This window comes from Capra hircus, unplaced genomic scaffold (assembly GCF_001704415.2).
Source record: "Capra hircus breed San Clemente unplaced genomic scaffold, ASM170441v1, whole genome shotgun sequence".
NCBI classification, from domain to species: domain Eukaryota; kingdom Metazoa; phylum Chordata; class Mammalia; order Artiodactyla; family Bovidae; genus Capra; species Capra hircus.
Genome location: NW_017189563.1, coordinates 19,774 through 91,862, shown reverse-complemented (window position 1 = coordinate 91,862; position 72,089 = coordinate 19,774). Strand labels below are relative to the sequence as shown.

Sequence of the window (72,089 nt, the reverse complement as noted above, 5' to 3'; positions counted from 1 at the left end):
GATGTATTCCTTTTTCTATTTGAAATCAGTCCGTTGTTCCTTGTCCAGTTCTAACTGTTGCTTCGTGACCTGCATACCGGTTCCTCACGAGGCAGGTCAGGTACTACCTCGATGGTATTCCCTTCTCTTTCAGAATTTTCCACACTTTATTGTGATCCACACAGTCAAAGGCTTTGGCATAGTCAATGACGGAGAATTTGAAGTTTTTCTGGAACTCTCTTGCATTTTAGATGAGCCAGTGGATGTTGGCAATTTAATCTGTGGTTCCGCTGCCTTTTCTAAAACAAACTTGGATATCTGGAATTTCATGGTTCACATATTGCTGAAGCCTGGCTTGGAGAATTTTGAGCATTTCTTTACTAGCATGTGAGACGACTGCAATTATGTCATAATTTGATCATTCTTTGGCATTGCCTTTCTTTGGGATTGGAATGAAAACTGACCTTTCCCAGTCCCATGACCACTGCTGAGTTTTCCAGATTTGCTGGCATATTGAGCACAGCACTTTCACAGAATCATCTTTCAGGATTTGAATTAGCTTCACTGGAATTCTAGTTTGTACATAGTGTTGCTTCCTAAGGCCCACCTGACTTCACATTCCAGGATGTCTGGCTCTAGCTGAGTGTGAGTGATCACACCATGATGATTATCTGGGTCGTGAAGACCTTTTTATTTATTTGTGCATTTATTTTACAGTTTTTCTTCGTATTCTTGCCACTTCTTCTTAAGCTCTTCTGCTTCTGTTAGGTCCATAGCATTTCTCTCCTTTATTGAGCCCATCTTTACATGAAATATTCCCATGGTAACTTTTAATTTCCTTTAGGATATTTCCAGTCTTTCCCATTTTATTGTTATCCTCTATTTCTTGCATTGATCGCTGAGGAAGGCTTTCTTACCTCTTCTTGCTATTCTTTGGAACTCTACATTCAAATGGGTATATCTTTCCTTTCCTCCTTTGATTTTCACTTCTCTTCTTTTCAGAGCTATTTGTAAGGCCTTCTCAGAGAGCCATTTTGCTCTTCTGCATTTCTTTTTCTTGGGGATTATCTTGATCCCTGTATCCTGCGTGATGTCATGAACCTCCATCCATAGTTCATCAGGCACTCTGTCTATCAGATCTAGTCTCTTATATCTAGTTCTTAGCTCCACTGTCTAGTCATAAGGGATTTGAGTTAGGTCATACCTGAATGGTCAAGTGGTGTCCCCCACTTTCTTCAATTTCAGTCTGAATTTGGCAATATGGAGTTCATTATCTGAGTCACACTCTGCTCCCAGTCTTGTTTCTGCTGACTATGCAGAGCTTCTCCTTCTTTGGCTTCATAGAACATAATCAATCTGATTTTGATTTGGCCATCTGGTGACATCCATGTATATAGTCTTCTCTTGCATTGTTAGAAGAGCGTTATTGTTATGACCAGTGTGTTCTCCCGGCAAAAGACTACCAGCCTTTGCCCTGCTTCATTCTGTAATGCTAGGCTAAATTTACCGGTTATTCCAGGTTTCTCTTGACTTGCTACTTTTACATTCCAATCCCCTATATTGGAGGTGGGAGGGGGGTTCATGTTTGGGAACGCACGTAAGAATTAAAGATTTTAAAATTTTAAAAAAAATTAAAAAATTTAAAAAAATAAAAAATAAAAAAAAGAAAAGAAAAAAAAGAAAGTGACATCTTTTCTGGGAGTTAGTTTTAGAAAGTCTTGTCAGTCTTCATAGAACCGTCCAACTTCAGCTTCTTCAGCATTTCTGGTTGGGGCATAGACTTGGATTACCATGACCTTGAATGGTTTATCTTGGAAATGAGCAGAAATCATTCTGTCGTTTTTGAGACTGCATCCAAGAACTGCATTTCAGACTCTTTTGTTGACTATGATGGGTGCTCATTTTCTTCTAAGGGATTCATGCCCACAGTAATAGATACAGTGGTCACCTGAGTTAAATTCACCCATTCCAGTCCATCTTAGTTTGCTGATTCAAAGAATGTGGATGTTCATTCATGCCATCTCTTGTTTGACCACTTCCAGTTTGCCTTGAATCATGGACCTAACATTCCAGATTCCTATGCAACATTGCTCTTTACAGCATCGAACCATGCTTGTATCACCAGTCCCATCCACAAGCGGGTATTGCTTTTTGCTTTGGGTCCACCCCTTCATTCTTTTGGAGTTATTTCTCCACTCATCTCCAGTAGCATATTGGGCACCTACCGACCTGGGGATTTCATCTTTCAGTTTCCTACCTTTTTGCCTTTTCTTGCTATTCTATACAATGAGTAAAAACAAGACTGGGAGTTTACTGTGGCTCAGATCATGAACTCATTATGGACAAATTCAGACTTGGTTTGAAGACAGTAGGAAAAGTCATTAGACCATTCTGATCTGACCAAAATTAAACCCCTTATGATTATACAGGGGGAGTGAGAAATAGATTAAAGGGATTATATTTGATGGACAGAGTGCGTGAAGAACTATGGACAGAGTTTCATGACGTTGTACAGGAGGCAGGGATCAAGAAATTCCACACCAACCAAAAATAAAATAAAATAAAATAAAATATCTGAGGAGGCCTTATAAATAGGTGTGAAAAGAAGTGAAGTGAAAGACAAAGAAGGAAAGGAAAGATATACATATTTGAATACAGAGTTCTAAAGAATAATAAGGGGAGAAAAAGCCTTCATTAGTGATCAATGCAAAGAAATAGAAGAAAACAATAGAATGGGAAAGACTAGAGATGCCTTCAAGAAAATGACAGATACCAGGGGAACATTTCATGTAATGATAGGAACAAAAAAGGACAGAAATGGTATGGACCTAACAGAAGCAGAAGATATTACTAGTGGCCTTTTTTGATTTCTCATTTGTGATATTGCATTCCAGTTTAACTTCTCTTGTCACTGATAATAGAGCAAATAAGGCATATTTCCTGAGGCACCTTCTTTCATTGAATAGCATTTACCTGCGGAAGTTTCCCTCCTGACTGTGTGGTTTGTTCCTGTTTCTGCTTCCATGTGCAAACGCTGGCCATTTGGTAAGTTAGGTGTCATTTGAGCCTGGCTGTCTTGTGAGTAGTCAGTGTGAGAGGAAGCTCTCTGGAAGCTTGTGTCTCTGTTCTTGCCGGGTTTATTGTAGTTCATATTCCTTGTTTGACAAAGCTGACGTACAGAGTTGCCTTTGTTGTAGCCTTGCTGATTCTTGCTCCCTTACCTGGATACACAGAGGCATTCAGCAGTGCGTATTTTCCCCAACCTCTCTCAGAAAAGGTATAGTATATCACTCTTTCTAAGTCTGTCCCTGTGGATTATGTATTTGACAGGCATTTGTGGAAATCTGTGAATTCCAGGCTTCTAATATAAGCCTTCCTGTCACCCACTTCCTTTGCTAAGCAACAGTGTATTCCCAGCACTGTGTGTCCGTTTAACTTTGATTAAAGATAAATCCAGACATCATCACACTGAGTGAAAGAGGGGCAATTCACAAACATCATGGCATGAAACAGAGAGGTTGGATACAAAATGCACAGTGGTGAGTACCCACATAAAGGTGACAAAGACATCCAACCTGGCAACAAACTTATGGGTAGCAAAGGAACCTGGTGAATGGAAGTGATGCAGCTGGAGCTTGGCATTAATTTCTCCCCACAGATACAAATAAAATACAGAATCCACATAAACCTACTTCAGCAAGAGTGGTAGACGAAACATGTTCTACTAACATGTAGGTGAAAACAAGCACAACTGAATGCATCTAGTATCTCAGTGCCACAGAATAAGAGACGTGAAATCTAAACTTCCATGAGACATCAAGTCTGAGCACTGGAAAAGGCCACCATAGAAAATGATCCACACAGGAAATGGTAGATTACCATTAGTCAGGGGGATCCTTTTATAGAAATGGGGGCATATCAGTGGGAGGAGTCAGTATAAGAATCAGTATCAAAGTGCCTTCATTCCAAATATATATATATATTTGGACTATATATATATATATATATATATATATAGAGAGAGAGAGAGAGAGAGAGAGGAGAGACAGTAAGTATGACATGGTCTCTCTACTCCTAGAACACTTCAGAAATATGCAGAGTTTGAAAATTACACATCCCAGAGCATGATCTGTGGCAGAATTCCCAATACCCAGAGATGAAAGTAAAGAAAGAATACAGGGAAGGAAAAATGAATGGATCAAGGAGTGTGATATGGGTTCACAATGGAATATGATTCAGGCATTGAAGTAAGGAAATAATGCCATTGCCAGAGGTAGATAACTGTGGTGATAATCAGAGTCAGTAAAGATGGGCAGATTAGAGACAGATCATATGATTTACCATTCGAATGGGACAGACAATATTGCTGACAGTGAGTTCCCCGACTGTGGTGAATTGGACACCCAGTACTGAGAAGTCACTGATGCTTAGCAATGGGGATTGATGAGAGGCAGGCTTACACTGGAAGGCTGAAATTCACAGATTCCCACAAATAACATTGAAATATATAATCCACAGGGACTGACATAGCAAGAGTGATATTCTACACCCTTTCTGAACTCAGGTCAGAGGAAATAAACACTGCTGAATGCCTCTATGTATTGGTCTAAGGGAGCAAGAATTGGTTTGACCACAACAAAGACAACTCTGTACCTCAACTTAATCAAACAAAAGACATGAACTAGAAAAAAAAAAAAAAAAAAACGAGAAGGAATGAGACACAAGCTTTCGGGGGGTGTGGGGGGGGGGCTTACTCTATATCATTCTACTTTCATTTACAAGCAGAAATTGTGCACACATCTAAAGATGATATCCCACACCCAAGGTAAGATAAACCCAAGTAAGATGGTAGGTGTAGCAAGAGGGCATCAGAGGGCAGACACACTGAAACCATACTCACAGAAAGCTCCTCAATCTAATCACACTAGGACCACACCCTTGTCTAACTCAGTGAAACTAAACCATGCCCACAGAGCAAGCATAGATGGGAAGGTCATGATGGAGAGGTCCGACAGAATGTGGTCCACTGGAGAAGAGAATGGCAAACCACTTCAGTATTCTTGCCTTGAGAACCCCATGAACAGTGTGACAAGGCAAAATGATAGGATACTGAAAGAGGAACCCCCCAGGTCAGTAGGCACCCAATATGCTACTGGAGATCAATGGAGAAATAACTCTAGAAAGAATGAAGGGATGGAGCCAAAGCAAAAACAATACCCAGCTGTGGATGTGATTGGTGATAGAAGCAAGGTCTGATGCTGTAAAGAGCAATATTGCAAAGGACCCTGGAATGTCAGCTCTATGAATCAAGGCAAATTGGATGTGGTTGAACAACAGATGGCAAGAGTGGACGTTGACATTCTAGGAATCAGCAAACTAAAATGGACTGGAATTGGTGAATTTAACTCAGATGGCCATTATATCTGCTACTGCAGGCAGGAATCCCCCAGAAGAATTGGACTAGCCATCATGGTCAACAAAAGAGTCCAAAATGCAGTATTTGGATGCAATCTCAAAAATGACAGGATGATCTCTGTTCATTTTCAAGGCAAACCATTCAAAACCATGGTAGTCAAAGTCTATGGCCCAGCCAGTAATGCTGAAGAAGCTGAAGTTGAACGGTTGTATTAAGACCTACAAGACGTTTTAGAACTAACACCTGAAAAAGATGTCCTTCATTATAGGGGACTGGAATGCAAAAGTAGGAAGTCAAGAAATTTGCCTGGAATAACTGGCAAATTTGGCCTTGAAATGTGGAATGAAGCAGGGCAAAGACTAGTAGAGTTTTGCCAAGAAAATGCACTGGTCATAGCAAACACCCTCTTCCAACAACACAAGAGAAGACTCTACACATGGACATGACCAGATGGTCAACACCAGGATCAGACTGATTACATTGTTTGCAGCCAAAGATGGAGAAGCTGTATACAGTGAACAAAAACAAGAGCAGGAGCTGACTGTGGCTCCGATCATTAACGCCTTATTACCAAATTCAGACTTAAATTGAAGAAAGTAGGGAAAACTGCTAGACCATTCAGGTATGACCTAAATCTAATCCCTTATGATTATACAGTGGAAATGACAAATAGATTCAAGGGCCGAGATCTGATAGATAGAGTGCCTGATGAACTATGGAATGAGGTTCGTGACATGGTACAGGAGACAGGGATCACGACCATCGCCATGGAAAAGAAATGCAAAAAAGCAAAATAGCTGTCAGGGAAGGCCTTACAAATAGCTGTGAAAAGAAGAGAAGTGAAAAGCAAAGGAGAGAAAGAAAATATAAGCATCTGAATGCAGAGTTCCAAAGCATAGCAAGAAAAGATAAAGAAAGCCTTCTTCAGCGATCAATGCAAAGAAATAGACCAAGGGACGATTTCATGCAAAGATGGGCTTAATAAAGGACAGAAATGGTGTGGACCTAAAAGAAGCAGAAGATATTAAGAAGAGGTGGCAAGAATACACGGAAGAAGTGTACAAAAATGATTTTCGTGACCCGGATAATCCCCATGGTGTGATCACTCATCTAGAGCCAGACATCCTGGAATGTGAAGTCAAGTGGGCCTTAGAAAGCATCACTATGAACAAAGCTAGTGGAGGTGATGGAATTCCAATGGAGGTATTTCATATCCTCAAAGATGATGCTGTGAAAGTGCTGCACTCAATATGCCAGGAAATTTGGAAAACTCAGCAGTGGCCACACGACCGGAAAAGGTCAGTTTTCATTCCAATCCCAAAGAAAGGCAAGGCCAAATATGGCTTAAACTCCCGCACAGTTGCACTCATCTCACATGCTAGTAAGGTAGTGCTCAAAATTCTCCAAGCCAGGCTTCAGCAATACGTGAACCGTGAACTTCCTGATGTTCAAGCTGGTTTCAGAAAAGGCAGAGGACCAGAGATTAAATTGCCAACATCCACTGGATCATGGGAAAAGCAAGAGAGTTCCAGAAAAACAACTATTTCTGCATTATTGACTATGCCAAAGCCTTTGACTGTGTGGATCACAATAAACCGTGGAAAATTCTGAGAGAGATGGGAATACCGGACCACCTGAGCTCCCTCTTGAGAAATCTGTATTCAGGTCAGGAAGCAGCAGTTAGAGCATGGACATGGAACAACAGACTGGTTCCAAATAGGAAAAGGAGTGCATCAAGGGTGTAGATTGTCACCCTGCTTATTTAACTTATGCAGAGTACATCATGAGAAACGCTGGACTGGAAGAAACACAAGCTGGAATCGAGATTGCCGGGAGAAATAGCAATCACCTCAAATATGCAGATGACACCACTCATATGGCAGAAAGTGAAGAGGAACTAAAAAGCCTCTTGATGAAAGTGAAAGAGGAGAGTTAAAAAGTTTTCTTAAACTTTAACGTTCAGAAAACGAAGATCATGGCATCTGGTCCCATCACTTCATGGGGGCGGGAAATAGATGGGCAAACAGCGGAAACAGTCTCAGACTTTACGTTTTTACTTTTACTTTTTGGGGGCTCCAAAATCACTGCAGATGGTGATTGCAGCCGTGAAATTAAAAGACGCTTACTTCTTGGAAGAAAACTTATGACCAACCTAGATAGCATATTCAAAAGCAGAGAGATTACTTTGCCGGCTAAGGTCCGTCTATTCAAGCCTATGGTTTTTTCCAGTAGTCATGTATGGATGTGAGTGTTGGACTGTGAAGAAGGCTGAACGCCGAAGAATTGCTGCGTTTGAACTGTGGTGTTGAAGACTCTTGAGAGTCCCTTGGACTGCAAGGAGATCCAACCAGTCCATTCTGAAGGAGAGCAGCCCTGGGATTTCTTTGGAAGGAATGATGCTAAAGCTGAAACTCCAGTACTTTGGCCATCTCATGCGAAGAATTGACTCATTGGAAAACACTCTGATGCTGGGAGGGATTGGGGGCAGGAGGTGAAAGGGACGACAGAGGATGAGATGGCTGGATGGCATCACTGATTCGATGGACGTGAGTCTGAGTGAGCTCGGGGAGTTGCTGATGGACAGGGAGGCCTGGCGTGCTGCGATTCATGGGGTCTCAAAGAGTCAGAAACGACTGAGCGACTGAACTGAACTGAAGTACCGCAGTAACAGGAGAACCTGAAGAAATCCTGCCGCCTTGTGGCCCCTTTTGGGAATAGCAACCTTCAATCTTGGGCTACTCACAAGGCAGCCGGGCTCTAAATGACATCTACCCCTACAAAATGGTCAGGGGTGCCATACCAAAATAACAAAAAAAACGAACCACACGATCAGGAAGGAAGAAAATATCAAAAGGTAAATACAAGTCAGTGCTTAGAAAGAAGCCTCGCCTCTGAAAATGTGCTCCATTTGCTCGATTATCAGTGATAAGAAAAGTTAAACGGCAAAACGATATCACTACTGAGAACCCAGAAAGGCCACTATCCAAAACTGTACAGACAAGAAAGAGTAGAGCAATGTTTGTAAAGGGGACCCTTATATACCAGGAAGAGGGTGTTGGGTAAGAGGTTGGAACTTTTATGAGCACGACTGTCAAAGGGCCTTAAAAACAGTATGAAGCAGATGATGTCATGTGGTGGTTTCACTCCCAGAGGGTTCGAGAAACCAACAGATTGTGGAAAAGACATGCCCACAGCCCCACCCCCCACGAATATGCACTGAAGCAGCATTCACAACACCCAAGAGATGAAAGGAAAGAGAATCGTTGGTTGCAAATGAAAAGAGAAAGAAATCAGAGAGGGAGAGACAATGAGATATGACTCTGACATTAGGAACAATGCAAAATTCCAGGGACGTTATTTTCAGGGATATGCAGAAATATAGAGTAAATCAGAGGAAGTGAAGGAGGGCAGATTAAAGAGATATCACATCACATACCTTCCTGAGAGGCTTAAAAAAAAACATTAATGGTGATGAGTACTGATACAAAAGTGAAATGGGCTGACACTCCTGGTAAGAAAAATATGGTTGGCAAAGGATATCAGTGAGGCCGAAAGGTGAAGGCTGGAGTAAGCTTATAGCCACAAATACCTATGCAATTCATAACCACATGGATCTCTTGTATTAAGAGACATGTGCTCAACAGATTCTAAAGACACAACTGTGGCAGCATCCACAGCTGAATATCTGCCAGCATCTGTGGAACAGAACAAGAAACTGTTTCCCTGCAAAAACTGCACAGGTGTCTATGGTCGTAAATGAAAAATAAAGTTTCATTGAAAGAAAAACCTCACAGCCTAAAGAGACAAACGCTTTTGGTGACTTTCTGTGTCTCAGTTTAGTCTCCTTTACAGCCAGGCCTGGGAGAACAGCAGGGGCTGCTGCTATAGAGTGTACTGAACATAACTCCCTGCATTCTGCAGTAGGACCTTGTTGTTTATCTATTCTAAATATAGTAGTTCATATCTACCAATCCCCTACTGGCAGTCCACACTTCCACCCTCCACACTGGCAGCCACACGTCTGTTCTCTATGAGTCTTGCATGTTTTACAGATAGGTTCATTTGTGCCATATTCTGGCTTCCATTCTAGATATGCAGATTACATGATTCTTGTGGCTGAAAGCGAAGAGGAACTAAAGAGCCTCTGGATGAAAGTGAAAGAGGAGAGGGGAAAAAGGTGGCTTAAATCTCACCATTCAAAAAATTAACGGTTATGGCATCCAGTCCCACCAATTCATTGCAAACACTTGGGGAAACAGTGGAAACACTGGAAGACTTTATTTTCTTGGTCTCCAAAATCACTGCAGATGGTGACTGCAGACAGAAAATCAACACATTTTCTCCTTGAAAGAAAAACTATGACCAACCTAGACAGCATATTAAAAAGCAGAGAGATGTTACTCTACCAACAATTGTCTGTCTAGTCAAAGTTATGGTTCTTACAGTACTCATGTACGGAGGTGAGAGGTGGGATATAAAGAAAGCAGAGCTATAAAGAATGGATGGTTTTGACCTACGGTGTTAGAGAAGACTCTTGAGCGTCCGTTGGATTAAAGGAGATCAAATCAGGAGATCAAGGGAGGAGAAGTGAATGACAGAGGATGAGATGGCTGGATGGCATCAACAACTCAATGAACATTAGTTTGAGCAAGCTTCCAGAGTTGGTGATGGTCAGGGAAGCCTAGCTTGCTGCAGCCCATGGGGTCCCAAAGAGTTGGACATGACTAGCAAATGAACTGAGCTGAACTTGCTTCCACATATAAGTGATAGTGTATGGTTTTTATCTTTTCCGTCTGCCTTCTTTCACTTACTATTTTAGTCTCTTTGTTGGTGCACAGTCACTGAGTCATGTCTGACCCTTTTGCAGGCCCATGCCCGGTAACCCACTGGGCTCCTTTGTTCATGGGCTTTCCCAGGCAAGAATCCTGGAGTAGGGAGCCATTCCTTTCTCCAGGGGATCGTCCCAACACAGGGCTCAAACTTGGGTCTCCTGCATTGCAGGTGGACTTTTATCACTGAGTTACTTCGGTGGTAATGATAATCTCTAGGTCCGTCCATATTGCTGCATTGTTTCATTCTTTTTTTTATGGCTTGGTAGTATTCCATTAAATAAACACCACTCCATCTTTGTGCATTCATCCTTCGCTGGACTTTAGGTTGTTTCCATGTCTTGGCTATTGTGTGTAGTGCTTCTGTGAACATAGGGGTACACATATGTTTTTGAATTACAGTTTTGTCTGCGTATATTATCAGGAGTGGGATGCTAGATCATATAGTAATTCTGTCTTTAATTTTGTGAGAAACATAGTAACTCTTCTCTACAGTGGTTGTACAAGTTTACATTTCCCAAATAGCGTTGGAGGATATCATTTTTTTCCACGTCTTCTCCAGCATTTTTAGCTATGTATCTTTGAAAGCACCTTTTTATTTAGCATTACTAAGGAGCTTTTCCTTCTTTATTTTTCATTCAGTGAAATTGTGTTATGTCCCATTATAAGGATAAAAAATAGTTTACTGTGCATATTCTCTGCCTGGGTTTTCTTCTCCCTATTTGTCTCCATTGTAAGTCCAGTTATAAATCTTATTAGGTATGTGTGTTTCACTGACATGTTTGTACTTTCTCTAGTCATTTCCTTGGGATAAATTTGTTATAGAAATGTGCACTGAGGATACAGTGAAGTTTTGGCTTCTGTGTGAAATGCAGTCCTCACTGCTGGCTCAGTGCCGTGATGTCTCATTTCTTACAGAAGTCCCATCTGAAGCTCTCTTAGCAGCTACCTTATCTAGTCTGCACTGCCATACTCCCATGTACCATCTGTGACCCAAGACTCAACAAGAAGGGGGTGGGTTCCCATTCTTGTCGTTGGTGTGTTCCATCTCAGTCTGCTCCATGTGGGCACCACTGCTGCTAACACCTGCATGTATAGATTGCTGCTGCTTTAAAAAAAAAAAAAAAGTCAAAAACTCCAGATGAGATGGCTTAGGTACCAAGTCTGGGGGACAAGAGATAGTGATGAGGGGACACACCTGAAGCCGACACACAGATCCTAAAAGTGGACTCTTAGGGTCCTTGGAGTAAATGGACTCCCCTGTGGCATAGGGCAGGTAGACACAGAGGAGACCATGTGAAGAGGGCATTGCCACCACCAGCAACAGAGATGTCACCATGGCATCCGTGACCTAGCAACTGAGAATATGGGAGGTGCATACACTGGGTATGGAATGCAGTGACTGCAAGTCTGAGGAGAGAGCCTTGGACTCCCAGGCCAGGCCCACTGACAATGACAGCAAAAGCACTTTCCCCCACTGAAGAAAGGAGCCTGCCACTCTCAGAAGACAGTGGAGAGGGACTGTTTGTCTACTGGCAGTTCTGTACCTCTGTGCTCACTGTCCTTGTTTCCAGATACTTCTTCTGGTAGAGCTCAGTTAGTAAACACCCTGGCTTCTGTGTTGTGTGTGTCTTGTGGTTAAATAGACGTGGGTTATAGTGGCCCTATATTTAAGGATACAGTTCAGTAGTATTAAGGATATTTACAGTGCTGGGCAACTATTACCACCATCCCTCTCCTCAGATTTCAACTTTTGTCACTGTTGGACACTACCTACCCCTTCCTGCCTTCTGCAGCCCCTGGTAACAGGTCTTTTATTTTCTGTGTCTGTGAATTGGACTAGTCTGGGTCCTATGAAAAGTGAAATTAGACAGTATTTGTCTCTCTCTCCCTGGCTTATTTCCCTCAGCATATTTACTCTCCAAGCTTCATCCTTTTTGTAATGTGTGTCCAAATGTCCTTCCGTCTGAAGACTGAGGAGTGCTCTGTTATATGGATCGACCACATTTTGTCCCCATGTTTGTTCTTCCATAGATGGAGAATTGGGCCACTCCCACATCTTAGCTATTGTGAATAATGCTGTTACAAACATGAGCATAGCTGTGAAGGCTTATGGTAAGTGAATTGTTTTACTGCCCACTCTGAATAAGTGTGTTTTTCCACCAGAATCAATCCTCCATTGCTTCAGTGTCTGTTTAAATTCCTGCTTTTTCTTGGGGCGTGTATCTACCTGGAAGAGAAAGTCCTGCAAGGACAGGGAAAGTCTTTGTTTGTTTTGAGGAATCACGGTACTCTTTCTCACAGTAGCTGTACAGTTCATAGTCAAGCCAGGAAAACATAAACATTCTGGTATCTCCAGATCCTGGCCAATACTTGCTACTTTCAGTGTATTTTGGTAAGAACCATCCTATTGAATATGAAGTAGTATTTCATCAGGTGTCAGATGTTTTTAGCCAGGTCAAGTGAATAGGAAACAGGAGACTCTAATACAGATATTGAAGATACAAAGATATCTGCTGTAGATAACATAACTATAACTAAACTTGCAAAACACTGTCCTTTATTTCCCTTGTGCTTAACTTTTCATTCTACAAATACTGATTAGGCAGCTTCACCTTGGTGAAGCATCTCCTCTCTGCACCCTTTGCACACTTGGTTCTAGAAGATGAAGGGTCCTCAAAACCAGGGAATCTAATGCCTGATGATCTGAGGTGGAGCTGATGTAATAATAATAGAAATAATTCTGCACAATAAATGTAATGCCTTTGAATCATCACCCCCATGAAACCATGCCTAGTGCCACAAAGGTTGGAGACCACTGTTCTAAACATTTTCTTTGGGTAGAATGTTTTTGTCCTTGTGACTAAATACTCTTACACTTTCATAGCTGTGAAGGCTTATGGTAAGTGAATTCTTTTACTGCCCACTCTGCATAAGTGTGTTTTTCCACCAGAATCAATCCTCCATTGCTTCAGGTATGTTAATGAAGTTTTGTGGGTTTTTTTTTTTTTTTTCCCCAAAAAATCAGGTGTATCTCTGTTGAACAGCCAGACATTATTAAAAGAAACACCCTGAGGTCATAAACACAGTGAAAGAAGCCTATCACACAGGAATGCCTACTGCTTGATTTCTCTCTTGAAAATCAGGCGGAATGTTTGGGGCGATTCGTTCTGAGATGAGCAAACATAAAGACAGATTGAGTGCCTTTGTATTTGTTTTCAAATACAAATGGATGGATTCATGGGAAAGGAAGTATTGTAAAATAGTTACAGTAGAAGCTAGGTGGGAAGTCCTCGGGTATTAGCTAGAATACATGTTCAACCAGTTGAATGTTTGGAAAATTTTATAATAAATTTTTGGGGAAAGTACAGAGTGAATAACAATGAAAACCAAAAAGTACACCAAGTGTGCTGCTGCTGCTGAGTCGCTTCAGTCGTGTCCGACTCTGTGCGACCCCATAGACGGCAGCCCACCAGGCTCCGCCATCCCTGGGATTCTCCAGGCAAGAACACTGGAGTGGGTTGCCATTTCCTTCTCCAAGGCATGAAAGTGAAAAGTGAAAGTGAAGTCGCTCAGTCGTGTCCGACCCTCAGCGACCCCAGGGACTGCAGCCTTCCAGGCTCCTCCGCCCATGGGATTTTCCAGGCAAGAGGACTGGAGTGGGGTGCCATTGCCTTCTCCAACACGAAGTGTACTTTCAAAACTTAAAAAATATGAGCTGAAAATAGATGCAGAGGATATACACTAAAATAGTGTGCGTCCTCAATCCCTCCGTCATGTCTGATTCTTTAGCAACCCAGTAGACTGTAGGCCACCTGTCTCCTCTGTCAGTGGGATACTCCAAGCACGAATATTGGAGTGAGTAACCAATCCCTTCTCCACGGGATCTTCCCAACCCAGGGATCTAACTCCTGACACCTGAATTAGCGGGCAAGTTCTTCACCACTGAGCCACCAGGAAGTCATAAAATACACACTGTAGTGAAATTAAACGCGGTTTTTATTTGCTTCTTCACACTTTTGCACCGATCAAGTTCTTTCCTAATATCCACAGAATACATTTTCCATAATAAAAGTAGCATCACCTTGCCTCTGGCCCAAGGGAGAGAGGCTTACTGGGCAACATCATCAGCTTACTTGTGCTCCCCTCCTGGTGATCTTGGTTTCGAGCACCTGCTGGGGCTCCCAATGTCCTCCAATCTCAGCTCTAGAGACATGTCCCCGTTGGCTTAACAGCGCTGACCAATCCTATGGCTGACTCCACTTTTCTGAAAGACAATTCAACAGTAGCTAATAAATTTATAAATGCATGGAGCCAATCACCGAGGCCGTGCTTGGAATTTGCATTACAGAAATATTTATGCAATTTCACCAAGATTATATATATGATGTTTTCTGCAGTGTTTTCTTCCCATCATCCTAGAAAATATCTTGGGCTCCTTCCCAACACTGAACTTCTGCACAAACCCTGTTCTCAGTTATATCAGTATAGATTAGTATTGCTCCACCTAGAACTTTCTATAAATGGAGCCTAGTGTATGTCTACATGTTGTTGCTTTACTATGTCGTGTTACTTCCTATTGTATAGAAATACACACACATTTACTTTGCTGATTGATGATTGGGTAAAGGGATGGACAAATGGAAAGATAGGTGACAAAGGAAGGATCATAATACGATTACAAACCCAGACCACAGTATATACTGTCTACAAGAGACCTACCTCAAAGCAAGAGTCACATACAGAGTGAAAGCAAAGTGTTGGAAAAGGTATTTTATGCAAATGGAAACAAACAACAACAACAACATAAAAAGCAGGAATAGCAATACTCATATCAGATAAAATAGATATTGAAATAAAGAAAGTGAAATGAGACAAAGAATGTCCCTGAATAATGATCAAATGATCAATCCAAAAAGAATATATAACAATTATGCACATATATGTGCCCAACATAGAAGCACCTCAATATGTAAGGCAAATGCTAACAAGTATGAAAGAGGAAATTATCAGTAACACATACATAGTGGGAGACTTTAATACCCCACTCACATTTATGAATAGAGCAACCAAACAGAAAATTAGCAAGAAAACACAAACTTTAAGTGATACAATGGACCAGTTAGACCTAATTGATATCTATACGACATTTCACCACCTAAAAATTGGTTTTTGCCTTTTTCTCAACTGCACACGTAATATTCTCCAGGATAGATCACATCCTGTGTAATAAATCATGCCTTGGTAAATTGAAAAAAATCTAAATAATTTCCTCCATCATCTTTTCTGGTCACAATGTGGTAAGGTTAAATGTCAACTACAGGGGAAAAAAAAAAATAACTTTTAAAATACAAGCATATGGAGGCTAAACGATATGCTTCTTAATAAACAACAAATAGTAGAAGAAATATGCATAGAAACAAATGAAAATGAAGGCATCACAACGCAAAAACTATTTGGTAAAGTCAGTGGTAAGGGAAAGGTCCATAGTAATAAAAGCTTATCTTAAGAAACAAGAGAGATGGTAATGATAACCCTATATGCAAGACAGCAAAAGAGACACCGATGTAAAGAACAGACTTTTGGACTCTGTGGAAGAGGGAGAGGGTGGGATGATATGGGAGAATGGCATTGAAACATGTACACTATCATGTAAGAAACGAATCGCTGGTCTAGATTCCATACAGGATACAGGATGCTTGGGGCTGGTGCACTGGGATGACCCAGAGAGATGATATGGGGACGGTGATGGGAGGGGGATTCAGGGTCAGGAACTTATGTACACCTGTGGTGGATTCATGTCAATGTACGGCAAAACCAATACAGTATTGTAAAGTAAAATTAATTAATTAATTAATTAAAGAAAAGGATAGATAAATGAAAAACTGGGCAAGAATGAGAGTTGAACAGGACAGGAAACTTTCCTCTGTAATGCATCAGCCTTATGTACTCGTTAAAGCAATGGGAAGTTCATGAAACTTAACAGTTTTCAATGGTTCAAGAACACTGTGTCAATAGATAATAAAAAGGTAAACTTTATATTATTTATTAAAAAAAAAAGATACAAGAGAAAAAGCAAGTAAATGACCTAAAGCAACTAGAAGAAGAAGTAAAGAACCCTGGAGCTAGTAGAAAGAAAGAACTCATAAAAATTAGGCCAGAAATAAATGAAAAAGACACAAAGGACACAATAACAAAAATCAGCAAAACTAAACTCTGTGTTTTTGAGAAGATAAATAAAATAGGCAAATCATTAGACAGACTCATCAAGAACAAGAGGGAGAATAATTGAATTAACAAAATTAGAAATGAAAATAGATAAATCACAACAGACAACACAGAAATACAAAGGATCATAAGAAAGTACTATCAGCAATTATATGACAATAACATCGACAACTTGGACGAAATGGATGAATTCTTAAAAACATACAACCTTCCAAAACTGAACCAGGAAGCAAGAGAAAATCTTAACAGACCCACCACAAGCATGCAAAGAGAAACTGTAATTAAAAATCTTCCAAGAAACAAAAGCCCAGGACCAGATGGCTACAAAGGTGAATTCTACCAAAAATTTAGAGAGGGGCTAACACCTATCCTACTCAAATCCTCCCAAAAATTTGCAGAGGAGGGTAAGCTCCCAAACTCATTCTATGAGGCCATCACCCTAAAACCAAAACCAGACAAACATGCCACAGAAAAAGAAAACTAGAGGCCAATCTTACTGATGAACATAGTTGAAGAATCCTCAAGATAATTCTAGCAAACAGAATCCAACAACATATTAAAATGATCAGACATCATGACCAACTGGGCTTTATCCCAGGGAAGCAAGGATTCTTCAGTATTTGCAAGTCAATTAAGGTAAAACACCACATATACAAACTGAAAAATAAAACCCATATGATTAACATCCAATTAAAATAAATAAATTTGTATTACAAAACATATGTTATCTCCATAGATGCAGAGAAAGCCTTTGACAAAATTCAACATCCGTTAATGATTAAAAAAAAAAAAAAACTCCGAAAAGCAGGCATAGAAGGAATACACCTCAACATAATAAAATCCATATATAATATAAACATACAGAAAATATTATCCTCAATGGCGAAAATTTGAAAAAATTTTCCCTAAAGTCAGGAACAAGACATGGGTACCCACTGTCACCACTTCTATACAACATAGGTTTGGAAGTTTAGCCACATCAATCAAAGAAAAAATTAAAAGGGAATCCAGATTGAAAAAAAAATAGAGTAAAAGATTCACTCATTGCAGATGACATGATCCTCTATATAGAGAACCCTAAAGACACCAGCAGAATATTACATAGAGCCAATCAATGAATATAGTAAACTTGCAGGATGTAAAATTAATACACATAAATCCCTTGCATCCCTATACACTGACAATGAGAAAGCCGAAGGAGAAATCAAGGAAACAGCCATTTTCACCATTTTGACGAAAAGAATAAAACACTTAGGTATAAATCTACCTACAGAAACAAGAGCTATATATAGAAAAACAGAAAACATTGATGAACGACATCAACGATGACACAAATAGATGGTGAAATATACCATATTCATGAATCGGAAGACTCAATAGAGTGAAAATCAGTATACTACCAAAAATAATCTACAGATTCAATGCAATCCCTATCAAGCTACAACAGTATTTTTCACAGAACTGAACAAATATTTCACAATGTGTATGGAAACAAACAAAAAAACAAAAAAAGAAACAAACAAATAAACAAATAAACAAAAACCTCATAGAACCAAAGCAATGTTGACAAAGAAGAATGAAATTGGAGGAATCAGCCTGCCTGACTTCAAAAAATTATACGAAGCTACAGTCATCAAGAGTGCACGGTACTGGCACAAACACAGAAATATAGATCAATGGACCAAAACAGAAAGCCCAGAGATATATCCACTCCCCTATAGACACCTTGTCATTGACAAAGGAAGGATGCTCTAATATACAATGGAGAAAACCCAATATCTTTAGCAAGTGGTGCTGAGAAAACTGGTCAACCACTTGTAATAGAATGAAACTAGAGCACTTTCTAACACCGTAGACAAAAATAAACTCAAAGTGGATTAGGGATGCAAATATAAGACAAGACACTAAAAAATTCCTAGAAGAAAACATAGGCAACACACAACCTGACATAAATCACATCAGGATCCTCCATGACCCACCTCCCAGAGTAATGGCAATAAAAGAAAAAGTAAACATGCATGACCTAAGTTTAAAAGCTTGTGTACAACAAAGGAAACCATAAGCAAGGCGAAAAGACAGCCTTCAGAATGGGAGACAACAATAGAAAGCAAAGAAATGACAGAGGTTTAATTTCAAAATTAATTCCAAACAGCTCAATACCAGAAAAATGAATGATCCAGTCCAAAAAATGGGCCAAAGAACTAAGTAGACATTTCTCCAAAGAAGACACACAGATGGTTAACAAACACATGAACAGATGCTAATTATCACCCATAATCAGAGAAACGTAAATCAAAACCACAATGAGGTACCATCTCATGCTGGTCGGAATGGCTGCTATCAAAAAGTCTACAAACAGTCAAGAAATAAATTTAAAAGATAAAACAAAAAGCAGTTGAAATGACTCGAATGTCCATCAACTAGTGATCGAAAGAATAAAACATGCAGTGCAATATTGTTTTGGCCATGAAATGGAGTTCTTATACATGCTATAACATGCTATAGATCTGAAAATACTATACTAATTAAAATAAGCCAGGAGCAAAAGAATACATAGTGCATTATTCTATTCATATGAAATTGTATGTCCCAGATTTGATAATTCTCTAAAGACAGAAAATAGAGGAGTGGATGCCAGGGCCCAGATGAAGGGGGAAATGGAAAATGTCTGCCAACTGGACAGTGTTTCACACAGGAGTGATGAAAATATTCTAGAATTAGCCAGTGGTTATGGCTAGGAAACCTTTGAAAAAATTACAAATCAATGAAATATACAGTTTATCTGGTTAATTCATGGAGCATTAACAACATGTTAGTATTTTTTAATTACTTAATTTAACGTCTATATCCAGGAATATTATCGTTCTAAAATAAAGGAGAAGTAGATATTCTCATCCAAAAAAAAAAAAAAAAATAGGGAAATTATTTTCTGCAGATATCTGATCTGTAAAAAGATGTTTAAAGGAGATATTTACATAGGAAAAGATTATATTGAAGAGAAACTATGAGTGAAGAAAGAGTGTCCTGTTGAAATTTGACAGAAAACAACAAAATTCTGGAAATCAATTATCCATCAATGAAAAAAATAAATTAAAAAAATAAAACCAAACTGAAAGGAAGGTTTGTTTGTTTGTTTTTCTTTTTTCCTTATTTTTAATTGGTAAAAGATAAATGCTTGTCTGGGCTCTTCCATCATTACTTTTCACTGATTATGAATCTTCATTATTAAAGTGGCTTTGCTTCCCTGGTGGCTCAGAGGTTAAAGTGTCTGCTTGCAATGCAGGAGACCTGGGTTCGATCCCTGGGTTGGGAAAATCCTCTGGAGAAGGAAATGGCAGCCCACTGCAGTATTCTTGCCTGGAGAATCCCATGGATGGAGGAGCCTGGTAGGCTATAGTCCACGGGGTCGCGAAGAGGTGGACAAGACTGAGCGACTTCACTTTCATGTATACAAGATACATCTTGGCTCAGAGGGAAAGAATCCGCCTGAAATGCAGGAGCCATAGAAGACACAAATTCTATTCCTAGGTATCGAAGATCCCCTGCAGGAGAGCATGGAAACCCACTGCAGTATTCTTGCCTGAAGAAATCTCCATGGACAGGAGACTGGTGGGCTACAGTCCATGGGGTGGCAAAGAGTTGGACATGACTGAGCAACTAAACAACAGCAGACACATATTCCTAACAGAAACTCCAAAAGTACTAGAAATAGTTGAGAAAATTCTCAGCATAAACAAGGTGAAACTAAAAGCCTAGACAGTAGATCTGAATTATTAAACAAAAACAAAAACAGAAACAAAAACTAGACACTATAACTGAATTATAAAATATTTTAGGCAATAAAATGTACCCAGCAGTAGTGTAAACGTGATGTTTCAACCAAGAAATAGGAGAAATATTTGATACTCACTCAGTAGAAAAACTTTCTAGTTACATTCATAAATTAAAGGAATTAAAAATCTCCAGACAATAAGCATAGCATGAAATCTATTGACGATTTTATATATAATTAAGACAGTAGAATTGTAAGGGGATTTTTAAGAAAAACATCTGCAAAAGATAGTTTTATCAGCCCCCATGGACATATGTTATTTTCTTTTTTCCATAGTCTAAAAACAACTGACAATTAAGAATGAATTTCACTTTAAAACATAGTTTTTTTTTCAAATGCAGCAGGATATTTTATGTTCCAATATAAGAAGATTTTGTACTTCTGAAGCTAAAATGTGTGTACCTTGCAGTGAATACTTTGTTTCACTGATTTAGACAGAAATAAAGAACATTGTGTGTGTTTACCTTGACAATATTTGATGTATCTCTGTGTATTTAGAATCAACTGAACGTAGGCTGTGTATTACTATGTTCTCTCAGGGACTGCAGGCTGTTCAGGAACTGGTCTCAAGGCCTTCCAAACCGTTACTGATGTTCCAAGGAATGGAGCAGTGGTAACCATGGCAGACTGTGTTGGTGACAACTGTTTAACAGGGTCTTCTCTTAAATAACTCCCCCAAAGAAGACAATGGATTTTTAAAGTATTAAAACTGTGGCCCTATGAAATATATAAACATATATTTGTATATATATGCATACACATACATACATATACATATACATACATATATATATATGCACCCATATACACACATGTGAGTGTGCATGTGTATATATATATATATATTCATTTATATACTAACATTTTCTATCTTGGGAGTAATAAATAAAATATTAAAACCTGTCAGAAAAGACGACAAGCTTTTAAAACTTAAACCAACAAAATTTTTAATTGCAGGGGAAACTAACTGTTGACATTATTTTAGAATACTGAAGTAGGGAGAAGGTAATAAAAACAGAACCAGCTTTTACATGATTTTATTCTTGTAATAAAACTCTTCATGGGCAAAGACCTCTAGTATTGCCTGCAGTGGATGTCGGCCACCCTCTCTGTCCCACCTGTGGGAGGCCACTTTTCCATTCTAAATTCCTTAGCTAAAAAGAGCCCACTCAATATTGAATTTGTGTCCTCTGAAAATGTCATTCTTTTCCTTCTTTTGTTCCCAACTTCTTCCCCTTTCTTTCTTTCTTTCCTTCTTTCTTTCTTTCTTTCTTTCTTTCTTTCTTTCTTTCTTTCTTTCTTTCTTTCTTTCCTTCTTTCTTTCTTTCTTTCTTCCTTTCTTTCCTTTTCTTTCTTTTTGTACAATTGTTAAAATTTGCTTTCTACTTATAGTCATTACACAATTCTGGCTCTATTTCACATGTTCTACAATACATCCTGAGCTCATCTTATTAATGCATCCTGTTGGTATAAGATTCAACATCTGTACTGTTGCCCGTTTCTCAGTGGTGAGACCCCTGAAGATTTCTGAGGTCTCTAGCCATGCTTTGAAGTCACTGGGTGCCCACTAGTGACCTCATTGATGGGAGGTCTTCATCTTTTCCTCCTCAGTATCTGGAGTCAGCTGTTCCATAACTGCTCTTGAGACTTTTGGCTCCCCAATCACATAAATATTTTTGAAGACTCCCAGTGGCGTGATCCAGAGCCTGTGATCACAGTGTGATAGTATTGATACTGTGGGTGTGATCATAGATATGTTCATTATGATGTCACAGAGAGTGTATGTGATGTCAGAGTGAGTATGATATCAGAGATATAGTGGGTGTGATGTAATAAAACGGTGTGATATGATAACTACACTGGATGTGATATTATAGCTTTCCTGGGGATGATGTCATATGTACTAGATTGTGTGATGTCATTTAGAGTGTGTGATGTCATATAAAGTGTGTGATGTCATAAATACAGGGATACAGTGGAAGTCATAGATGCAGTGGAAGTGATATCAGAGATAAAGTGGATGTGATGCCATTTACAGTGGATTTGATGTCATATATAGTTGATGAGATGTCATTGATACAGTCGGTCAGATCATACATATGGTGGGTGCGATATTCTCACAGATATAATGGATGTGAAGTATATATTGGGAGTGATGTCATAAGAGTGACTGTGATGTCATATATGCTGGGTGTGGTATCATAAGTAATGTGATTGTGATGTCACTAATACAGTGGATGTGATAATATGTATGGTGTGTGTGAAGTCACAGATAGAGTGGATGTGATATCAGATAGAGTGGTTGTGTTGTTATTAACAGAGTCGGTGTGATATCACATACAGTGGATATGATGTTATAAACATCAGTTCAGTTCAGTTGCTCAGTCGTGTCCGACTCTTTGCGACCCCATGAATCACAGCACGCCAGGCCTCCCTGTTCATCACCAACTCCCGGTGTTCACTCAAACTCACGTCCATCGAGTCCGTGATGCCATCCAGCCATCTCATCCTCTGACGTCCCCTTCTCCTCCTGCCCCTAATCCCTCCCTGCATCAGAGACTTTTCCAATGAGTCCACTCTTCGCATGAGGTGGCCAAAGTACTGGAGTTTCAGCTTTAGCATCATTCCTTCCAAAGAAATCCCAGGACTGATCTCCTTCTGAATGGACTGGTTGGATCTTCTTGCAGTCCAAGGGACTCTCAAGTGTCTTCTCCAACGCCACAGTTGAAAAGCATCAGTGCTTCGGTGCTCAGCCTTCTTCACAGTCCAACTCTCACATCCATACATGACTACTGGAAAAACCATAGCCTTAACTAGATGGACCTTAGTCGGCAAAGTATTGTCTCTGCTTTTGAATATGCTGAGACATATTCAAATATCTAGGTTGCTCATAACTTTTCTTCCAAGGAGTAAGCGTCTTTTAATTTCATGACTGCAGTCATCATCTGCAGTGATTTTGGAGCCACACCCCCCACCCCCAATCCACTGTTTCCCCATCTATTTCCCATGAAGTTATGGGACCGGACGCCATGATCTTCGTTTTCTGAATGTTGAGCTTTAAGTCAGCTCTTTCACTCTCCTCTTTCACTGTCATCAAAAGGCTTTTTAGTTCCTTTTCACTTTCTGCCATAAGGGTGGTGTGACAATACACAGCCTTGGCGTGCTCCTTTTCCTTTTTGGAAACAGTCTGTGTTTCCATGTCATTCTAACTCTTGCTTCCTGACCTGCATAGATTTCTCGAGAGGCAGCTCAGGTGGTCTGGTATTCTCCTCTCTCTCAGAATTTTCCACAGTTTATTGTGATCCAGAGAGTGAAAGGCTTTGGCATTGTCAAGACAGCAGAAATAGATATTTTTTCTGGAACTCTCTAGCTTTCTCCATGATCCAGCGGATGTTGCCAATTTGATCTCTGGTCCTCTGCCTTTTCTAAAACCAGCTTGAACATCACGGTTCACGTATTGCTGAAGCCTGGCTTGGAGAATTTTGAGTGTTACTTCATTAGCATGTGAGATGAGTGCAATTGTGCAGTAGTTTGAGCATTCTTTGGCATTGCCTTTCTTTGAGATTGGGATGAAAACTGACCTTTTTCCAGTCGTGTGGCCACTGCTGAGTTTTCCAAATTTGCTGGCATTTTGAGTGCAGCACTTTCACAGCATCATCTTTGAGGATTTGAAATACCTCCACTGGAATTCCATCACTTCCACTAGCTTTGTTCGTAGAGGTGCTTTCTAAGGCCCACTTGACTTCACATTCCAGGATGTCTGGCTCTAGATGAGTGATCACAGCATGGTGATTATCTGGGTCTTGAAGATCATTTTTTGGACAGTTCTTCTGTGTATTCTGGCCACCTCTTCTTAATATCTTCTGCTTCTGTTAGGTCCAGACCATTTCTGTCCTTTATCGAGCCCATCTTCGCATGAAATGTTCCCTTGGTATCTCTAATTTTCTTGAAGAGATCTCTAGTCTTTCCCATTCTGTTGTTTTCCTCTATTTCTTTGCATTGATCGCTGAAGAAGGCTTTCTTATCTCTTCTTGCCATTCTTTGTATTTTTGCATTCAGATGCTTATATCTTTCCTTTTCTCCTTTGCTTTTCACTTCTCTTCTTTCCATAGCTATGTGTAAGGCCTCCCCAGACAGCCATTTTGCTTTTTTGCGTTTCTTCTCCAGGGGCATGGTCCTGATCCCTGTCTCCTGCACAATGTCACGAACCTCATTGCATAGTCCTTCAGGCACTCTGTCTATCAGATCTCGGCCCTTAAATCTATTTGTCACTTCCACTGTATAATCATAAGGTCTTTGATTTAGGTCATACCTGAATGGTCTAGCAGTTTTCCCTACTTTCTTCAATTTAAGTCTGAATTTGGTATTAAGGAGTTCATGATTGGAGCCACAGTCACCTCCTGGTCTTGTTTTTGTTGACTGCATACAGCTTCTCCATCTTTGGCTGCAAACAATATAATCGATCTGATTTCAGTGTTGACCATCTGGTGATATCCATGTGTAGAGTCTTCTCTTGTGTTGTTGGAAGAGGGTGTTTGCTATGACCAGTGCATTTTCTTGACAAAACTCTATTAGTGTTTGCCCTGCTTCATTCCACATTCCAAGGCCAAATTTGCCGGCTACTCGAGGTGTTTCTTGACTTCCTACTTTTGCATTCCAGTCCACAATAATGAAGGACATCTTTTTTTGGGTGTTAGTTCTAAAAGGTCTTGTAGGTCTTTATAGAACCATTCAACTTCAGCTTCTTCAGCATTACTGTTTGGGGCATAGACTTGGATTACCATGATATTGAATGGTTTTCCTTGGAAACCAACAGAGGTCATTCTGTCGTTTACGAGACTGCATCCAAGTACTGCATTTTGGATTCTTTTGTTGACCATGACGGCTGCTCCATTTCTTCTGAGGGATTCCTGCCCTCAGCAGTAGATAAAATGGTCATCTGAGTTAAATTCACCTATTCCAGTCCATTTTAGTTCGCTGATTCCTAGAATGTCGACGTTCACTCTTGGAATCTCTTGTTTGACCACGTCCAATTCGCCTTGATTCATGGACCTGACATTCCAGGGTCCTATGCAATATTGCTCTTTACAGCATCGGACCTTGCTTCTATCACCAACCACATCCATAGCTGGGTATTGTTTTTGCTTTGGCTCCATCTCTTCATTCTTCCTGGAGTTATGTCTCCACTGATCTCCACCTACTGACCTAAGGTCCTCTTTCAGTATTGCATCATTTTGCCTTGTTATACTGTTCATGGAGTTCTCAAGGCAAGAATACTGAAGTGGTTTGCCATTCCCTTCTCCAGTGGGCCTCATTCTGTCAGAACTCCCCACCATGACCTGACCGTCTTGGGTTGCCCTGCAGTCATGGCTTGGTTTCATTGAGTTAGACAAGGCTGTGGTCCTATTGTGATTAGACTGATGAGCTTTCTCTGAGTATGGTTTCAGTGTGTCTGCCCTCTGATGCCCGCTTGCAACACCTACCAACTTACTTGGATTTCTCTTACCTTGGGCGTTGGGTTTCTCTTCACAGCTGCTCCAGCAAAGCGCAGCCACTGCTCCTTACCTTGGTTGAGGGGTGTCTCCTCACCGCCATGCTTCCTGACCTTCAACGTGGGATACCTCCTCTAGGCCCTCCTGCGCCCGCACAGCCACTGCTCCTTGGACGTGGGTGTGATATAGATACAGTAGGTGTGCTAATAAATATTGTGGGTGCAAAGTCACTAATATACTGGGTGTGATGTCATAAAAAACTTTTCCTGTGACATCATGAATACGGTGGGTGTGATATCATAGTTGTACTGGGCATAAAGTCATATGTAGTGGATAAAATATTATATGTTGTGTGTGTGATGTCATATGTAATGGGTTTGATGCCATAAACCCATCAGTGAGATGTCATAAGTACAGTGGAACTGGTATCATAGATATAGTACATGTGCTGCCATATAAAGTGGTGTGATGTCATCTTTACAGCGGGAGTGAATTCACAGATATAGTGGATATGTTGGCAGATATAGCGGGTGTGATGTCATTTACAGTGGGTGTGGTGTCATCAATAAAGTGGGTGTGGTGTCACAGACATAGTGGATGTGTTGGCAGATAGTGTGTGTGATATCATAAATACAGAGGGTGTGACCTCATACAGTGGGTGTGATATCATACATAGTGGATGTGATGTCACAAATACAGTGGGTGTGATGTCATAGATACAGTGAGTGTGATCATAGTAATGACTGGGGAGATGTCACAAGTATACTGGGTGTGATGTCAGTAAAAACAGTGGGTATGATGCCATAGATATAGTGGTTATGATATCATGGATACGGTGGGTGTGAAGTCACATATATAAAGGATGCGATATCATATACAGGGGATTTGATGTCATATATATTTGATGTGATGTCAATGATACAATGGGTTTGATCATAGATATGGTGCATGTGATGTCACAGATGTAGTGGATGTGAAACATACTTGGGGTGATGTCATAAATAAGTGCCGTGATGTCATAGATAGTGCAGGTGATGTCACAAATACAGTGGGTGTGATCATAGATATGGTGGATATTAATTCAGAGATAGAGTGGATGTGATGTCAGATAGAGGGTGGGTGGCAGATAGTGGGTGTGATGTCATAAATACCGAGGGTGTGACCTCATATATTGGATGTGCTGTCAAATACAGTGGGTGTGATGTCATAGATACAGCTGTGTTGTAATAAACAGAATTGGTGTGATGTCATAAATAGTTGATATGATGGCATAAACATAGTGGGTGTCATGTCATATATACTGCATATGATGTTCTCAATATATTGGATGTGATGTTATAGATACAGTGGATGTGATGCCACATGTATAGTGGAGGTGATGTCATACAATGGATGTATGTGACATCATAAATACAATTATGCATGTGACATCAAAAATACAATGAAGTTATGTCATAAATACAGTGATTTGATGTCATAAAAGGTACATGTTATGCTATATATACTGCCTAGGATATTATTCATACACTGAATGTGATGTCATACATTCAGTGGGTGTGATGTTATTGACACAGTTGGGGTGACGACACAGATAAAGTGGGTGTGTCGGCCGACATAGTGGATGTGATGCCCTAAATATAGAGTGTGTGACTTCATATACAGTGGATGTTATATCATATATAGTGGATGTGATGTCATAAATAGAGTGGGTGTACTGTCATAGACACAGTGGTTGTGATCATAGTCATAGTCATTCCGATGTAACAAAGATACTGGTCGCGATAGGTATGGAGAAAATGTAAGAATCAATGAACAAAGACCCAGAAGAATTAAGAAATAAACATACAGAGACAAACAACACAATTATTCAAAGGTACAATACTATACTGATGTCCAAGCTGGTTTTAGAAAAGGCAGAGGAACCAGAGGTCAAATTGCCAACATCCACTGGATCATGGAAAAAGCAAGAGAGTTCCAGAAAAACATCTATTTCTGCTTTACTGACTATGCCAAAGCCTTTGACTGTGTGGATCACAATAAACTGGAAGATTCTGAGAGAGATGGGTATACCAGACCACATGACCTACCTCTTGAGAAATCTGTATACAGGTCAGGAAGTAAGAGTTAGAACTGGACATGTGCCGGGGTCCAGCTCCGGTGGATCCAGGGAATTCAAAGGGTGGATGGAGTCGGCGAGGAAATAACTTATTTAGTTATTAATATAAGATTAGATTAGAAAGAAGTAGTGTAGTAGGAAAATTAAGTGGTGGAAGAGGGCTGAATAACTTGGATTACGTGGAAGACCAATAGAATTGCAGACAAGGAATTTGCACCACCTACGTTGGGCCATTGGCGCTCGCTTGGATATCTAAGGGTGCTTCGCCTTAGGCTCCCTTTTGTGCGGGTCTTAACAGCCAGGGCACGTAAGTAGACTTGGCGAGCCTCCGCACCCCAGATGGGGATTCAGCCTGAAGTTAAAATAAAGGGCGGGTGGAGAAAGGGAGAAAAGGAGAAAGAGAGAGAGAGAGACATGGGGGAAACCAGTCCAGCGACTGGCTCCGTCTTCTATTGTTTAGAAGGCCGCTTATGCTTTTGATAAACACGGAGATCAATGGGTAACACAAAGTTATGCAGCGTTAGCAGTCCAGACTCTTATCAAAACCAGGCTTTTCTCTCTGCACACCTAATTGTATGCACAAGTCTTAGGTGGTTTACATCATCTTCTGGCTAAGAAAGGCCAAGTAACATTTTACAGCCCTTTTTCTGATAAGGGTTTGTTAACTAGAATAAGGCTTATTTGTGTTTATCTTCCCAAAGTCTGGTGCCATTCTCAGAAAGCACTAAATAAAGTTACATTCTTACATAGCAAAGATACAGCAGTTTATAACAAGTGAAAGGAGTACAGCGATTTATAACAAAAGAAAAGTAATTAACTCAAAAGTCTAGTGTTGCTAACATCAAAACTACTATATATCTTTTCCCATATCCTGTTTACATTGATTAACATCCTCCCAGGTCCCTGAAAGAAAAAGAATATGGAGGCCTGCTGGCAATCATTGAGTCAGCAGTGAAAACCTATCACCAATATGATTTTTAACTCTTTAAAAAAGGCTCTGTATCTTTAAGATGTTTTTAAGCTTGGTGCCTCTTGCGGATGGGGGGCTGTAAGCAATTCACAAGCTGTAAGAGGTCTGGGGAACCTGTTAGGCAAGCTAGAGAGCAATCAGCAGGGGTTTAACTGAAACATCCCTTTCAAATGCAGATGACTAGCGCCCTGAGTTGACTCTTTTCCAGAGAATATCAGAAAAGTGGAAAAGCAGAGCACAGAAGCCGGCAGATTTTTTTTATTTTTTGTTGGGGTACATGCTTAGGAATTTCCAGGGCGGGCCCTGAAGTCTGATCATACCTTGCCTTGCATATATCAGCTTCCTTTCTCATGACCTTGTCACGGGCGGGATTCCTCACACTGGCTTCCAGCAGACATGGCCCAGACTGGTTCCTAAAAGGAAAAGGAGTATGCCAAGGCTATATACTGTCACCTTGGATATTTAACTTATATGCAGTGTACATCATGAGAAATGCTGGACTGGAAGAAACACAAGCTGGAATCAGGATTGCCGGGAGAAATATCAAACACCTCAGATATGCAGATGACACCAACCTTATGGCAGAAAGTGAGAGGAACTGAAAAGCCTCTTGATGACAGTAGAAGAGGAGAGTGAAAAAGCTGGCTTAAAGCTCAACGTTCAAAAACTGAAGATCATGGCATCCAGTCCCATCACTTCATGGGAAATAGATGGGGAAACAGTGGAAACAGTGTCAGACTTTATTTGGGGGCGGGGGGGGGGTGGGGCTCCAAAATCGCTGCAGATGGTGACTGCAGCCATGAAATTAAAAGGCGCTTATTCCTTGGAAGAAAAGTTATGAGCAACCTAGATAGCATATTCAAAAGCAGAGACATTACTTTGCCAACTAAGGTCCATCTAGTCAAGGCTATGGTTTTTCCAATAGTCATGTATGGATGTGAGAGTTGGACTGTGAAGAAGGCCAAGCGCCGAAGCATTGATGTTTTTCAACTGTGGTTTTGGAGAAGACACTTGAGAGTCCCTTGGACTGCAAGGAGATCCAACTAGTCCATTATGAAGGAGATCAGCCCTGGGATTTCTTTGGAAGGAATGATGCTAAAGCTGAAGCTCCAGTACTTTTGCAACCTCATGTGAAGAGTGGACTCATTGGAAAAGACTCTGATGCAGGGAGGGATTGGGAGCAGGAGGAGAAAGGGACGACAGAGGATGAGATGGCTGGATGGCATCACGGACTCGATGGACATGAGTCTAAGTGAACTCCAGGAGCTGGTGTTGGACAGAGAGGCCTGGCGTGCTGCGATTCATGGAGTCACAAGGATTTGAACATTACTGAGGGACTGAAGTGAACTGCACTGAACAATACTATAAAAGGAATCAGTAGCAGAATATCTGAAGCAGAACAATTCAGTGAGTTGAAAGAAAGAATGGTGGAAATAAATGTTGAAGAGAAGAATAATGTAAAAACAATGCAAAGAACCAAGGATAATCTCTGAAACTTCTGGGAAAATATCTAAAGCACCAACATTCGAATTATAAGGGGGTGGGGTGGGGGGGGGTCCCAGATGAAGAAGAAGAAGAAAGGATATGAGAAAAATTTTGAAGAGTTTATTGTTGAAAGTTCCCCCAACATGGAATAGGAAATAGTCAATGAAGTCAAAGAGGTGCAAAGAGTCCCATTCAGGATAAACTCAAGGAGAAACATGCCAAGACACATATTAATCAAACTAAGAAAGATGAAAGACAGAGAAGGAATATTAAAAGGAGCAAGGGAGAAGCAACAGGCAACATACAATGGAAACCCCATACACTTAACAGCTGATCTTTCAGAAGAAACTCTGCAGGCCAGAAGGGAAAGGCAGGATATATTTAAAGTATCGAAAGGGTAAACTCTACAACCAAGATTCTAGTAGCTGGCAAGGCTCTCATTCAAAATTGCTGGAGACATCAAAAACTTTTCAGACAAGTATAATGTCAGATGATTCATGAACACAAAACCAGCTTTACAACAAACGTTGAAGGGGCTTATATAGTCAAGAAATACAAGAGAAGAAAAAAGATCTACAAAATCAGGCCTGAACAATTTTAAAAACGGCAATAGGAACATATATAATTACTCTAAATGTAAATGGGAATTACTTTAAATGCAAATACTCCAACCAAAAGACACAGTCTGGCTGAAAGGATACAAAAAGAAGACCCAGGGGATGGTCCCAAGATGGCAGAGGAATAGAACTGGGAGACCACTTTCTCCCTCACAAATTCATCGAAAGATCATTTGACTGCTGAGCCACTTCATCAACACAATTTCTGGATGCTAGCTGAGGACTCCAATAACCCAGAAAGGAAGCTCATTGTCTTTGAAAGGAGAAGAAAGAACTGAGTGAATTCCAAAGCAGAGCTAGACAGCTGCCTACAGGCCCCTTCACCCTGCCTGAGGCAGAGAGGCAGGTGTATGACAGCCAGAGCCAGAAGGCAAGGGGCAATCTTGGCCCCAGAGACTGGCATCCTCCAACAAACTGTGGGTAGGCTACTAGTTTCTTCCCCCTACTCACCCCCTCCCCCGCCCCTTTTCTTTCCCCTGAGTATATGCTCTCTTTTTATTTTATTTATTTAAAAAAAAATTATTTTATTTTACTTTACAGTACTGTATTGGTTTTGACATACATCAGCATGAATCCACCACGGGTGTATTTATGAGTTCCCAATCCTGAACCCCACCTCTCACCTCCCTCCCCATGCCATCTCTTTGGGTCATCCCAGTGCACGAGCCCCAGGTATCCTGTTTGCTGCATCGAACCTAGACTGACAATTCATTTCTTACATGATATTATACATGTTTCAATGTCATTCTCCCAAATCATCCCACCTTCTCCCTCTCCCACAGAGTCCAAAAGTCTGTTCTATATATCTGTGTCTCTTTTACTATCTCACATACAGGGTTATCGTTACCATCTTTCTAAATTCCATATATATGCGCTAGTATACTGTATTGGTGTTTTTCCTTCTGGCTTACTTCACTCTGTATAATCGGCTCCAGTTTCATCCACCTCAGTAGAACTGATTCAAATGTGTTCTTTTTAATGGCTGAATGATACTTCATTTGGTATATGTACCACAGCTTTCTTATCCATTCATCTGCTGAGGGACATCTAGGTTGCTTCCATGTCCTGGCTGTTATAAACAGTGCTGCAGTGAACATTGGCATACATATGACTCCTTCAATTCTGGTTTCCTCTGTGTGTATGCCCAGCAATGGGACTGCTGGGTCATAAGGCAGTTCTATTTCCAGTTTTTTAAGGAATCGCCAGACTGTTCTCCATAGTGGCTGTACTAGTTTGCATTCCCACCAACAGTGTTAGAGGGTTCCCTTTTCTCCACACCCTCTCCAGCATTTATTGCTTGTAGACTTTTGGATCACAGCCATTCTGACTGGTGTGAAATGGTACCTCACTGTGGTCTTGATTTGCATTTCTCTGATAATGAGTGATGTTGAGCATCTTTTCATGTTTTTGTTAGCCACCTGTATGTCTTCTTCGGAGAAATGTCTATTTAGCTCTTTGGCCCATTTTTTGATTGGGTCGTTTATTTTTCCAGAATATAGCTGCATGTGTTGCTTATATATTTTTCAGATTAGTTGTTTGTCAGTTGCTTCAATTTGCCATTATTTTCTCCCATTCCGAAGGCTGTCTTTTCACCTTGCTTATAGTTTCCTTTGTTGTCAGATCCCATTTGTTTATTTTTGCTTTTATTCCCAGTATTCTGGGAGGTGGGTCATGGAGGATCCTGCTGTGATTTATGTCGGAGACTGTTTTGCCTATGTTCTCCTTTAGGAGTTTTCTAGTTTCTGGTCTTACATTTAGATCTTTAATCCATTTTGAGTTTATTTTTGTGCATGGTGTTAGAAAGTGTTCTAGTTTCATTCTTTTATAAGTGGTTGACCAGTTTTCCCCACACCATTTATTCAAGAGATTGTCTTTACTCCATTGTATACTCTTGCCTCCTTTGTCAAACATAAGGTGACCGTAGGTGCGGGAATTTATCTCTGGGCTTTCTATTTTGTTCCCTTGATCTACATTTCTGTCTTTGTGCCAGTACCATACTGCCTTGATGACTGTGGCTTTGTAGTAGAGCCTGAAGTCAGGCAAGTTGATTCTTCCAGTTCCATTCTTCTTTCTCAAGATTGCTTTGGCTATTCGAGGTTTTTGTTTTGTTTTGTTTTGTGTTTTTTTTTTTTTTCTATTTCCATACAAATCGTGAAATTATTTGTTCTAGCTCTGTGAAAAAGACCGTTGTTAGCTTGGTAGGGAATGCATTGAATCTATAGATTGCTCTGGGTAGTATACTCATCTTCACTATATCGATTATTCTGATCCATGAATATGGTATATTTCTCCATCTATTAATGTCCTCTGATTTCTCTCACCAGTGTTTTATAGTTTTCTATATATAGGTCTTTAGTTTCTTTAGCTATGTACATTCCTAAGTATTTTACTCTTTTTGTTGCAATGATGAATGGGATTATTCCCTTAACTTCTCTTTCTATTTTCTCATTATTAGTGTATAGGAATACAGGGCTTTATGTGTGTTGATTTTATATCCTGCAACTTTACTATATTCATTGATTAGCTCTAGTAGTTTTCTGGTGTAGTCTTTACGGTTTTCCGTATAGAGGATCATGCCATCTGCAAACAGTGAGAGTTTTGCTTCTTCTTTTCAAATTTGGATTCCTTTTATTTCTTTTTCTGCTCTGATTGCTGTGGCCGAAACTCCCAGAACTATGTTGAATAGTAGTGGTGAAAGTGGGAACCCTCGTCCAACTTTCTTGAATTGTTCCTGACTTTAGGGGAAATGCTTTCATTTTTTCACCATTGAGGATAATGTTTGCTGTGGGTTTCTCATATATAGCTTTTATTATGTTGAAGTATGTTCCTTCTATTCCTGCTTTCTGGATGGTTTTTATCATAAATGGATGTTGAATTTTGTCAAAGCATATCTCTGAATCTATTGAGATAATCATATGGGTTTTATCTTTCAATTTGTTAATGTGGTGAATTACACTGATTGCTTTGCAGATATTGAAGAATCCTTGGATCCCTGGGATAAAGCCCACTTGGTCTTGGTGTATGACCTTTCTAATGTGTTGTTGGATTCTGCTTGCTAGAATTTTGTTAAGGATTTTTGCATCTATGTCCATCAGTGATATTGGCCTATAGTTTTCTTTTTTTTGTGGCATCTTTTCCACATAAGATGGTGGAGGAATAGGATGGGGAGACCACTTTCTCCTCCACAGGATCATCAAAAGAGCATTTCAACGCTGACTTAATGCCACAAAACAACTTCTGAATGCTGGCAGAGGACATCAGTCACCCAGAAAAGCAGCTGATTGTCTTCAAAAACAGGCAGGAAAAAATATAAATGATGAAAAAAAAAAAATGACACGATGTAGGAAGGGAGCTCCATCCTGGGAAGGGGGTCTTAAAAAGAGAGAAGTTTCCAAACAACAGGAAACACTCTCACTGCTGAGTCTGTGGCGAGCCTTGGAAGCACAGAGGGCAACATAACAGGAAGGAAAAATAAACAAATAATTAAAACCCACAGATTATGAGCCCAATGGTAACTCCCCCCATGGAGAAGCAGCACAGATGCCTGCATCCACCACTAGCAAGCGGGCGCTGGGCAGGGAGGTGCGGGCTGCTTTGCTTTTTAAGGACCAGGCCCGAATGCCCCAAGTGGAACCAGAGTGCACTAACTTGGGCTAGCAAACCAGAATGTGGGAACGTAGCTACCGCGCGAAAACCTCTAACATAAGACCCCACCAGCACCACGCAAAGAACAAAGGGTGGGACAGAATTAGCCGGCTGCAGACCATCCCCCTCCAGTGACAGGCAGCCAGAGCCGGAAGGGCCAGAAGGGAGCAATAGCATCCCCAGAGAGACATTAACTACCAAAACGCAAACAGGCTTCTTTGCTAACTAAGACTTCTTGGGGTTCTGAAGAGTCATCATCTGCCTGAGAAGGTGTGCCGGTCGTACACCCAGAAAACTGAGCAGCAGGTATGGGAGAGGCGATAAGAGGCAGCGACCACACTCGCCACTCACCTGAGCTACTCGGACCTGGGAAGGGCACAAAATGCAGGCCCAACCGAGTCTGTGCTTCTGAGGACTACCTCAGTGCCTGAGCCTGAGCGGCTTAGACCTGGGAGGGTGCATGCAGCCCAGGGCTGGCCTCAGACGGTTCCTGGTGGAGCAACCTAGAGCCTGAGCTCTGTGTGCCATGAGAGGGGGCAGGCCCAGTGTGGATGAGACACTGCAAGCACAAACCAGTGTTATTTGTTTGCAGCATCCCTCCCTTCCCACAGCACGACTGAACAAGTGAGCCTAAAAAAAATTGTCCCCCACCACCTCCCTCATGTCAGGGCGGAAATCAGACACTGAAGAAACCAGAAAACAGAAGATGCTAAAACAGAGGCAACCACCTTGGAAGTGACAGGTTCAATTGATTAAAACCCTGTCGTTAGTACCCACTACATAGGCAGGGGCCTATAGATCTTGAGAAATATAAGCCGGACCAAGGAACTATCTGAAAATAAACTGACCCCACACTGCCCACAGCAACACCAGAGAAAGTCCTATATGTGTCTTTACTATTTTTGCAACCATTCTTTTTTGTTAGTTTGTTTGTTTTTCTTTTTTTTTTTTAACATTTTTTGAATTTTTAAGTCTTCTATTTCTCCTTTAATTTTCATTTTTATGAAACCTGCTATTACTTACCAAAAAAAAAAAAAAAAAAGAAAGAAAGAAAGACAGAAAAGAAAAAGAAAGAGAGAGAGACCCTATTTTTAAGGTTACCAGTTTCTAACGAAGTCTTTCTGGGATCCTGCACGGTTGACGTCTGCCAGGAGGGTTGCAGCCTGCAATCAACTCCCCAGAGGAGACATAACTGAGATGGTGCTCTTTATGGCACACCATGGAGACTGAGCAGCCCAGACCAGGGAGATGATTAAGATGCACGGCCCACCTAGGACAGGGCTCTCACTAAGCACCTGGTCACCTGAGCTGCTTTAACCTGGGAATGGCCCCAAAAGCATGCCCAACAGAGTTTGTGCCCTTGTGGAGTACCTGAGAAACTGAACCTGAGTAGCTTAGACCTGGGGATTTCACAAAAGGCAGGGCCCTCTTTGGACAATGCCCCTGCAGGACAACCAGGAGACTGAGAAGTGTACACCAGGAAAGCATACGCCACTGTGAACTGGGGCAAGATAACTGTGGTCCAAATGCCCCTGGCCCCACACACACACCAGTGATATTTGTTTGCAGTGTTCCTCCCTCCCCACAGCACAACTGAGCCAATGAGTCTAAATAAGTGACCACTTTTGCCCCCTTGCACCAGGGCATAAAGTAGACACTGAAGAGACTTCCAAACAGAGGAAGCCAAACGAAGTAAAGAGGGAACAGCTCTGCAAGTGACAGGAGCAACAGATTAAAACCATGTAGCTAACATTGAGCAAGCATTAGAAGGGGCCTATAGACTTGAGAAGACGCAGAAGCTGGAACAAGGAACTATCTGACACCGACTTGACCCCACACGAAGAGATCTAGAGTAACTACTAGATATATTTTTACTGTTTCCAACTTTTTAACATTTTTTTAAGTTCTTTATTACTCCTTTAATTTTCATTTTTATAACCGACTATTTACTTGAAAAACAAGACACTATTATAATTTTGGGGACTGATTTTGCTTTGTATTTTTAACATTGTATTTGAACAGTCTAATCTCTACTCCAGACTTTTTAAAATTAATTAATTAATTAATTAGGAGGCTAATTACTTTGCAATATTGTGGTGGCCTTTGCTATATATTGATATGATAATTACTTTGCAATATTGTGGTGTTTTGTTTTGTTTTCCATGTATTGATGTGAATCAGCCATGGGTGTACATGTGTCCCTCATCCTGAACCCCCTTCCACCTCCTTCCCTATCTCATCCCTCAGGGTCATCTCAGTACCGTGAGCCTGAGTGCCCTGACTCAAGAATCAAACCTGGACTGGTGATCTTTCTCATATGTGGCAATATACATGTTTTAATGCTATTCTCTCAAATCATCCACTCTAGTCTTCTCCCACAGAGTCCAAATGTCTGATCTTTCTCTCTGTTTCTTTTGCTGCCTCAAATATACGGTCATCATTGCCATCTTTTAAGTTCCATATGTATTCATTACTCTTCTACATTGGTGTTCTTATTTCTGACATACTTCACTCTGTATAACAGGCTACAGTTTCATCCACCTCATTAGAATGGATTCAAGTGTATTCTTTTTAATAGCTGAGCAGTTTTTCATTCTGTATACGTATCAGAGTGATCATATAGATTTGTCTGCCAATGGACATCTAGGTTGCTTCCATACCCTACTATTGAAAAGAATGCTGGGATGAACATTGGGATGCATGTGTCTCTTTCAATTCTGGTTTCCTCTGTGTGCATGCCCAGAAGTGGGTTTGCTGGGTCAAATGGCAGTTCTATTTCTATGTTTTTAAGGAATCTCCACACTGCAGTCCATGGTGGCTATGTTTGTTTGAATTCTCACCAACAGTGCAAGAGGGTTTCCTTTGCTCAGCACCCTCTTCAGCATTCATTGTTTTGTAAACTTTTGGATAGCAGCCATTCCAATTGGCATGAGATAATACCTTATTCCGGTTTTGATTTGCATTTCTCTGATAATGAGTGATGTTGAGCATCTTCTCATGTGGTTGTTAGCCATCTGTATGTCCTCTTTGGAGAAATGTCCATTTAGTTCTTTGGCCCATTTTTGACTGGGTCATTTATTTTTCTGTTAGTGACTTGGATAGGCTTCTTGTATATTTTTGAGATTAATTCATTTGCTATTATTTTCTCCCATTGTGAAAGCTGTCTTTTCAGCTCGCTTATAGTTTCTTACATTGTGCAGAAGCTTTCAAATTCAATTAGGTCACTTTTTGTTTATATTTACTTTTACTCCAGTACCCTGGGAGGTGGGTCATAGCGGATCCTGCTGTGATTTGTGTCAGAGAGTGTTTTTCCTGTATTTTCCTCTAGGAGTTTTCTATTTTTTGCTTCACAAGTGGTTGCCCCATTTTCCCAGCCCCACTTGTGAAACAGATTGCCTTTTCTCCATTATATATTCTTGCCTGCTTTGTCAAATATAATGTATCCATGGATGTGTGGATTTATCTTGGGACTTCCTATTATGTTCCATTTATCTATATTTCTGTCTTTGTGCCAGTACCATACTGGCTTGATGACTTTAGCTTTGTAGGTTAGTCTGAAGTCAGGCAGGTTGATTCCTCCAGTTCCATTCTTTTTTTCTCAAGTTTATTTTGGCTATTTGAGGTTTTTTGCACTTTGATACAAACTGTGAAATTATTTGTTCTCGTTCTGTAAAAGTACCATTGGTAGCTTCTTAATTACTTTAAATGTAAGTGGAATAAATGCTCCAACCAAAAGACACAGACTGCCTGAATGGATGCAAAAACAAGACCCATATATTTCCTGTCTACAAGAAACAAAGTTCATATGTAATACACATATAGACTGAAGGTGAGAGGAAGGAAAAACATATTCTATACAAATGCAAAGTCAAAGAGAGCTGGAACAGGAGTCCTCATATCAGACAAGGAGTCCTCATATCAGACAAAACAGACCTTCAAGTAACACTTCAAGGGATAAGGAAGGGCACTACATAACGATCAAGGGATTAATCCAAGAGGAAGATGTAACAATTGTAAATATCTATGAAGAAACCCTGATGCTAGGAAAGATTGAGGGAAGGAAGAGAAGGGGATGAGAGAGGATGAGATGGTTGGATGGCATCACCAACTCAATGGACATAAGTTTGGGTAAACTCTGGCAAGTGGTGATGCACAGGGAGACCTGGAGAGCTGCGGTTCATGGGTTTGCAAAGAGTCACACTTAGTGACTGAACTGAACTGATGCACTGAACACCTTATTGCCAAATTCACACGGAAATTCAGGAAAGTAGGGGAAACCACTGGATCACTCAGGTAGGAACTAAATCGAATCTATTTTGATTATACAGTGGAAGTGACAAATAGTTTCAAGGGAATAGATCTGATACAGTGTCTGAAAAACCATGGGTGGAGGTGTGATCACTCACCTAGGGCAAGAGATCCTGGAATGCAAAGACAAGAGGGCTTAAAAAAAAAAAAATCACTATGAACAAAGCTAGTGGATGTAATGGAATTTCCAGTTGAGCCATTTCAAACCCTAAAAGAGGATGTTGTGAAAGTGCTGCACTCAATATGCCAGGAAATTTGGAAAACACAGCAGTGACCACAGGATTAAAAAAGATCAATTTTCATTCCAATCCCAAAATAAGGCAATGCCAAATAATCTTCAAATTAATGCAAAATCACACTCATCTCACACCCTAGCAAAGCAATGTTCAAAACTCTCCAAGCCAAGCTTAAACAGTATGTGAATTGTCAACTTCCTTATATTTAAGCTGGATTTAGAAAAGTCAGAGGAACCAGAGTTCAAATTGCCAACATCCACTGCATCATCAAGAAAGCAAGACAGTTCCAGAAAAAAAAAAAAGAAAGAAAAACACGCGCGCGCACACACACACACACACACACACAAAAGAAAACAAACAAACAAACAAAAACCACACATCGATTTCTGCATTATTGACTATGCTTAATCCTTTGACTGTTTGGAACAAGAAACTGTGGACAATTCTGAAAGAGATGGGAATATCATACCATCTGAACTACCTTCAAAGAAAGCTGTATGCAGGTCAAAATGCAATAGTTAGAACTGGACATGGAACAAAAAACTGAGTGCAAAGGGAAAAGAGTGCATCAACACTGTATTTCATCACAATGATTATTGAATGCATAAGCAAATGAGTTTATGTGAAATGGTGGGGTGGATAGAGCAGAACTTAGAATAAAGATATCTGGGAGAAGTATCAATAGCCTCAGATATGCAGATGACACCACTCTTGTGGCAGAAAGTGAATAAAAACTAAAGAGCCTCTTGGTGAAAGTGAAAGAGGAGAGTGAAAATATTGGTTTAAAACTCAACATTCATAAATCTAAGATCATAGCTTCTGGTCCCATCACTTCTTGGCAAATAGATGGATGGGAAAACAATGGAAACAGTTACAGACTTTATTGCGGGGGGTGGGGGTGGGGGGCCGCGGGGAAGCTCAAGATCACTCCAGATGATGACTGCTGCCATGAAACTAAAAGACACTTGCTCCTTGGAAGAAGAGCTTTGTCCCAACTAGATAGCATATTAAAGAGCATACACAATGCACTACCAACAAAGGGACACCTAGTCAAAATAATACTTTTTCCAGTAGCCATGTATGGGTATGAGAGGGGACTATAAAAAAGCTGAATGCCTAAGAGTTGATGGTTTTGAACTGTGTTGATGGAGAAGAGTCTTGAGAGTTCCTTGGACCTCAAGGAGATCAAACCAGTCAATCCTCCAAAAATTAGTCCTGAATGATCATTGAAAGGATGGACGCTGAAGCTGAAGCTGTGATACTTTGGCCAGCTGATGTGAAGAACTAACTCATTTGAAAAAATACCCTGATGCTGGGAAAACTTGAAGGCAAGAAAAGAAGGGGACGACAGAAAATGAGATGGTTCTTTGGAGAAATGTCTGTTTATGTCGTTTTCTCAGTTTCCACCCCCCCCCCCCAACCTTTTGGTTGAGTTGTTTCTTTTTCTGGTATTGAGTTGTATGAGCTGCTCATATATTTTTAAAATGAATCCTTATTTAATTGTTTCATTTGCTATCGTTCCCCCCCTCCCCATTCTGAGGATTGTCTTTTCGCCTCGCTTATAGACTCCTTTTCTGTGAAAAACTTTTAAGTTCAATCAGGTCTCACTTGTTTACTTCAGTTTTTATTTACACTGCTCCAGAAGATGGATCTTAGAGGATCACATGGATCATAGAGGATCTTAATTTGATTTGTGTCATTGAGTGTTCTACCTAGGTTTTTGTCTAAGAGCTTTATAGTTTTTGGTCTTACATTTACGTCTTTAATCCATTTTGAGTTGATCTTTGTGTTTGGTGTTAGGAATGTTCTAATTTCATTCCTTTACATGCAGCTGTCCAGTTTTTCCTGGCACCACTTATTGAAGAGGTTGTCTTCCCATTGTATATTCTTCCATCCTTTATCAAAAATAAGGTACCCATAGGTGCATGGATTTGTTTCTGAGCTTTCAAACTTCTTCCAGTGGTTTATATTTCTGTTTTTGTGCCAGTGCCATAATTTCTTTGTGCCAGAGCTTTGTAGTATAATTGGAGGTCAGAAAGGTTGATTTGTCCAGCTCCATTTTTCTTTCTGTTTCAAAATAAGAAAAGGAGTATGTCAAGGCTGTATATTGTCACCCTGCTTATTTAATTTGTTTGCAGAGTACATCATGAGAAACGTTGGGCCAGAAGAAGCACAAGCTGGAATCAAGATTGCCGGGAGAAATGCTAATAACCTCAGATATGCAGATGACACCACCCTTTCGGCAGAAAGTGAAGAAGACCTAAAAAGCCTCTTGATGAAAGTGAAAGAGGAGAGTGAAAAAGTTGGCTTAAAGCTCAACATTCAGAAAACTGGGGTCGTGGCATCTGGTCCGATCACTTCATGGGAATTAGATGTGGAAACTGGAAACAATGTTAGACTTTATTTATTTTTTTGGGGGGGGGAGGGGTTCCAAAATCACTGGAGATGGTGATTGCAGTCATGAAATTAAAAGACGCTTACTTCTATGAAAACACACACACACACACACACACACACACACACACACACAGAGTTATGACCAACCTAGATAGCATATTGAAAAGCAGAGGCATTACTTTGCCAACAAAGGTCCGTCTAGTCAAGGCTATGGTTTTTCCAGTGGTCATGTATAGATGTGAGAGTTGGGCTGTGAAGAAAGCTGAGCACTGAAGAACTGATGCTTTTGAACTGTGGTGTTGGAGAAGACTCTTGAGGGTCCCTTGGACTGCAGGGAGACCCAAGCAGTCCATTCTGAAGGAGATCAGCCCTGGGATTTCTTTGGAAGGAATGATGCTGAAGCTGAAACTCCAGTTCTTTGGCCACCTCATGTAAAGAGTTGACTCATTGGAAAAGACTCTGATGCTGGGCTGGATTGGGGACAAGAGGATGAGATGGCTGGATGGCATCACCGACTCTATGGACGTGAGTCTGAGTGAACTCCAGGAGTTGGTGACGGACAGGGAGGCATGGCATGCTGCAATTCATGGGGTCGCAAAGAGTGGGACACGACTGAGTGACTGAACTGAACTGAACCGACCTGATTGTTCTTTCTCAAGACTGCTTTGGTTTTGGGGGGGCCTTTTGAGTTTCCATATGAGTTGAGAATTTTCTTTTGTCCTACTGCTGTGAATAAATGTCATTGGTAATTAGATAGGGGTCACAATGAATCTGTAGATTGTAGTTGGTAATATAATCATTTTCTCAATATGGATTCTTCCTACCCAGGAGCATGAATTACCTATCCATCTGTTTATGCTGGCTTTAATATCTTTCATCCCTACTTGATCTCTTTCATCCATATTTGACTGCTGGAAAAGACACCCCTCTCATTTGATGGACCTTTGTCAGCAAAGCAATGTCTCAGCTTTTTAATATGCTGTCTAAGTTAGTTGTAGATTTTCTTCCTAGGAGCAAGTGTCTTTTAATTTCATGGCTGAAGTCACCATCTGCAGTGATTTTGAGACCAAGAAAATAAAGTTTGTGACTGTTTCCATTGTTTCCCCACCTATTTGCCATGAAGTGACTAGACTGGATGTCATGTTCTTAGTTTATTACTATTATTTTTTAATATTGAAGTTTATGTCTTTTGTTCCCTCTTTCACTTTCATCAAGAGGCTCTTTAGTTCCTCCTCATTTTCTACTATAAGGGTGGTGTCATCTGCTTACCTCAGTTGTTGTTATTTTTCCTGACAATCTTTATCCCAGCTTGTCCTTTATTCACCCTGGAATTTCATATGATATTCTCTGTGGATGTGTAAAATAAGCAGGTGACCACACACACATGACCTAGCAATGGAATTCTTCAAGGTGTTAATAAAAAAGACACATGCACCCCAACATTCCTTGAAGCACACAGTTCACCAAGACATGGAAGCAACCTGAATGTCCATCAGACGATACATGAATGGATACCACGTCTTTATCTACTTGTCTGAGAAAGACAAGTAAAACTTTAGGCACTGAGAGAGGGTATCAGAGGGCAGGCAGATTGAAATCACAATCACAGAAAACTAACCAATCTAATCACATGGACAACAGCCTTGTCTAACTGAATGAAACTATGAGCCATGCCATGTAGGGCCACCCATATCAGACGGTTCATGGTGGAGAGTTCTGACAAAACGTGGTCCACTGGAGAATGAAATGGGAAAGCACTCCAGTATTGCTGCCTTGAAAACCTCCAGAACTGTATAAAAAAACTGACAGGACACTGAAAGATTAACTCCCCGGGTCAGTAGGTTCCCAGTATGCTACTGGGCGTCAGTGGAGAAATAACTCCAGAAAGAGTAAAGAGATGGAGCCAAAGCAAAAACAACATCCAGCTGTGAATGTGACCAATGAGAGAAGCAAGGCCCGATGCTGTGAAGAGCAATACTGCATGGAAGCGAAAGTAAGTGAAAGTGAAGTCGCTCAGTCGTGTCCAACTCTTTGCGACCCCATGGACTGTGGCCCAGCAGGTTCCTCCGTCCATAGGTTTCTCCAGGCCAGAATACCAGAGTGGGTTGCCATTTCCTTCTCCAGGGGATCTTTCTGACCCAGGGATCGAACCCAGGTCTCTCGCACTGCAGGCAGATGCTTTTAACCTCTGAGCCACCAGGGGAACCTTAAATGTTAGGTCCATGAATCAAGGCAAATTGGAAGTCATCAAACAGGAGATGGCAAGAGTGAACGTTGACCTTTCAAGGATCAGCAAAATAAAATGGTCCGGAATGAGTGAATTAAACTCAGATGACCACTATACCTACTACAGTGGGGAAGAATCCATTAGAAGAAATGAAGTAGCCATCAGAGACAACAAAAGAGACTGAAATGCAGTACTCGGATGCAGTCTCAAAAACGACAGAATGATCTGTTCCTTTCCAAGGCAAACCATTCAATATCATGGTAACCCAAGTCCATGCCCCGACAAATAATTCTGAAGAAGCTGAAGTTGAACGGTTCTATTAAAACTTACAAGACTTTCTAGAACTAACACACCAAAAAGATGTCCTTTCCATTATAGGGGACTGGATGGAATAGCAGGATGTCAAGAAACATCTGAAATAACAGGGAAATTGGGCCTTGGAGTACAGAATGGAGCAGGGCAAAGGATAATAGGCTTTTTCCAAGTGCTTGCTGGTCGTAGCAAGCACCCTTTTACAACGCTACAAGAGAAGACTCTACAAATGGGCATCACCATAGATGGTCAACACCGAAATCAGAGTGATTACATTCTTTGCAGCAAAAGGTGGAGAAGGTCCATACAGTCAGCAAAAACAAGACCAGGAGCTGACTGTGGCTCAGATCGTGAACTCCTTATTGCCAAATTCATACTTAAATTGAAAGTAGGGAAAATCACTAGACCACTCATGTATGAGCTAATTAAAATCTCTTATGATTCTACGTTGGAAATGAGAAATAGATTTAAGGCACTAGATCCGATAGACAGAGTGCCTGATGGACTGTGGATGGAGGTTCAAGACATTGTACAGGGGACAGGGATCAAGACCATCCCGAAGAAAAAGAAAGGCAACTAAGCAAAATGGCTGTCTGAGGAGGCCTTACAAACAGCTCTGAAAAGAAGAAAAGCAAAAAGGAAAGACATACCCATTTTAGTGCAGAGTTCCAAAGAATATCAAGGAGAGATGAGAAAGCTTTCCTCATTGGTCAGTGCAAAGAAAAGAGGAAAACAATAGAATCGGAAAGACTAGAGAACTCGTCGAGAAAATTAAAGATACGAAGGGAAAATTTCATGTGAAGATGGGCTCAATAAAGGACAGAAATTTTATGGACCTAATAGAAACAGAAGAGATTAAGAAGTGGTGATAAATAGACACAGAAGAACTGTTCAAAAAAAGATCTTCACGACCCAGATAATCACGTTGCTGTGATCACTCACCTAGAGCCAGACGTTCAGGAATGTGAAGTCAAGTAGGCCTTAGAGAGCGTCACAATGAACAAAGCCAGTGGAGGTGATGGAATTCCAGTTGAGCCATTTCAAATCCTAAACGGTGATGCTGTGAAAGTGCAGTGCTCAATAGGCCAGAAAATTTGGAAAACTCAGCAATGTCCACTGAACTGTGAAAGTTCTATTTTCAATCCAATCCCAAAGACAGGCAATGCCAAAGAATGCTCAAACTACTGCACAATTACACTCATCTCATACACTAGTAAAGTAGTCCTCAAAATTCTCCAAGCCAGGCTTTCCATTTATGCTTACTACAAATTGCCGGCTCTGTTCTTCATGTGTACAATACATCTTACACCTAATGCTTTGTGTCTCCCAGTCCCCCACCTCTGTATTGTGCCTTCCCTTCCCCCTCCTGGATGGTAACCAGTAGATTGTTCTCTATTTCTGTGAGCCTACATTTTGTTAAATTCTCTACTTTCTGTTATGTTTAGATTCAATAAATGATATCATATCAATAAGACATATAATTTCTATCTGAAGTTCTTTACTTAGTTATTACACCTTCCATGTTTTTGCAAATGGCAATATTTTCTTCTTTTTATTGCTGAGTAATATTCCAAAGGTCTTCTGGTGGCTGAGTGGCAAATAATCTATCAGGAGACGTGGGTTCAATCCATAGGTAAGGAAGATCCCATGGAAAAGGAAATGGTAACCCACTGGAGTATTCTTGCCTGGATAATTCCATGGGCAGAGGAGGCTGGAGGGTAGAGTGCACGGTGTGGCAAGGAGGGGTACATGCCTTAGTGATTGAACAACAACGACTGTCCTGTGGTACACATATGCCACATCCTTATCATTCATGTGACTCTCATCTGGCGACCGTTTGGGTTGCTTCTGTGTCTTGCTGAATTGTGTGACTTAAGCAACTTTGGGGTACATGCGCCTTTTAAATTAATGCTGTGTGTGTTTGTGTTAATATTTATCCAATAATGAAATTGATAGGTCATGTGCTATTCCATTTTTAGCTTTTTGATAAATCTCCATACTGAAAAACAAACAAACAAACAAACAACAGCAACAACAACAAAAGCATTATTTAGCTTCTAAAGATTACCTTTTAGAAAGGAAGATTGAGTTTTTGAGGCTGCTAGTTGCTGACATCATATTTTGAGGTGTAATAAACACTTCTATGAAGTAAGTGGCCTAGGGGCAACTACTATGTATGTCTTTTTAGTAAATGGCACTTCAACCCCACACATGAAAAGGCTCCCTAGCTAAGTTCGCACCTCTGCACTCAGACATAAACCTCAAGTACTCTTCCTCTTCCTCTTCCTCTTTAGGTAAGTGCATCTTTGGGGCTCAGTCTGCACCCAGTTCTTCCCACTACTTGCTGCCTACATGGACCTTCTGGTCTCATCTTCAACTCCCAGGACCTATCTGGCTCCCTCTTCATATATTTATCTCTTCCCTGCCGTCTCCATCCCCCAGTATCAGAGAACTGAGAGATACACCTAATTCCACTTCAGGTTGAATTTATTTACTGTTCATCATTAGTGTATGCTGTTGGTATAAGATTAAATGACTGTACTGTTGGCCAGTTCTTATCGGTGAGACACTCGAAGATTTCTGAGCTCTCTAGCCATGTTCTGAAGTGACTGGCTGCCCACTGGTCCAGCTGGAATAGCAAGGTTCTCCACTATCTCTGGGACCTCCTCCAGTTTGTTCTGGTTCAGCTCTTCATTCACCTTTGAACCCTGGCTACAGAGCTTTGAGCCTCTGATTTTCTTAAGCTTCTCTGAGGTAGGAGATTTTTGAGAAGATTTCTTGGTCAGCTTTGGCTGAAATTGCTTATTCATCCTCACAGTTACCCTGGCCACCTGTAGAAAATTAGAGGAGCAAGGAATGGCATTGATTTGGGGAAGAGGGTGATGATGTTCTGAACTGAAGGCTTGAGGAGAAGGGGTGTGCACAGAGAAGGGGTATGTGACAGGCAAGGATGGGAGTGGGGGGTCTTAAGGGGCAGTGTCAACAGACAAGAGGAGTTTGGATGGGTTCGTCTCACCTTGACACTTCTTTTGGACCTCAATGGAGAGCAGGTCTTCATATTTTCCTCCTGGATATCTGGAGTCGACTGTTCCCAAACAGCTGTAGAGCCTTGTGGCTTCCCATTCATCTTATTCATTTTGAAGACTCACAGTGGTCTACTCCAGAGGCCCTGAGCCCCTCTATACCTACCCCTCCATAGGGGGCCACACCCTTATGCTTTATGAGTTCAGCAAGTCATTCCCCAGTCAATGGGGGACCTGGGTGAGCGTTGACATCACAAAGTCCCATTCTGATACCTCTAGGGGAGGATGCAGAGTGACTCAGATGACTTTGTGGGAGAAATGAGGCATTTTAAAAACCCCTACAGAACTCTCCAAACTCACCTGCCATTCTCATCTCTCTAAGTTAACTCAGATGTGTCACATGGCAGGAACAGTGTGTCTCCTTCAACCTTTCCCCACAGCCACACTATTCCAGGTTTCATTCTGTTGTCTCTCACCTTTCACAATTCTGAAGTTTCACCTTGAAGATGATTTATTTCTGGGCAACTTACCAGAAAACTTATCCATTCCCCCCCCCCTCCTTTTCTCAGTGTTCATGTAGCTCTCCTTAGGTTTCTAGTTTCTAGTCTGAAAACCCTGCTTCAGGCTGTGAGAGTGCACTGAATACAGTTGCTCTTAATCCACTTGGAACTCCAAATCCTAGACTACCCGAGGACTGACCCTAGAGACTCAATTAGAGAGAAGTCACACAAAGGTAACCCTTGAATACAAGACCCAGAATCACTCTACAAACAGTAGCTCCCCGTGCAGGATATCTCATCCAAGATATCACAAACAAAACAAACATAAAAACCCAGTCATCAGTAGACAGGATTTCCACCTGCCTCACATTTGCCAATCAGGGGAAAAAGAAACACTTAACACACACACACACACACACACACACACACACACACACACACACACACACACACACACACACACCCCTCAGCACATATCCCCTGTCTGTACACCATACGCAAAGCCCTGAACCAAGTTTTGGAAGGCAGAAACAAAAAGGAAGAAAGAATTGAACCTTGAATCCTGGGAGATAGAGATGTTAAACATAAACAGTTAAAAAAAAAAATAGAAAAGGCAGAGAAATACTACACAAACGATGGATCAAGCTAGAAACACAGAATTCCACATTACTACAGGGGAAATAGGCAAAGTATCTGAAAAATAATTCAGAATATGATAGTAAAGATGATCAAAACACTTGAAAAGAAACTGGAGAAAATGCAAGAATCAATGAACAAAGACCTAGATGAATTAAAGAACAAACATACAGAGACAACAAAATTGCTGAAATTAAATATACTCTGCTAAGTCACTTCAGTCGTGTCCAACTCTGTGCGGCCACATAGACGGCAGCCCAGCAGGCTCCCCTGTCCCTGGAATTCTCCAGGCAAGAACACTGCAGTGGGTTGCCATTTCCTTCTCCAATTCATGAAAGTGAAAAGTGAAAGCAAAGTTGCTCAGTCATGTCTGACTCTTGGCAACCCCATGGACTGCAGCCTACTAGGCTCCTCCGTCCATGGGATTTTCCAGGCAAGAGTACTGGAGTGGGGTGCCATTGCCAAGCAGACAATCTGAAGCAGAAGAACGAACCAGTGATCTTGAAGATAAAATAGTGGATATAAGTACTGAAGATCAGAATAAAGAATAAGAAATGAAAAGAATGGATAGTTTCAGAGACCCTTGGGATAATCTTAAATATACCAAATATTGAGTATTAGGGGACCCAGAAGAAGAGAGAAAAGGAAAGGGTTTGAGGAAAATTTGGAAGAGATTGTAGCTGAAAATTTCCCCAACATGGAAAAGGAAATAGTCAATCAAATCAAACAGGCACAAAGAGCCCCGTACAGGATACTCCAAAGCAGAAACATGGTAAAACACAATAATCTAACTAACAAAGACTAAACGCAAAGAAGGAATATTTTAAAAAGCAAGGGAGAGGCAACAAGTAACATACAAAGGAAAACCTACTCACTTAAGAGCTATTCGTTCAGCAGAAACCCTGCAGGCCGGAAGGGAATGGCAGAATATATTTAAAACACTGAAAGGGAAAAATCTACCACCAAGATTACTGTACCCAGCAAACACCTCATGCAAAACTGATGGAGAAATCAAACTGTTCAGAGAAGCAGAAGTTAAGACAATTCAGTATGACCAAAGCGGCTTTACAACAAATCTTAAGGGTACCTATATAGTCAAGAAATACAAAAGAAGAAAAAAAGATCTACAAAATCAACCCAAATCAATTACGATAATTATAATAGAAACATGGATATCAATAATTAGCTTAAATGTAAATGGATTAAATGCTCCAAACAAAAAGCACAGCTTGGCTGAATTGATACAAAAACAGGTATCGATTATTTTCTCTACAAGAAACACACGTCAGCCCTAAAGACACATATAGACTGAAAGTGAGAGGATGGAAAATTATATTCCATGCAAATGGGAAGCAAAAGAAAGCTGGAGTAGCAATCCTCATATCAGAAAACATAGACCTTAGAACAAGAGTACTACAAACGACGAAGAAGAACACTACATAATGATCAAGGGATCAATCCAAAACGAAGACATAACAGTTGTCAATATATATGCACCCAACATAGGAGCACAATACATAAGACAAACGAATTTTCAAAAAAAAAAAAATTTAGAGATACAAAGGGATCATTTCATGCAAAGATGGGTTCAATAAAGGACAGAAATGGTGTGGACCTAACAGGAGAAGAAGGTATTAAGAATAGGTGGCAAGAATACACAGGAGAACTGTACAAATAAAGATCTTCACGACCCATATAATCACGAAGGTGTGATCACTACAACTTACCTAGAGCCAGACATCCTAGAATGTGAAGTCAGGCGTGCCAGGAGCCAGCACGAGGAATCCTGCCCATGACAAAGGTCGTGAGGAAGAGACCTGACAGGCAAAGGCGGGTCAGATCTCGAGGGGACCTCCCTGGACCTACTCGAGCATCTACCCCAAAACCAGAATATGTCTGCCTTACTATATTATGCCTTTCAACAACTCCTCTGACATTAACAGGGGGCTGTCCCCCTACCATCTTTTTCTGGAAAATGTTAACTGAGAGCTTGTAGATAATAAGTCTCCTGGGCATAATAAGAGTTGTTTCTATCCAAAAACCCCTCTGATGGCTTTCTAGCCTGCCTGACAGGTTTATCCAGACTCTTACGGCCACACGTGTGATTGTTTACAGCCTCCCGACCGTGAGAGGCACAGGAAGCTTAAAGCATCCTAGGAATGTAGGGCCTTCCAAGGAGTGAAATCATTGCAATAGGACTGATTAAGGGTTTCATTGTTGAGCCAATGCTTGCTGTCAAGTTTTCATAACTTTTATTTGTTGATACAGCTGGTATGTAGAAAAAAACAGGCAGTAGCCCTGGCATTAGCAACATTAGATCTTTGAGTTAAGTACTTTCTTTGTTATAACCCACTGCACCTTTGTTCTACAGGAATGCAACTTTATTTAGTACTTTGAGGGCGATGCAGATTAAAGAAAAACACTTCAGGGGAAAATGAGTTTTCTCGTAGATAGACATTTGTCTAGAAAAAGAGCCATAAAAATGTTAACAGGCCTCTTGGCCAGAAGATAATGTAAATCACCTAAGACCTTTTGTATACGGGAGGGTATGCAAAAAGAAAGCCTGGTCTCAATAAGGGTCAGGACTGCTGCCCCTGCATAACTCTGCATATTCCATTATTTCTTTATGTACAACTTGGGGTATATAAGCTACTTTTGAAAATAAAGTTGTGTGTCTTGCACCGATACTTGACTTCCTCATGTCCTTCTTTCCTTATTCTCCGTTTTCAGGCTGAATTCCCATCTGGAGCATAGAGGCTCGCCAAGTCTACTTATTTGCCTGGGCTTCTGAGACCTACGCAAGAGAGACCCCAAGGTGGGGCACCCTCCACTATTCAAGCGGGCGCCTGCGGCCTATGTAGATGGTGCAAGTACCTTGTCTCGGGACTTTATTGGCTTTCTATGTAAACCAAGGAATTTCAGCCTCCTTTCTCCTCTATTTTCTCCACTACACTATTCTTTCTTAATCTCTCTTTATTAAATAATTCTTTCCTAGTCGCCGATGCCATCTCCCCTTCGAATTACCCTGGATCCACCGGGGCTGGACCCCAGCACAGGTGGGCCTTAGGAAACATCACTTCAAGCAAAGCTAGTGGACGTGATGGGATTCTAGTGGAGCTATTTCAAATTCTAAAAGAAGATGCTTGGAAAGTGCTGCACTCGATACATAAGCAAATTTGGAAAACTCAGCAGTGGCCACGGGACTTGAAAGGGTCAGTTTTCATTCCAGTCTCAAAGAAAGGCAGTGCTAAAGAATGCTCAAACTACCACACAATTGCACTCATCTCACACGCTGGTAAAGCAATACTCAAAATTCTCCAAGCCAGGCTTCAGCAATACATGAACCGCAAACTTCCAGATATTCAAGCTGGTTTAAGAAAAGGCTGAAGAATCAGAGATCAACTTGCCAACATCTGATGGATCATGGAAAAAGCAAGAGAGTTCCAGAAAAACATCAATTTCTGTTTATTGACTATGCCAAAGCCTTTGACTGTGTGGATCACAATAAACTGTGGAGAATTCTGAAAGAGATGAGAATACCAGACCACCTGACCTGCCTCTTGGGAGACCTATATGCAGGTCAGGAAGCAACAGTTAGAACTGGACATAGAACAACAGACTGGTTCCAAAGAGGAAAAGGACTATGTCAAGGCTGTGTACTGTCACCCTGCTTAATTAACTTATATGAAGTTTACGTCATGAGAAATGATGGGCTGGAGGGAGCACAAGCTGGAATTATGATTGCCAGGAGAAATGTCAATAACCTCAGATATTCAGGTGCCTTATGCCTTATGGCAGAAAGGGAAAACTTAAAGATCCTCTTGATGAAAGTGAAAGAGGAAAGCGAAAAAGTTGGCTTAAAGCTCAACATTCAGAAAACTGGGGTCGTGGCATCTGGTCCCATCACTTCATGGCAAATAGATGGGGAAACAGTGGAAACAGTGCTGACTTTATTTTTCTGGGCTCCAAAATCACTGCAGATGGTGACTGCAGCCATGAAATTAAAAGACACTTGCTCCATGGAAGGAAAGTCGTAACCAACCTAGACAGCATATTAAAATGCATAGACATTTCTTTGCCAACAATGGTCCATCTAGTTTTTGCGTGGAGAATCCCAGGGAAGGGGAAGCCTGGTGGGCTGCCATCTGTGGGGTCGCACAGAGTTGGACACGACTGAAGCGACTTAGCAGCAGCAGCAGCAGCAGTCAAGACTATGATTATTTTTCCAGGAATCATGCATGGATGTGAGAGTTGGACTGTGAAGAAGGCTGAGCGCCCAAGAATTGATGCTTTTGAACTGTGGTGTTGGAGAAGACTCTTGAGAGTCCCTTGGACTGCAGGGAGATCCAACCAGTCCATTCTGAAGGAGATCAGACCTGGGATTTCTTTGGAAAGAATAATGCTAAAGCTGAAACTCCAGTACTTTTAACACCTCATTGAATAATTGACTCATTGGAAAAGGCTGATGTTGGGAGTGACTGGGAGCAGAAGGAGACAGGGACGACAGAGGATGAGATGGCTGGATGGCATCACTGACTCGATGGACATGAGTCTGAATGATCTCCGGGAGTTGGTGATGGACAGAGAGTCCTGGCGTGCTGCAATTCAATGGTTTGCAAAGTGCCGGACACAACTGAGCAACTGAGCTGAACTGAACTGAATGTTCCTCATCTGTTTCTCATCTGAAGCCTTCTAAATAAATTATTCAGTACCATCTCTACATTCCATATATGGGTGAGATGAGAAACAAAGGTAGAGAACAGACTAATGGACATGGGACGAGCGAAGGAAAGAGTGAGATGCATGGAGAGAGTATGAAAGAAACTTACATTCAGTTCAGTTCAGTTCAGTCGCTCAGTCGTGTCCAATTCTTTGCAACTTCATACTTTGCTTTCTGACTTACTTCACTCGGTATAATAGCCTCTAGATGTATCCACCTAGTTAGAACTGACTTAAAAGTATTCCTTTTTATGATGGAGTAACAGTCCATTGAAAATTGATCATTTCCAGTCCTGTGGTCAGTTTTCATTCCAATCCCAAAACAGGCAATGCCAAAGAATGATTGGACTCATCTCATACGCTAGCAAAGTAATGTTCAAAATTCTGCAAGTGAGGCTTTAACAGTACCTGAACTGGGAATTTCTAGATGTTTAAGCTGGATTCATAAAATGCTGAGGAAGTAGACATCAAATTATCAACATCTGTTGGATCCTAGAAAAAAGCAAGGAAACTCAAGAAATACATGTATTTCTGCTCTGTTGATTCCATCAGTGCCTTTGATTGTTGTAGACCACTGCACACTGTGGAAAATTCTTCAATTGATGGGAATACCATGCAACATTACCTGTCTTCTGAGAAATCTGTATGCTGGTCAAGAAGCAGCTGTTATTACTGGACATGGAAAAATAGTCTGGTTCAATTTGGCAAAGGAGTACATCAAGGCTGTATCTTGTCACCTTGCTTATTTAACTTGTAGGCAGAATACATCATGCGAAATTCAAAATTGGATGAAGCACAAGCTGGAATTAAGATAATTAAGAGAAATAGCAATAAGCTGAGATACTCAGAGGACACCACCCTTATGGAAGTAAATGGAGAGGAACTAAAGGGCTTCTTGACAAAAGTGAAAGACAGTGGAAATCTGGCTTAAAACTCATTAAAAAAAAAATGGCATCCAGTGGGATGGATCATGGCATCCAGTCCCATCACCTCATGGGAAAAGATGGGGAAACAATAGAAATAGTGACAGATTTTATTTTGGGGTTCTCCAAAAGTGATGCAGATGGTGACTACAGCCATGTAGTCAAAGGTATTGCTTCTCCCGCAGTCAAGTGTGAATGTGAGAGTTGGAGTATAAAGAATATTGAGGACAAAATAGTTGATGCTTTGAACATTGGTGTTGGAGAAGAGTCCCTTGGATGACAAGGAGAGCAAACCAGTCAATCTTAAAGAAAGTCAGCCCTTAATATATGTTGAAAGGACTGATGCTGAACCTGAAGCTCCAACACTTTGGTCACCTCATGGGAAGAACTGACTCACTGGTAAAGACCCTGATGTTTCTGAGAAATGTTGAAGGCAGGAAGAGAAGGGGATGACAAAGGATATGTTTGGATGGCATTGTTGACTCAATGGAGATCAGTTTTAGCAACCTGAGGAAGCTGGTTTAGCAACCTGCGGAAGCTGGTAATGGACAAGGAGAGAGAAGCCTGTCCATGGGATTGGAGAGTCAGCTGAACTGAATATTCCATTGTGTATATGTACCACAAATTATTTATACATTCATACGTAAATAAAAATCTAGGTTACTTCAATGTTCTTGCTATTGTAAACAGTACTGCAGTGAAGAATGACATACATGGGTCTTTTTGAATTTTGGTTTACTCAGATTATATGAGTAGGAGTGGGATTGCTGGGTCATATGGTGGTTTTATTCCTATGTTTTTTAATGGGATTTTCATAACATCTTCCATAGTGGCTGCATCAATGTATATTGACACCAGCAGTGCAAGTCAGTTCAGTTCAACCAGACATCTCAACCTCTGTCGTCCTCTTCTCCTCCCACCCTCAATCTTTCACAGCATCAAGTTCTTTTCCAATGAGTCAGCTCTTCACATTAAGTGGCCAAATTATTGCCATTTCAGCTTCAACATCAGTCCTTGCAATGAACACCCACGATTGATGTCCTTTAGGATGGACTGGTTGGATCTCCTTGCAGTCCAAGGGACTCTCAAGAGTCTTCTGCAATACCACAGTTCAAAAGCATCAATTTTTCGAGGCTCAGGCTTCTTCACAGTCGAATTCTCACATCCATACATGACTACTGGAAAAAACATCGTCGTGACAAGATGGATATTTGTAGGCAAAGTAATGTCTCTGCTTTTTAATATGCTGTCTAGGTGGGTCATAACTTTACTTCCAAGAAGTAAACGTCATTTAATTTCGTGCCTACCATTATTATCTTCAGTGATTTTGGAGTCCAGAAACATAGCTTTATGTTTCCACTGTTGCCCCATCTATTTGCCATGAAGCGATGAAACTGGATGCCTTGATCTTAGTTTCCTGAGTGTTAACTTTTAAGACAGTTTTTCACTCTCATGGAGAGGATCTTTAGTTCCTCCTCACTTTCTGCCATAAGGGTGGTGTCATCTGAATATCTGAGGTTATTGACATTTCTCCCGGCAATCTTGATTCCAGCTTGCGCTTCCTTCAGCTCAGTGTTTCTCATGATATACACTGAATATGTTAAATAAGCAGGGTGACAATATACAGCCTTGACATACTCCTTTTCCTATTTGAAACCAGTTTCTTGTTCCATGTCCAGTTCTAACTGTTGCTTTCTGACCTGCACACAGGTTTCTCAAGAAGCAGGTCAGGTGGTCTGGTATGCCCATCTCTTTCAGAACTCTCCACAGTTTATTGTGATTCACACAGACAAACGCTTTGGCATAGTCAATAAAGCAGAAATAGATGTTTTTCATGAACTCTTTAGCTTTTTCAATGATCCAGTGGATGTTGGCGATTTGAACTCTGGTTCCTCTGCCTTTTCTAAAATCAGGTTGAACTTCTGGAAGTTCACGGTTCATGTATTGCTGAAGCCTGGCTTGGAGAATTTTGAGCATTACTTTACTAGCATGTGAGATGAGTGCAATTGTGTGGTAGTTTGACCATCCTTTGACATTGCCTTTCTTTGGGATTGGAATGAAAACTGAACTTTTCCAGTCCTTTGGCCACTGCTGAGTTTCCCAAATTTGTTGCCATATTGAGTACAGCACTTTCACAGCATGAACTTTCAGGATTTGAAATGCTCAACTGAAATTCCATTATCTCCACAAGCTTTTTACATAGTGATGCTTTCTAAGGCCCACTTGACTTCACATTTCAAGATGTCTGGCTCTACGTGAGTGATCACACCCTCGTGATTATCTGGACCGTGAAGATCTTTCTCGTACAGTTCTGTGTATTCTTGCCACCTCTTAATATCTTCTGCTTCTGTTAGGTCCATAGCATTTATGTGCTTTATTGAGCCCATCTTTGCATGAAATGTTCCCTTGGCATCTCTAATTTTCTTGAAGAGATCTCTAGTCTTCCCCACTCTATTCCCCACCTTCTATTTCTTTGCATTAATTGCTAAGGAAAGATTTCTTAGTTCTCTTTGCTATTCTTTGGAAGTCTGCATTCAAGTGGGTATATCTTTACTTTTCTCCTTTGCTTTTCACTTCCCTTCTTTTCATAGCTTATTTTAAGGCCTCCTCAGACAGCCATTTTGCTTTTTTGTATTTCTTTCTCTTGCAGATGGTCTTGATACTTGTCTCCTGTAAAACGTCAAGTACCTCCATTCATAGTTCACCAGGTACTCTGTCTATCAGATCTAGTCCCTTAAAACTGTTTTTCACTTCCACTGTATAGTCATAAAGAATTTGATTTAGGCCATGCCTCAATTTCTCCAATTTCTTCAACTTCATTCTGAATTTGGCAATAAGGATTACATGATCTGAGCCACAGTCAGTTGCCACTCATCCTTTTGCTGACTGTATAGAGATTCTCCATCTTTGGCTGCAAAGAATGTAATCAATCAGATTTTGGTGTTGACCATTTGGTGATGTCCATGTGTAGAGTCTTATCCTGTGTTGTTGGAAGAGGGTGTTTGCTATGACCAGTGCATTCTCTTGGCAGACATCTCTTAGCTTTCGCCCTGCTTCATTCTATACTCCAAGGCCAAATTTTCCTGTTACTCCAGGTGTTCCTTGACTTCCTGCTTTTCCATTCCAGTCCCCTATAATGAAAGAGGATTCCTTTACTTCACACCCTATTCAGGATTTATTGTTTGTAGCCTTTTTGATGATGAGCTTTCTGACTGGTGTGATGTGACATCTCACTGTAGTTTTGATTTACTTTTCTTTAATAATAAGGGATATTGAGTATCTTTTCAAGTGTTAGCACACTGTATATCTCCTTTGAAGAAATGACTCCTTATGTCTCCTCTCATGCCTTTTTTTTTTTTCCCCCACTTTTTTATTGGGTTGTTTCTTTTTCAGGAATTGAGTTGTATGGGCTACTTGTATATTTTGGAAGTTAGTCCTTTGTCATTTGTTTCATTTGCTATTATTTTCCCCCATTCTAAGGGGCGTCTTTTCATCTTGCTTATACTTTCACTTTCTGTGAAACAGGTTTTAAGGTTAATCAGGTCACATATGTTTACTTTTATTTTTATTTCCATTACTCTAGGAGGTGTGTTATAGGGGATCTTCTATTGATTTATGTCATCGAGTGTCCTGCCTATGATTTTCTGTGAGCATGGTAAAGGTTCTAGTCTTACATTTAGGTCTTTAATCCATTTTGATTTGATCTTTGTGGATGGTGTTAGGAAGTGTTCTAATTTTATTATTTTACATTTCAGTCAGTCAGTTCAGGTCACTCAGTTGTGTCTGACACTTTTGCGATCCCATGTCACTGACCAGTTTTCCTGACACCATTTGCTGAAGGGGCTATCTTTGCCCCATTTCATATTCTTGTCTCCTTTGTAAAAAATAAGGTACTCATTTGTGCATGGGTTTATTTCTGGGCTTTGTTTTCTGTTCAGTTTTTCTAGATTTCTGGCTTTTGTGCCAGTACCATAATTTAAGACTGCAGCTTTGTAGTATAATCTGAAGTCAGTAGGGTTGATTCTTCCAGCTATATTCTTCTTTCTCAGGACTGTTTTGCCTATTTGAAGTCTTTTAAGTTTCCATATGAATTGTGAATTTTTTTCTTCCAGCACTGTGAGAAATGCTGCTGGTAACTTCATAGGGGTCACAGTGAATCTGCAGATTGCATTTGGTAGCATAGTCATTTTCACAATATTTATTCTTCCTACTCAGGAACATGGAATATCTCTCCATTTGTCTACATTATCTTTGATTTCTTTCATCAGTATCTTACAGTTTTCGGTATATAGTTCTTTGTCTCATTAAGTTTTTCCTAGATATTTTATTATTTTTGTTGTAGTGAATAGGATTGATTCCTTGATTTTTCTTTCTGATTCTTTGTTGTTAGTATGTAAGAACGCAAGTGATTTTTGTGTATTAATTTTGCATACGGTGACTTTGCCAAATCCACTAATTAGCTTTAGTAATTTTATAATGTCTTTAGGGCTTTCTATGTACAATATCATGTCATGCACAAACAGTGAGAGCTTTACTTCTTTTCCCATCTATCCCTGATTTCTTTTTCTTCTCTGATTGCTCTAGCAAGGATTTCCAAAAGTGTGTTGGATAATAGTGGTGAAAGATTTCACCCTTGTCTTCTCCCTGATCTCAGGGGGAACAGTTTCAGTGTTTCACCCCTGAGAATGTTTGTCGTGGGTTTATTATATATGGCCTTTACTATCTGAAGACAGGTTCCTTCTGCACATTTTTGGAACAATTTTAATAATAAATGGGTGTTGAATTCTGTCATTTTTTCTGCATCCACTGACATTATTATATTCTTTTATGTTTAAATTGGTTACTATAATGTATCATATTGATTGATTTGTGTATATTGAACAATCCTTGTGTCTGTGGAATAAACCCAACTTAATCATGATGTATGAAATTTTTGATGCATCATTTAATTCTGTTTCTAAAATTTTATTGACTATATTTTCATCTATGCTCATCAGTGATATTGGCCTGTAGTTTTCTTTTTTGTGTTGTCTTTGTCTGGTTTTGATATCTTGGTGATGATGGCCTAATAGAAGGAGTTTAGAAATGTTCCTTCCTCTGCACTATTTTGAAAGATTTTTGGCATTAGCTCACCTCTAAATATTTGATAGAATTCACCTGTGAAGTCATTTGCTCCTGTGCTTTTGCCTTTTGGAGGATTTTTGATCACAGTGAAAGGTTGTTGCTGAACCATGAAAGACACTGGAATTCTTGGATTCTGGAGAATAATTCAATCTGAGGCCAGAGAGGAGGGTTGATCACTTGGAAGTTTTTTAATGTATAAAAATGATAGAGAAAGCTTCTGACATAGACATTTGAAGGGGGCAGAAAGAATCCCCCCTGGCTAGTCTTTAGCCAGATGTTATATAGCTACTGTGTGTGTGTGTGTGTGTGTGTGTGTGTGTGAAATCTCTCAATAGTATCCAACTCTTTGTGACCCCGTGGACTATAACCCACCAGGCTCTTCTGTTCATGAGATTCACCAGGGAAGAATACTGGAATGGGTTGCCACTTCATTTTCCAGGGGATCTTCTCAACCCAGGGATTGAACTCATGTCTCCTGCATTACAGGCAGACGCTTTATCCTCTGAGCCAGCAGGAAAGCCACAGTCTGCTAATTAAAGAAAGGAAATGTCTCAAAAGTCAGAGTATGGCACCAGGTGAATCATCCTGGGCCATAAAATTGTTGACATAAATCTTGAAGAAAGGCAGATTTCCATTCAAATATATTGTTTCATTAACACAGAGTAGGAGAACAATGTATGTGTATAACATATTGGTTTCTCAAGTTAGTGCTGAGTCTTTAGGTTAACCGACTTGAAGACAGGATCTATGGTAAATGCATAGTACATTAACAAAGCTTAAGAAAAACATTTCTATAAGAAAAATTCACTGTATCTCATGGTTTGAGAAAAGTTAAGTTCAGATAGAAACAGATGTCATTATGGCAACACAAAATTTTAAAAGAAACCTCTTTTTTAATGTTTGTATAGAGAAGGAGAAAAAATATAGCTTTAGTTTGTTTCATCCTGCCACTTATGAGAAAGATTAAAAAAAAAAAAAAAGTCTGACACTTCAGCCTATTTCCTCCATTTGTAGACCCCTGTCCTTCCTACCTGTGAGACTCTAATTCCCCCCGCCCTTTTGTTTTAGGAAATTATGCTGATGGTGGCAGTAAGGAGATACCCCTCATCCAAGGTAAAGAGCAGTGGCTGTTCCTTGCTGGAGCAGCCGTGAAGAGATTCCCAACGCCCAAGGTAAGAGAAACCCAAGTAAGACGGTAGGTGTTGCAAGACGGCATCAAAGGACAGACACACTGAAACCATACTCACAGAAAACTAGTCAATATAATCGCACTAGGACCACAGCTTTGTCTAACTCAGTGAAACCAAGGCATGCCTTCAGGACAACTCAAGAAGGGCAGGTCATGGTGAAGAGGTTTGACGGAATGTGGTCCACTAATGAAGGGAATGGCAAGCCACTTCAATATTCTTGCCTTGATATCCCATGAACAGTAGGAAAGGGCAAAATGATAGGATACCAAAAGAGGAACTCCCCAGGTCATTAGGTGCCCAATATGCTACTGGAGATAAGTGGAGAAATAACTCGAGTAAGAATGAAGGGATGGAGTCAAAGCAAGAACAATACTCAGTTGTGGATGTGACTTGAAATAGAAACAAGGTCTGATGCGGTAAAAAGCAATGTTGCATAGGAACCTGGAATGTTAGGTCCATGAATCAAGACAAATTGGACATGGTCAAACAAGGGATGGCAAAGGGGAACGTTGACATTCTAGAAATTAGCAAACTAAAATGGACTGGAATGGGTGAATTTAACTCACATGACCTTTATATCTACTACTGCGGGCAGGAATCCCTCAGAAGAAATGGACTAGCCATCATGGTCAACAAAAGAATCAAAAATGCAGTACTTGGATGCAATCTCAAAAACGACAGAATGATCTCTATTCGTCTACAAGGCAAACCATTCAATATCACAGTTATCCAAGTCTTTGTCCCAACCAGTAATGCTGAAGAAGCTGAAGTTGAACGGTTTTATGTAGACCTACAAGACATTTTAGAACTAAGCCCCCAAAAAGATGTCCTTTTCATTATACGGGACGGGAATGCAAAACGAGGAAGTCAAGAAACATCTGGAGTAACAGGCAAATCTGGCCTTGGAATGTGGAATGAAGCAGGGCGAAGACTAATGGAGTTTTGCCAAGAAAATGCACTGGTCATAGCAAACACCCTCTTCCAACAACACAAGAGAAGACTCTACACATGGACATCATGAGATGGTCAACACCAAAATCAGATTGATTATATTCTTTACAGCCAAAGATGGAGAAGCTGTATACAGTCAACAAAAACAAGACCAGGAGCTGACTGTGGCTCAGATCATAAACTCCTTATTACCAAATTCAGACTCAAATTGAAGAAAGTAGATAAGCCGCTAGACCATTCAGGTATAACCTAAATCAAATCCCTTATGTTTATACAGTGGAAGTAACAAATAGATTTAAAGGCCTAGAACTGATAGAGTGCCTGATCAACTATGGAATGAGGTTCATGACATTCTAGAGAACACAAGGATCAATACCATCCCCATGGAAAAGAAATGCAAAAAAGCAAAATGGATGTCTGGGGAGGCCTTACAAATAACTGTGAAAAGAAGAGAAGTGAAAAGCAAAGGAGAAAAGGAAAGATATAAGCATCTGAATGCAGAGTTCCAAAGAATAGCAAGAAGAGATAAGAAAGCCTTCTTCAACGATCAATGCAAAGAAACAGAGGAAAACGACAGAATGGGAAAGACTAATGTTCTTCAAGAACATTACAGATACCAAGGGAACATTTCATGCAAAGATGGGTTCAATAAAGGAGATAAATGGTATGGACCTAACAGAAGCAGAAGATATTAAGAAGAGGTGGCAAGAATACACTGAAGAACTGTGCAAAAAAGATCTTCATGACCCAGATAATTATGATGCTGTTATCACTCATCTAGAGCCAGACATCCTGGAATGTGAAGTCAAGTGGGCCTTAGAAAGCATCACTATGAACAAAGTTAGTGGCGGTGTTGGAATTCCAGTGGAGTTGTTTCAAATCCTGAAAGATGATGCTGTGAAAGTGCTGCACTCAATATGCCAGCAAATTTGGCAAACTCCGCAGTGGCCAAAGGACTGGAAAAGATCAGTTCATTCCAATTCCAAAGAAAGGTAATGCAAAAGAATGCTCAAACTATCGCATAATTGCACTTATCTCACATGCTAGTAAAGTAATGCTCAAAATTCTCCAAGCCAGGCTTCAGCAATACATGAACCGTGGACTCCCTGATGTTCAAGCTTGTTTTAGAAAAGGCAGAGGAACTAGAGATCCAATTGCCAACATCCACTGGATCATGGAAAAAGCAAGAGAGTTCCAGAGAAACATATATTTCTGTGTTACTGACTATGCCAAAGCCTTTGACTGTGTGAATCACAATTAACTGTGGAAAATTGTGAAAGAGATGGCAATACCAGACCACCTAAACTGCCTCTTGAGAAATCTGTATGCAGGTCAGGAAGCAACAGTTAGAACTGGACATGGAACAACAGACTGGTTCCAAATAGGGAAAGGAGTACGTCAAGGCTGTATATTGTCACCCTGCTTATTTAATTTCTATGCAGAGTACATCACAAGAAACGCTGGACTGGAAGAAAGACAAGCTGGAGTCAAGATTGCCGGGAGAAATAACAACCTCAGATATGCAGATGACACCACCCTTATGGCAGAAAGTGAAGAGGAGCTGAAAAGCCTCTTGATGAAAGTGAAAGAACAGAGGGAAAAAGTTGGCTTAAAGCTCAACATTCAGTAAACTAAGATCATGGCATCTGGTCCCATCACTTCATGGGAAATAAATGGTGAAACAGTAGGAACAGTGTCAGACTTTATTTTGGGGGGCTCCAATATCACTACAGATGGTGACTACAGCTTTGAAATTAAAAAACGCTTACTCCTTGGAAAAAACGTTATGACCAACCTACCTAGTATACTCAAAAGCAGAAACATTACTTTGCCAACTAAGGTCCTTCTAGTCAAGGCTATGGTTTTTCCTGTGTCATGTATGGATGTGAGATTTGGACTGTGAAGAGGTCTGAGCACCGAAGAATTGATGCTTTTGAACTGCGGTGTTGGATAAGACTGTTGAGAATCCCTTGGACTGAAAGGAGGTACAACCATTCCATCCTGAAGGAGATCAACCCTGGGATTTCTTTGGAAGAAATGATGCTGAAGCTGAAGCTCCAGTACTTTGGCCACCTCATGAGAAGAGTTGACTCACTGGAAAAGACTCTGACTCTGTGAGGGATTTTTGACAGGAGGAGAAGGGGACAAGAGAGGATGAGATGGCTGAATGGCATCACGGACTCGATGCACATGAGTCTGAGTGAACTTTGGGAGTTGGTGATGGTCAGGGAGGCCTGGCATGCTGTGATTCATGGGGTCGCAAAGAGTCAGACAACACTGAGTGACTGAACAGAACTGAACTGAGGGAAAGGGGTATCTTTCTTGTTTCATAACAGCTTCTGAGCTAATAAGGGGCATTGTCCCTAAATTGGTGAGGCAACACATTCTCCTAAGCCTCATATCGAGGGTCTCTGATCCAGGGACTGTAGCTCTTATGGGAGTTTGAGCAACCATTTGTAACTAAAACGCATTCATGAGACTAGAAATAAATCCAGGTATACAGTTAAAAATGTAGCGTGTAAAAGCAAAACAGAACAATCAGAATTATTGTAATTAAGATTTTTCCACCATAGGGAACTGGTTAATGTCCCCCAAAGCGAGGCAGTTGAGGCTTCAGGAGTTTCCATAACTGGAATCATCTTGTTCATGTGTTTAGTAAAATGAGTAACATTAGTGCTCATATCAGGTATATATGTACAATGCTGGGTAGTAGTAATGGCACAACTTCCTCCGTGCAGCTCTCAGAATATCAAAGGCTAAACTGTTTTGTAAAACCACATTTCTAATTTTCATTTGTTCATCATTAAGAGCTGAAATCACTTTTTCAGAATCTTGTAAAGCCCATTGAGCAAAATTAATCAAAACGTCCACTTGTAGCACAACATCTGTAGTTCCCAGAGAGGGGAAAATCACTGGAGCCAAATAATCATACCAGTGAAATACAAACCTCTCCCATCGAGTTTTAAGATGTGGTAAATTAGCAGTCTTTTCTGGAAGCTCTGAAAATAGGAAGCCATGAGTAAAAGCTAGACCTAGGGTGATTCTCCCTATCCAGCCAGGGGGAAGCCAGATCACATGTTTAATAGATCCCATTTAGAGCAAGCAAGTGTGACTGAGACATCCAGTCCCAATCAGCATCTGGCCAGGCAAAGAGAGGACCTGAACTGGGGTTGGAAATCATAGGAATGACTACATTGCATATTTTTTGAGGCAAAAATTCCAATTGTTTTCAATCATTATAATTAACTTCTGGAGATGGCTGTATTTGTTCCCAGCTGATAGGGGCAGTAGATATTAAACTTCTTTTTTCAGGAGTTAGCCATATAACCTCATTTCATATTTGATAAACATCAGGTAAAAAGCCAAAAATTAAAAGTCACATTATGTCCACAGTTAATGTACGAAGTGTTGTGCCAGTCCATCTTAGGGTTTTTAAATCTCATCAGACTAGGAAGAGCCATTGTATATCATTATTGTTGAGGGTATTCACAGACTTGGAGAAAGTTTTTTCCTTGAGGTAGAGATGTCCACCCTGGGAAGTCTTCCACTGATGAAGTCAGGAGCACTCTGCACATCCAGCAGTTAGACTGATTGTGGAATGCAACATAGGAGGGAATCCAGGACAGTAAGGCATTGTCTTGAGGGTCAAATGGCAGACTCAGTATTTTGGGAGTCGGCAGAAGTAGGCTGATGTAGATTACTGAGCCCATCTGGAAAGTCCAAAGCCAGAGCATAGGAAGTAATGTCATAAAATGACATCATTTAATTCTGATCAGGGTACCATCTCTTAACTCGAGTGTGATGCAAGCACGAATCATTTCCTAGCACTCTGACAGCTGTGGGAGAAGAAATAATAAGCTCATAAGGGCCTTCCCAGAGGAGTCTGAGGGATTGGCACCCAGATCCCAACATTTCTTATCAGGACCTTGGCTCTGGTTCAAATAGAGACTTGTTTGATTTAGAGGCTGTGTCAGGAGTCACTTCTTGGAGTTTCATTAATTCCTGTTGAAGACCTGAGTTATATAATTAGTTAATTCTAAGGCTTTAGGGTCTACACCAATGTCTGTGCATAAGAAAGGCTTTTCATAAGTACATTTAAAAGGAGACAGTCCCTCCTTTTCGGGGGCAGCCCAAGCCCTCATTAAAGGTATGTGTAGAACTTTAATCTAATTGTCCTGCATCTTTTGAGTTAATTTGTACAGATAACTTTTTATAATGTCATTAGCTTTTGCAACCATCCTTAGGATTGGGGTCTCCAGGAACAATGTAAGTGATATTGTATTTCTAGAGCTTTAGACACCACATAGGTGCAGCAGCTTTAAAGGCAGAACCATTGTCACTCTGAAGGCTCTGTGGTAGGCCAAACCTCAGGATAATTTCATGAATTAAAATTCTTGTAACTTCTTTAGCCTGTTGACTACAACAGGGAAAAGCCTCAACCCGTCCAGTAAAAGTATCCACCTAAACATGTAAGCAAGAATATACATTAAATTTTGGTATATGGGTAAAATCAATTTACTGGTCCTTTCCAGGATATGTTCCCCTTTGTTATAATCCAGATTTTGTTTCAATCTTTGGGTTATTATTATTAATATTATTGTTTTTTTTTTACAAACATCACATATTTTGATAATGTTCTTTATAGTTTTCATTACATTTTTACCTTGAAACAAGTGAGAAGTCATCTGGTAAGTACTCCCTGCACCTAAATGAAAACTCTAGTGTAAACTCTTTAGAATTTTCCATTAAGCATTTCCAGAAATTATTAATCATACATCCTGGGACTGTAACCATCCTTTATCAGTAGTCTTAGCTCCTATTTTCGCATATCTTTCTAATTCTTCCTCAGTATATCTGATTTTTCCTGTTCCACATCCCAGCCCTACTGTGCTGCTTTTTATGCATAACAGCTACTTCTTTAGGACAATATATACCAGTTAAATATCTCTTGGTCTCTCTGAAAAGCTTAATATGTTCTGTTGCCATTTTAAACTGCCTTTCTTTCCATATTTCAACATGAACATGTAAAGTCAAATGAGGATATTAGATTCAGGGTGTATATTTACCCCGTGGCGTTTGCTTAACTCTAGAGCTCAGGTCAGAGCTACAAGCTCCACTAATTGATCACTGGTTCCCTGGGGGAGAGATTTTGCTTCTAAAGCCTGTTCAGATGTTGCCACGGAGTAACCTGCTTTATGCTTCCCATGTGAACAAAAAAACTGCCATCTATAAATATTTCCATGTCAGGATTGTATAATGGGGTATCCATTTGATCTACCATAACTGCATAATTTAAATTGGAAACAATCATTATCAGAAGTTTCATTTTCCTTCTCATGAAGAAAATTGGCAGAATTTAAATTTCCACAAAATTTAAGCTCAGTTACTGGTCCTTCTAACAGCAATGACTGATATACAAGAAGCCAAAGCTGTCATCCAAGTATTAACCTTAGATTTTAAGATTCCATTCATGTCATAAGAAGTCTGTATAGTAAGATTTCATCCATTATTTATTTTTAAAGCTTCAGGTGTTAGTAAAGCCATTGCCCCAATTACTCTTAGAAAGTGTGGCCACCCACAGGAAATTACATCTAATTCTCTACTTAAACAACCATTGGGTTGCTGGTGAGGCCCTTGGGGTTTTGTCAAAACTCCCAAGGCCATGCCTTTTCTTTCAGTGACAAATTAAATTCTGACGCTGGGGGAAAGCTCAAAGTGTGATATGGCAGGAGAGTACTCTGAAGAGCCTTAAAAGCCCTTTGAATATCTAGAGACCAAACAAGTTTGTCAGTTTTGGCCTTGTTGAGTCTCAGTGATAAGTTTATATAAAGGCCAGGCAAGTTCCCCATAACACAGAATCAAAAGGCACCAGTAACCTGTGATTCCTAAAATCCCCTCAATTGCATTTAAGTCATAGGTAGGTGGTGAGTTAATATAAGTCTAATTCTCTCAGGGCCTATGGCCCTAGTCCTTTCTGATATGATTAGGTACAGATGTTGAACATTTGTTGACAAAGCTGAAACTTTTCTCTTGATGCCTTTATACTGCAGCCTGCCAGAAAGTTTAAGAAATCTTTTGAGGCTTGTGAGCAAGCTTCCTCTGTGTCAGCGCAGGTCAAAATATCATTTACATATTGTAATACCACTGTTTTGGGGCTACTAAAGCTATGTAGAATCTGTGATAAACTTTGCTCAAATAGGTGAGGGCTGTCATGAAAATCCCTGGGACAACACTTTCCAGGTTAACTGAAAAGCTGGCTGCATAGGGTCTTCAAAGGCAAATATAAATTGACTTTCATCTGCCAAAGGCACTAAATAAAAGGCATCTTTTAAATAAATTACTGAGAAATATGTGGCTCTTTCAGGAATTTCAGACAATAGAGTATAAGGATTAGGTACCACAGGGTGTAAAGGAGCTACAGCCTTATTTATTATTTGTAAATCTTGAGTCAGTCTCCATTCACCACTTGATTTCTTTATATCCAACATAGGAGTGCTGCACAGACTGTTACAGGGAATTAATAGCCCCTGCTCCTTTAAATTCTCAAGGATTAGTTTTAACTCTTCCTTAACCTCAGGTTTCAGTGAATACTGCTTCTCATGTGGAAATAAGGGAGGGGCTTTGAGCTTTACAACTACAGGAATAGCATATTGCGCTCAACCAACAGATTTTCCATCAGCCCACCCTCTAGGATTTCAATTAAATGGAGAGAAAAGGAGGGCTTCATATTCATAAATACAGAGGCATGGAGCTTGCTCAGTATATCCCTCTCCAAAAGGGGAGAGGGACACTCTGGCATGAGCCTTAAAGTCCATCTCACACTCCTAAAAGTTAGCTTATTTCTGGAAAACAAGCACTCCAAGCTGCAACTAGCATGAGCACATATACGATGCAGTATCACCCCTAAATTCATTCAGGTTTTGGAGAAGACCTGTATGCCAGGCAACCCTTTTCTCTGAAGAGTCCCTGGTACTAATGAAAATTCTTACTGGGACCTCTGCAATTGCAGCTCAAATATCAATTATTCCTGCTAACTAAAACAGCAAGTACATCACCCGTCCGATTACCCATCACTCAATAAATACATTTTGTCCAAAACTGCCAGGTCTGTAAACTGCTTTTGCAACAGTCCAGGTAAAAGAAATTCCACAAGCACCACACCAAGGATACAACTTTGATCCAGAAGTCCCTGATTCTCTGGATGATGGTGCTTCTGTATTCTAGACGCAGCTTCTGCCTCTGACAGCTCTTGTCTTTCAGCCAAGAGTGGGCCCTTTGGGCTTTCTGATTCACAGGATCCATCTCCACCTGCAGGGTTGCCAGAGCCTCCAATGGGGGCTGGTCACTCAGGGCTCTGGGCCTTGGATGTTCTTGGCCCTGCTCCTCCAGCTTTCCCTCCTGCTCCTCTGAGGACACCCACTCCGCCTCCTCGTTCACCACCCCCTCCACCTCCTCCATTTCTTCAACCAGCAGCTAGAACTGCTGCCCGATCCCCACCACCTCTCCCTCCTCCAGGGCTCCACCCTTCTCTACCACTTCCACCCTGAACAGGACGGCCTCTTCGCCTGGTGTGCCACCTGGGACCTGCATCACCTCTGCTTCCCCCACCCAGCAGGCAGGGCCCAGGTCTCTGACCCATAAAGACCCTGGCTCACAACTAAAATCCAGGATCCAGGGGAGCTCCTGCCTTTCCTCTTGCTCAGTCTCATTTTCCATATGGCCCTGGCTGTGGCCCAAATGGGCCGCACACCCCACCCACCTGCTGCAGTCTACTCCATGCCAGCAACTGCTTGCTTGCCACAGTTTACCCTCAGGGAAAGACAAACATGTATGCACAGAACTTTGTGACACTCGGTCAGTTCAGTTCAGTTACTCAGTCGTGTCCGACTCTGCGACTCCATGAATCTCAGCATGCCAGGCCTCCCTGTCCAAGTCAGTGATACCATCCAGCCATCTCATCCTTGGTCGTCCCCTTCTCCTCCTGCCCCTAATCCTTCCCAGCATCAGAGCCTTTTCCAATGAGTCAGCTCTTCACATAAGGTGGCCAAAGTTCTGGAGTTTCAGCTTTAGCATGATTCCTTCCAAGGAATCCCAGGGTTGATCTCCTTCAGAATGGACTGGTTGGATTTCCTTGCAGTCCAAGGGACTCTCAGGAGTCTTCTCCAACACCGCAGTTCAAAGGCATCAATTCTTCAGCACTCAGCTTTCTTCACAGTCCAACCCTCACATCCATACATGACCACTGGAAAAAAACATAGCCTTGACTAGACAGACCTTGGTTGGCAAAGTAATGTCTCTGCTTTTCAATATGATATCTAGGTTGGTCATAACTTTTTTTTCCAAGGAGTAAGCGTCTTTTAACTTCATGGTTGCAGTCATCATCTGCAGTGATTTTGGAGCCCCCCAAAAATAAAGTCTGACACTGTTTCCACAGTTTCCCCATTTCCTATGTAGTGATGGGGCCAGATGCCATGATCTACGTTTTCTGAATGTTGAGCTTTAAGCCAACTTTTTCATTCTCTTCTTTCACTTTCATCAAAAGGCTTTTTAGTTCCTCTTCACTTTCTGCCATAATGGTGGTGTCATCGGCATATCTTAGGTTATTGATTTGTGACTCTACAGAAGCACATATTATGTTGGTGGGAAGTGGCCAAATCCTACATCCTGACCTCTAGGCCTCATCACGAGCCAATCAAATAGAGTCTAAAGGTATTTCATCACGGACACACCCCTCGGAATTCTGGGAACTCTGGCAGTGGGTGATCCAGCGGCCAAACTCTGCTCAATGCAAAGGATGCCCATCCACTCAAGCCATCTGCCTGCCTAGCAGTGCAGAAGTGCTGACGAGAAACTGGGAGAGTCAGGCCAGTTGGGAGGCAAAGGAAAGGAACCTGAACTTGACGCTGCACCCATCCTCAAGGTTGAAATTGCCTCTGGATCAGTGGATGTCTACGTGTGTTCAGGGATCCACACAGGTGAGACAAGGTTCCTCAGGGACCTAGTTGCTCACCTTGGATCCAAACTGCAAGCCATGGCAGAGCATGGGGGTGGATGTGGGGGCATACACTGACCTCACCATGGCTTAACTGACACAGAGTCCATCCCTAAACTTGTACCTTAGGCTACAGCAGTGTCAAGAAGGCAGCCATCCTCTAAGGAAGGAGCACATAATTTCCCTCAGCTTGTTGTCCGGGCCCCACATGGCAGCCCCAAGGCAAACCACTCTGGAAGACCCTGGCCCAAGGTCTGTCAGCTCTTGGCCTCTGCCCCCCACCCTACCCCCGAACCCCCAGTCCGCCTCCCCCACCACCTCAGCCTGGCCCGGGTCTTAGAGCAGGGAGCATGGTGCTTAAGGATATGCACCCAGTGCACAGATGCATTTCCCTGTGGAGGAGAGCTCCTCACCCAAGTGTTTCAGGGGGACAAAAATGCCCCTCCTGGGCGTTAGTTACTATCTACCTCCTGGCCACATAGCTAACATGGACACACTCATGTTAAGTGCACAAAGAGATGCCATGCTCACTGGGGGTTTCACACTGAGCACCTACCTTAGACCAGAGAATACACACACACACACACACAGAAACATACACAAACAAATATAGCACACACCTGCTGGGAGCCAGTGTGAGGAACCCCGCCCGTGACACGGTTATGAGGAAGGAAGCTGACATATGCAAGGCGTGCTCAGACTTCAGGGACCCCTCTGGAAATTCCTCAGCATGTACCCCAACAAAATCTGCCGGTTTTTGTGCTCTGCTTTTCCACTCTTCTGACATTCTCTGGAAAAAGATCAATTCAGGGCTTTAGTCTTCTGCATTTGAAAGACTGTTTCAATCCCAAAACCCCTCTGATGGCTTTCTAGCCTGCCTGCAGGACTCCTACAGCTGCGTGTGTGATTGTTTGAGGTCTCCTGACTGCAGGAGGCACAAGAAGCTTAAAACATCCTAGGAATGTAGGGGCTTCCGAGGAGTCAAAATCTTTAGAATAGGACTCATTAAAAGTTTCATTTGTTGAGTCAATGCTTGCTGCCAAATTTTCATATCCTTTATTTTAAAATGTAGTTTGTATATAGAAAAACAAGTAGTAGACCTGGTATTAGCAACATTAGATCTTTGAGTTAAGTACTTCTTTGGTATAACCCACTGCACCTTTGTTCTATAGAGATGTAACTTTAATCCTTTAAGGAGGTGTAGATTAAAGAAAAACACTTCAGGGGAAACAAAACTAACATTCATTAAGAAAGAGAGACAAAAAAGTGTTAACAAGCCTCTTGGCCAGAAGATAATGTAAATCACCTGAGACCTTTTGTATACAAAATGATATGCAGAAAGAGTCTGGGCTGCGAACGCTACTTAATTTTGTGTTACCCATTGATCTCCATGTTTTATCAAAAGTATAAAAAGCCTTCTGAACAATAAAGGATTGGACCAGTTTCTCGGACTAGTCTTTCGGCCTGTTTTCTTGGGAATCTGACTCCTCCCATGTCTCTCTTTCTCTTCTTCTCTCCGTTTCCTTCCCTCTCCTCTTTACTCTAATTTCAGGCTGAATTTCCACCTGGGGCGTGGAGGCCTGCCAAGTCTACTTACTTGCCCTGGCTGTTAAGACCCTCACGAAAGGGAGCCTAAGGTGAGGCACCCTTAGATAGTCAAGCGAGTGCCAGTGGCCCAACATAGATGGTGCAAATTCCTTGTCTGGAATTTCATTGGTCTTCTGCATAATCCAAGCTATTCAGCCCTCTTCCTCCACTTAATTCTCCTACTACACTATTGTTTCTTAACTTAATCTTATATTAATAAATAAACAAGTCTTTTCATGCCAACGCCATCCACCCTTCGAATTCCCTGGATCCACTGGGCCTAGACCCTGGCACACACCTGTACACACACATATGCAAGGCACAGGGACACAAACACAAACAGGGAATACAGGTG

General features: G+C 40.9%; 1 pseudogene; it reads right to left on the bottom strand.

The window, feature by feature from the left end:
* Positions 1–60,569: 60,569 nt before the first annotated feature.
* Positions 60,570–68,864, bottom strand: LOC108634531 (annotated as a pseudogene).
* Positions 68,865–72,089: the final 3,225 nt, after the last annotated feature.